Here is a 66,851-nt window from a genome sequence, read left to right as displayed (position 1 = left end):
ACTGTGGCTGGCTCAGGAATTCTGGGAGTTGAAGTCCACAAGTTATAAAGAGGCCACAATTCCCCATCTCTGATCTATCACCTGAGGAACAATCAAATGAAGGAGGTCATGGCAGTGGCCTGAAAACAAATGAGGACTTTCTGGAAAGGAAGTTGACAGTTTAAAGGTTGGGGAATATAGGATGAAGGAATTTTGGGAGAAACAAGTGAGAATGAAGAAGAGAGATTGAAAATAATTGCTTTTATTTATTTATTCAATTGATGAACTGCTTTTCTCCAGAAGCTCAAGAGAACAAAGTATTCCCTCCTCCAATTTTCCCTACATAAGCCTCCTAGATAAATGGTTTCCCATAATTAAAGATGGCGTTTCCAAGTTTATCATCTTAACTCTTGTTAATGATGTCCCAATATCTTTTGAAAAGTCAACATATATAGTGTGCATAATATTTTTGTTTCATACATTATGTACTATCTTTGCAAATCAAGATTGTTTGAAGAGCTGTGGTGGCACAGTGGTTAGAATGCAGTACTGTACTTCAGGCCAACTCACTGCTCATTCCAGGAATTTGATCCTCAGCCTTCCATCCTTCCGAGGTCAGTAAAATGAGGACCCAGATTGTTGAGGGCAACATGCTGACTCTGTAAACTGTTTAGAGAGGCCTATAAAGCACTATGAAGTGGTTTTGTTGTTGTTGGTTGTGAAGTTGTGTCTAACCCATCACAATCCCATGGACAACATTCCTCCAGGCCTTCTTGTCCTCTACCATCCTCTGGAGTCCATTTAAGCTCACACCTACTGCTTCAGTGACTCCATCCAGCCACCTCGTTCTCTGTCATCCCCTTCTTCTTTTGCCCTTAATCTTTCCTAGCATTAGGCTCTTCTCCAGTGAGTCCTTCCTTCTCGTTAGGTGGCCAAAGTTTTTGAGTTTCATCTTCAGGACCTGGCCTTCTAAAGAGCAATCAGGGTTGATCTCCTCTAGGACTGACCGGTTTGATCTCCTTCAAGTCCAAGGGACTCACAGGAGTCTCCAGGACCATAGTTCAAAGGCCTCAATTCTTTGGCGCTCAGCCTTCCTTATGGTCCAACTTTCACAGCCATATATTGCAACTGGGAAAACCATAGCCTTGACTATGCGCACTTTTGTTGGCAGGGTGATGTTTTTGCTTTTTAGAATGCTGTCTAGATTTGCCATAGCTTTCCTCCCCAGAAGCAAGCGTCTTTTAATTTCTTGGCTGTAGTCCCCATCTTCAGTGATCTTGGAGCCCAGGAAAATAAAATCTGTCACTACCTCCAGTTCTTCCCCATCTATTTGCCAGGAATGAAGTGGTATATAAGTCTATTAATAAAGTGCTATTGCTATCATCATTTTAACTAAAAATATATTCTAAGAAGAAGAAAATGTACAGAATCACAACTCATATATCAAATGTCAGTTGAATCAATGCCAGTTCCATGAAATGAGAAATGAGTTCAGTAAATAAATGCTAATTATAATCTATTTCCACTGGATTTGTGTTTAGCTATATCTGTATGCAGGTGTGTCTGTAGATCTGCTATTTTAACTCTTGATAATTACAACCAATGTCATCAGTGGTTATAAAGTGGTATTAACACTTCACATAATTGTCTGCTTATTACAGCCAGATGGCTATAAAACAGGTTCAACACTCATTAGCTTCTTGAGATCATCCAAGGATGGCTAGAAGTAGCAAACCACTTCTGAAAAATCTTGCCAAGAAAATTGCAGGGCTAGGGTTAGAGTTAAGGTTAGGGCCCAAGCAGTCCAAGCAGTCTGGTACCTGCAGATACATGTCCTTCAGTGGTGGATTTCAAAAAAATTTACTACCGGTTCTGTGGGTGTGGGTTGGTGGGGGAAGAATACTGTAAAATCTCCATTCCCATCCCAATCCAGGAGAAGGATACTGCAAAATCCCCATTTCCTCCCGATCAGTTGGGACTTGGGAGGTAGAGAATAGATGGGGGTGGGGCCAGTCAGAATTTTTACTACCAATTCTCCGAACTACTCAAAATTTCTGCTACCGGTTCTCCAGAACTAGTCAGAACCTGCTGAAACCCACCTCTGATGTCCTTGTAATTTTCTCAAAAGTGCTTTGTCATTTCCATTTTCCTAGGGATGACCCAAAGTCACTCAATGGGCTTTGTGTCTAAGGCAGGCCTAGAATTCATTGTCTCTTGGGTTCTACTCTAGTGTTTTTAACCTCTATACCAGGGGTGTCAAACTCACGGCCAGTGGGCCAGATGCGTCACGTGCAGGTCCTGCCCCCGCCTGGTTTAGTGAAGGGGGGAAAAGTCCCGATATGTCACGTGATGCCACCGGGATGCCACGAGTTTGACACCCCTGCTCTACACTAAGCTGGTTAAAAGTATCAATACTTGTTCCAACATCTTACATTTTAGTCTCAACTCCCCAAAGACAGGGCCAAACAAAAATGGGCACAATGATTTTGGAAATGGGATGATCTCCAAGTTAGTCTGGAACAACTGGAAAACTGAGAGCAAGAAATGGACAGATTTGCACATCACTCCCATTGATGTCAAAAGTACTACTTTCAAGTAAGAAGTTTAAAGATTATAGCCCAGGAAGCTATCTAGTTGTCTTTTTGACTCATCTCAAGGATCAATTATTTATTTTGGCAACTGTTTCTAATTGGGGGCATGACTTGTCACTTAATCCCTTATATCCCTTAATCCCTTAATCCCTTGTTTAAGATATAATCAAGAGCTGGTATCCCAAAGGCTTTGATAAAGGGTAAATTACTTTTTTTGTTAATGTGAGAACTATGATCAATATTGCAAGCTCAGAAGAAGGGTGACCAATTAATTTGTTCCTTTTCTCTGAAGAAGAACTTGCACTTTTTTACTCTAAAATACTGCTTTTGAGATCTGTTTGGACAGAAGGAATGATCCTTATCAACAGTGAAGTTCAGGAATAATGATCTCCATTCCAGGCATGGGCTTTCAAAAATAAAAGGGGAGAAAAAGGAGATTGATAGTCAAATCTTGATTTTAATTGATTTTAAGTAGCCATGAAGGGGTCTGTCTCTGAACTGTGTGTACTTAAACACACACTATATAACTAGGTTTAGTTACCTATGACCTTTTATATCACAGGCTGCTCAGGATGAGATAACATGTCTCAAAGTTGCTTTTTTCCCAAAAGGCATGGACTTTTCTTGAAGATGTTTTTCTTTTCATCCAAGAAGCTTCTTCAGTTCTGATAAAGTCCAGTTGCCTTTTGGGACAACCGTGACCTGGATCATTGAGAATCTCCATAGATGATGAAATATAATGGTTCTTTATCCTTTTTAGATTCGTAATAGAGCTTGTGGGAATGTTGTAGCTATCCAGATTTTGATCTGTGTTCCTTTCTGACTTTTGTACATTGTATTTCATATTTTCTCTCTCCTTTACTTTTGTCCCTTTACCGTCCTCTAAATAGGAGTGAACAGATTTCAGGTCTTGGATTTACTTTGGAGTATATCTACCAAGCTTTCATGTAAGTAAATGCTTGGTAGATATAAGAGCTGCAGTGGCGCAGTGATTAGTATTGCAGGCTACTTCTACTGATCATCAGCTGCCAGCAGTTTGGCAAATTGAATCTCACCAGGCTCAAGGTTGACTCAGCCTTCCATCCTTCCAAGGTGGGTAAAATGAGGACCCAGATTGTTGTGGGCAATAGGCTGACTCTGTAAATTGCTTAGAGAGGGCTGTAAAGCACTGTGAAGTGGTATATAAGTCTAAGTGCTATTGCTATTGCTAAGTAGTGGCTACATTGTTTGTGATCAGATCAAGAATTTGCTTTCAGTTCAAGAACTGAGTAGAGACATCCATTCCTGACTCTTTCTCCCTTTGCCCATCCCCATTCTTCTCTGTATCAATAGATTCAGTTGTGATATTTTATTGTAAGGTCAAACAATGAGGCATGAGAAATATCTGCTGATCTACAAATATTGAAATAGATAGTATGTTCAATTAGGATAACACTGCTAAATATCACCTTTGCTATCAGAAGATCTAGATCTGTTCATTCCACCTCTACTTTAAAGTGACACAAGGAGTTGGGTTTCATATTAGATACTATTCTTCACTTGCCTTTCTTCCCATAGTTTGCATGTCACCATAGATCTATGTGTATTTAAGTTCTGCTTAATTAAAATACTTCTCTTAGAATAACAGAGTTGGAAGGGACCTTGGAGGTCTTCTAATCCAACCCCCTGCTCAGGCAGGAAACCCTACACAACTTCAGACAAATGGTTGTCCAATCTCTTCTTAAAAACTTCCAGTGCTGGAGCATTCACAACTTCTGGAGGCAAGTTGTTCCACTGATTTATTGTTCTAACTGTCAGGAAATTTCTCCTTAGTTCTAAATTGCTTCTCTCCTTGATTAGTTTCCACCCATTGCATCTTGTCCTGCCCTCAGGGACTAGATTGACTCCCTCTTCATTGTGGCAGCCCCTGAGATATTGGTATACTGCTATCATGTCTCCCCTAATCCTTCTTTTCATCAGATTAGACATACCCAGTTCCTGCAACCATTCTTCATATGTTTTAGCCTCCAGTCCCCTAAACATCTTTGTTGCTCTTCTCTGCACTCTTTCTAGAGTCTCAACTTCTTTTTTACATCGTGATGACACCTTTCCTAATGTTTTACAATATCATTTTAATAGATCAACAGTTCAAGAAATCAGAATAAACTTCTGGAGAAAGACTGATGTTGGCCAATAACCAAGGTATCGTACACTTTACCAAAGCAAATCTGGTGGATTTGAACTAGATTTGATTTGAACTAGATTTGAACTAGCAAGAACTAGAATACATTCTTGATATTTTAAAATAACAAATAAATCTGTAATCTGGAGATATTGGCTGTAAAAATGGGCTGTGGGAAGGAGTTAGGCCTATTTAGAATCTGATCTTGGGATAATGTTTATCCTACTGTTTGTTGGCATTCCAAAAACTTCCTCTTAAATCACCTTCAAGGATAAGCTGAATAAATTTGTAGGCTGCTAAAACTCTGTATAAAACATAATACTCTTTGCTTCTTGTAATGAAACCAAAGGAAGATGTCATTGGGTTTAGGGAGAAAAAAATCCTATTCCAATTCAGTGTCAGGGCACTGATTAATCCCATTCTGCTTTTGGGTAATCGCACCTTGATTTAGAGATGTGGATCGTGGCATTTTCCTTGTGTATACCTTTGTAAGAAAATAAACCCTGAAGATATTTTTTCTAAGAATAAAACTCATTTATTTGTTATAAAGAAAATAAAATATATAACTATCTAAATAATTAAATTGTTACATTTTGGCAAAGTTCTTGCCGGCTACCTCTCAGCAGCCGGACTTCTTGGCAGGAGAACAAAGAAAAGTGTGAAGTAGAAAGAAAGGAATGCGGATATACGTAGTTAGCTTACTGATAACAAACTTGGCAAGCTACGGAAAGTCTGACAGTCCAGAAATATGAGCTCAGCTGGTAAATACAAAAATGCAGTGACAGTTTCATTTATCTTCTAAAGGTTAAAATTGTTGACCTGCTTTTCAAGCCACTCATGGACATACAGTAGTGGCCAAAATTGTGGAAACCTTTTGGGAAAAGTGTATTTTCTAAAACTAACTAATAACTCCACTTTTTTTTTTTGAGTAATACCATAAAATTATGTATCAATGGAAAGATAATTTAATCAAGAATGTAATGCAATAACTTTTATGAAGGATTTGCTATTAGAATAGCATTTACAGTATAAAGAAGAAAAGTGAAACATGTAGAAAAAACAAGATATACAAAATTATCACCATAGAAAAAAACAAGATATACAAAAATTATCATGTCAGTTAATACTTAGTTGGGTAACCTTTAGCATGAATTACAGCCTTACAACGTCTTCCCATGGAGTGAACCAAGTCTTTTAGTTCTGCAACTGTTATAATGTGAAACCGAGATTGAATGATGGCTTCTATTAACTGGATTTTATTGCTAGGTCGCTTCTGACTATCAAGTTTCTTTAGTCGGCTCCATAGATTTTGAAATGGGTTAAGGTCTGGGCTATTCCCAGGCCATTCCAGCAGTGAAATATGATTATCTTGAAACTCCCCCCCCCAAAAAAAAGTGATATTACAGGGGTGAAATCCAGCAGGTTGTGACAGGTCCTAGAGAAGTGGTAGCGGAAATTTTGAGTAGTTCGGAGAACCGGCAAATACCACCTCTGGCTGGCTCCAGAGTGGGGTGGAAATGGGGATTTTGTAGTATCCTTTCCCTGCCACGTCCACCAAGCCACATTCACCAAGCCACGCCCACAGAACCAGTAGTAAAAAAAAAATGGATTTCATCACTGTGTTATTACCATCAAACCTCAAAAATACACTTTTCCCAAAAGGTTTCCACAATTTTGGCTGCTACTTTAGGTTACAGCACTTCAGCAGAAGAACCAGGGTGCATGTTTTCAGAGGTTTCCGTGATCAGGCAGAATGTTCACTCCTTGTTAAGCATACACAGAGCTGAGACTTCACAGTTTTGTTCAGGCAATAATGTAAATATATCTACAGGAAGGACAGACCTTCAATGTAATTGAGAGAACAAACGTGTGCATGCTATTCAGAAGTTAACTCTCATAAACCAGTGGGGATTACTCCTGGTTAATTGAATAGAAGAACAGCGCACAGCAACCCCAAAGTTTGTATTGCTGAATAAGGGATAGTGTTAAGGGCAGAGACTTGGCAGTAACATCATTTATGCATTCTATAACTTTCTAGCTCTATCATTACCTGTCTGTCAGTGTATCTATCTTATCTATCATCTGCCTGCCTGCCTGCCTGCCTGCCTGCCTGCCTGCCTGCCTGCCTGCCTGCCTATCTATCTATCTATCTATCCATCCATCCATCTATCTAATTTCTATCATCTATCTATTATCTTTATCTTCTCTCCCCCCCACTCTCTCATTTGTAATCTCCTTTATAAATTACCTTTTTTCTTAGATTTCAAAATATTTTTAACACTTATTTATACATTCATTATATGCTTATATTATCTTTATTTTTTGTAAACTCAAGAGGGTTCATTACTTAATGCTCCCGCTTTCTATTTATTTCACCACAATCACCCTCAGAAACAACATCACACTGTGCATTAAAAACTCTGCTCCTTTTCTCTATGAGTTGTGATGACATACACATATCTCAACTTTTGTCTTTTGATGGCAGCATCGGATCTTCTGGTTGCATTTACAGAATTTGGCCATCATCCCAGTGCTCCATACTGGGATAGAAGATAGGACGAATATAGATACATAGATGATAAATAGATAGGAGATAGATAGATAGATAGATAGATAGATAGATAGATAGATAGATAGATAGGTGTTAGGTGTTAGGTTTTAGGTGATAGGTGATGGCTGGCTGGCTGGCTGGCTGGCTGGCTGGATGAATGGATAGATAGATAGATAGATGATGGATGAATAGATAGATAGATAAAGGATGGATGGACAAACAGACAGACAATAGATAGATTAGATGGTAGGTAGGTAGGTAGGTAGATAGATGACAGACAGGCAGACAGAGAGACAGACAGATAGACAGAAGGATGATAGAATCATGGCAAGAATTGTCCTAAGGATGTAGCCTAAATCAACCCTCAAAGAAAAGTCTTGATTTGTGCATGCAGATTGTGAGGTCACAGATTTGCAGATGGGATGGTGCACAAATTGTATAGTTCCACTGAGTTTCTGATCTGACAGTCACCATGGGTATGGAGCTTATTTAATATCTACAAGAGCTAAAATGAAATATTTTGTTTGTAAGTACCATATTTCAAGAGTGGAACTTGGTAAAGAAGCATTTCATTTCTAGTTTCTGTTGATAAGTCCTCAAATTCACAACAACGTCAATTTCTCTTCTTCCAGGTCAACTTGCAGCCATCAATGATTCCACTGTTACAGAGTTTATCTTCTTGGGTCATTCCAATTCTCGGCCGATCCAGCTTCTTCTCTTTGTATTAGTCTTGGCTGCTTATGCAATATGCCTGATGGGCAACCTCCTCATTGTAGTGACAGTGCATGGAGAACCCCACCTCTCTCAGTCACCCATGTACTTCTTCTTGGCCAACCTGTCTGTCTTTGATATCACCTTGGGCTCCCTGGCTACACCCAGGCTTTTAATAGATTTAGTGAGCTGTAACAGGAGCATCAGCTTCACAGGTTGTATGATCCAGATCTTCTTTATCCACTTAATTGGGGGCTCTGAGATGCTTCTTGTAACCCTCATGGCTTACGATCGTTACATGGCCATCTGCCACCCTTTGACATACATGGTCAGTATGAACCGTCCACGTTGCATCAGACTTCTTGCCTCCTGTTGGGCTGGAGGCCTCATTCACACTACCACCCAGATGTTTTTGCTTCTCCAGCTCCCATTCTGTGGGCCAAACACTCTGGACAATTTTCACTGTGACCTCCCACAAGTGATCAAGCTGGCTTGTGTAGATACTTACATCACTGAGCTGCTGGTTGTGGCCAATAGTGGCCTACTTTCCCTTGTGTGCTTCCTTGCCTTGCTGGCTTCCTACAGTGTCATTGTCAGCAGCCTTCGAGGCCACTTCAGAGAGAGTGGAGGTAAAGCTCTGGCCACCTGCAGCTCCCACCTCATTGTGGTCTTCATCAGCTTTGTGCCCTGCATCTTTGTTTATTTAGTGCCTTTCTCCAGGTCTCATACAGACAAGGTGGCTTCTGTGTTCTACACCCTAATTGTACCTTCCGTAAACCCACTCATATACACCCTGAGGAACAGAGACATGAGCAACGCAATGAAGAAATTAAAGAAGAGGTGCCCTTTCTTTCATTCTTCTGGGAAAATAGAACAAGTATGAGTTGTTTTGGTCCACACAGCTGTGAAACAAATTCTGTTTGGTGATTTTTTCCCCCGCTCTGGTTTCTATTCATGTAGATGACAGTTCTATCTGATCTTCAAGTCAGTACTGAATTCATTCATGGCTTGGCAGACAACATATCGCTATATTTTTTGGACAAAGAGGCTTAATGAGTAGAGCACATCCACCACCACTACAATGGCCATTGTAGCATGAAAACTGCAGATGTAGAAAATGCACCGTTAACAAGGGAAAATGTTACACATACAACTATTTTCATCATTCCGAGTGCACTTCAAGGTTCTGGTTATCACCTTTAAAGCGCTCCATGGCTTAGGACCTGGTTATGTACGGGACCGCCTGCTACCACCAATAGCCTCCCACCGGCCAGTACGCTCCCATAGAGAGGGGCTCCTCCGGATGCCATCGGCCAAACAATGTCGACTGGCGGCCCCTAGGGGGAGAGCCTTCTCTGTGGGGGCACCTACGATCTGGAATGAGCTCTCCCTGGAGATACGGAGGATCCCGGATCTGCGCACCTTTCGTCGCGTGCTTAAGACTCTTTTATTTCATCAAGCTGGCCTGGCCTAAATCCTCTTCCCTTTTTAAATGTAAATTTTAATTTGTTTTTAAATTATGGGTTATTTTAAATTCAGCCAAATTATTTAATTCATTTTTATTCTATTTTAAATTTTTGTATTTATGTGTCTTATCTTCTCCGCCCTGAGTCCTTTGGGAGTAGGGCAGTATAGAAATTTAAATAAATAAATAAATAAATAAATAAATAAATAAATAAATAAATAAATAAATAAATAAATTCCCTTCTAGACAGGTTGAAATTTTCCCTCTATTATTGAGTGTTCTCCTCTATTGAATCTGGTTATTTCTTAACTGGAAAAAAGAATACGTTGGCAAGATTTGGTAAATGGAATGAATAATCCCTATGATTTGTGTTGATGAAAAGATCCACATAAGCCAAATTCAATATTAATTCAGCTACATACAGGAATTTATTTAAAACATAACTGACAAACGGAAATCCTGTCCCTACTTGGATTGTGGCCTGCCCAGAGTTAACTATTCAGATGGGTAGCTTTAGAAATAAAACAAATAAACAAACAAACAAATATTTGTAGACATACAGTGAAGGAGAGTTCAACATCTTTTTTTGGGGGGGGAATGCCTTTTTTACCTACTGTTTTGACTGTAAAATATCTTATATTTCTGTATTGATTCTTTAAAAATAAAGCTTATTTGGTTTAGATCTCAGCTTTGCCTGTGTTTCTGCTGAGTCAGTTCCCAAATTGCATTTGTAATTTTCCTAAGAAACTTGTTAAGGTAAGTACTGTATATACTCCTGGGACATTTGTATTGCGACAGTGCAAATAGATACTTCAATATCTATTTGAACGACTGATTCTTTGATACGATGCATCTTTGCACTACTACAAAGGAGGCATGTTGAAATGTCTTTGGAAAACATAATTTTTATGTTATTTCCTGATTCCAATGCTAAATTTTCTCCCAAATCATGTCCCTTTAACTTGCATTGGGCTATGTAAATACTAAGAGATATTCACATTTTTCCGATGCATGATGTAAGAAGTATCATCTGCAAAATTCTGCCCATGAAGTTAAAAAATTTAAAAGAGGTCCATGAACATCTAGAAAAGGGAGGTAAAATACCTTTGATATAAGGACTTAAGGAGCAGAGTCTTCCTTGTAATGTAATGGCACATAGAATAATATAGACTAACAGAGTTGGAAAGGACCTTGGAGGTCTTCTAGTCCAACCCCCTGTTTAGGCAGGAAACCCTAAACAACTTCAGACAAATGGTTATCCAACATCTTCTTAAAAATTCCACTGCTGGAGCATTTACAACTTCTGGAGGCAAGTTGTTCCACTGATTCTAACTGTCAGGAAATTTCTCCTTAGTTATAGGTTGCTTCTCTCCTTGATTAGTTTCCACCCATTGCTTCTTGTCCTGCCCTCAGGTGAAATGTACTTACCTTTACTACCGGTTCGGGAGTGTAAGCACACGCCTCTTCTGCGCATGTGCAGAGAGTCAAAAATGGAATATAATGACATCCCGGCAGGTGGGTAGAGCCTCCCGCCACTCCAGTGGTGGATTGCTCCCGGTTCGTACTGGTTCTCAAGAACCGGTAGTAAAAAAATTTAATAGTTTGGAGAACCGGTAATAAGATTGGCTGGCCACATCCCCGAACAGATTCCCGGCCCAGTCGCCGTTAGCTTACCCTGCCCATTCCCAATCTATGATGCCTCCTGAGTCCCAGCTGATGGCTAAAGGGAAAAAAAAAACTGTTTAAACTCTTGCTGCGGGGCTTCAAAGGACCGCCCTACAGCTGATCAGTGTTAAAAGAAAACAAATGAGTAGACCGGTGCCTGCAAAAATAGAAAAAACAGCCCCTTTCAGCTTCACCATAGGTTAATTAGCACAAGTTGATTAGATTGCTCTCAGCTCTTTTGCGCAGGGCTCTGTTCTGTTGCTAGCTGCAAAGAGTGTTGGAGCAGATTTTTTTCCCCCCTAGCTATGCTGAAAAAACAAAACTGAAAGTAAAGCAGGGTCTTTGCTGCAACGTGACAAAATGAGGCAGAAAGAGATTTCTTTTTCCTCACCAAAAAAGGTAGGTGCAAAACTGCAAACAATGGGAAATTTAGGGCAAAAGAGGAGAGTTCAAGATTTTAAAACATAAAAGAAAAAAGGCTCTATTTAACTAGCGAATTGTGATAATTGAGATACTATTAATTGTATATTGTGTTGAAAGCAGAAATGGTTAAATTGTAGTTTGGAGGAATATATGGGGGAAATTATTTGGTTTATTATTATTGGTAAATATAATTAATTGATTTGTAAGAAATTGATTGCATGGAAATAATTGGAGTATTCATTTTCATATTGATTAATATACAAAAAAGGTAGTTATATAACTAATTGATTTATATTAAAATGTTGAATTTGTGTTAAACAACTGTAATATTACATAATTAAGCAATGTGAGGATGGCTATAAAAATAGATGACAACGGGAAGGGGTATAATATAGAATAGAAGGGAAAAATGAATTGGATTAACATTAGAGATGAGGATGAAGGGTAATATTGTTTTTTTAAAAAAAATAGATGAGGAATAAATATGGCAAAAAGGAAATATAGAAATTGTAAATTTAATTGAAATGACTAAACACTGTTTAAATTTGTGAACTGGCCAAGTACTCTGTTCAAAGAAAATACATTGTATGTTTGTATGTGTGTTTCTAATTATTGCTATTTATTCATATTTGTTCTCTTTTATTCTTTACAGTTTAACAATTCATTCTTTATCTTAATATCTTTATATTTGTTTGGGGTTGGCTTTCTTCCCTTTCATCTTTTTTATGGGACAGCAATCTTTCTCCTCAAACCTACCACCTCTCTCTTTTCTTTCCTTCTTACTTTCTCTTCCCCCCACACTTCCTCTCCTCCCTACTTCCTCTTCCTTTCTCCTTCTCCTCCTCTCTTCCTCCCTCTCTTACCCTCATTCCTACTCCAATTTCCCTTCCCTTTCTTCATCCCTCTCTATTGCTGTATCCTTTTATGCATATGGACTACTCAGAGGGCTGAAAAAGTTGTTTTTGACTGGTCCTTGCACTTTTGACCAGTCCTCAAACTTACGACTGTCCTCACATTTTACGATTTTGCTCTATCTTGTCACCATGGTGAAGAGAAGCAGTTGTGACACGGTTGTTAAGAATGCTACAATGGGCATAAATGATAACCAGTCATAAGTGCGAAGACTGGTCAAAAGTGCGAGGACCTGTCAGAAACCACTTTTTTCAGCCCTCTGGGTAGTCCCTATACACATAGCCATGGCCACCCAGTCACATGACCAGCTAGCCACGCCCAACCAGTCACATGACCTCCAAGCTACACCCATAAAATAAGCCACGCCCACAGAACTGGTAGTAAAAAAATTTAGAACCCACCCCTGCGCCATTGGCACTACTGGTTCGTGAAAGCTGGATAGATCCGGCTGGATTTCACCACTGCTTGACTCCCTCTTCTTTGTGGCAGCCCCTGAGATATTGAAATACTGCTATCATGTCTCCCCTAGTCCTTCTTTTCATTAAACTAGACATATCCATTTTCTGCAACTGTTCTTCATGTTTTAACCTCCAGTCTCCTAATGTTTCATTATTTCGAGCCATTGTGGCACAGTGGTTAGAATGCAATCCTGCAGGCTACTTCTGCTGACTGCTGACTACAGTTTGGCAGTTCGAGTCTCACTGGCTGAAGGTTGACTCAGCCTTCCATCCTTCTGAGGTCGGTAAAATGGGGATGCAGATTGTTGGAGGCAACATGCTGACTCTGTAAACTGCTTAGAGTGGGCTGTAAAGCACTATAAACTGGTATATAAGTCTAAGTGCTATTGCTAGTTTAGTGCCATAGCCCTTTGTATTGGCAACAGTGGAGATACATAGCAGGACCAGAAGGTTGAGTCTTCTCTATTGATAGTGGATCAGAACAGTGGAGGGATTCAAATAATTTAACAACCAGTTCTCTGCCCTAATGACTGGCTAGGTGGGCGTGGCCATGGTGGGCATGGCCAGGGGGTGATAGGCAACACTCGGCCTCCCTGCAGCCTCCTGGGAGCAAAAGCGGGCCGCAGTGTGGTTCTGCCCCCCAAACTCAATTTTGGGCCTAGGAGGTCTCCCTGAAGCCTCCTGAAAGTGAAAACAGCTGTGGGGGCATGCTGCATCCCCAGTGTTTGAGTTGTAATTATCACCATCATTTATTCATTCATCCATTCAATCAAATTCTATAGCTACCCAACTCAACCAAGTAACTCTGATGATGACAATTCTATCATCATCATCAACAACAACATCATCATCATCAATCATCCATTTTTTCCCCCAGACCAGAGACCATAAACATTAGCTTCTATAAAAGAGATCTAACTCTCCTAGTCAACTTCAACCATATGCCCTTTGATTTCTGCAGTTATCTCCCCTGACTGGAGACCTAAGAAAAGGCTCATAAGCCCATTGTCCCAAAGGCCTAATAAGGGGTCACTGAAATGCTTTATTTGTATTGACTGATGCCCTGGAGGAAGGAAAAGCAAGAGCCATTCCCTTGTCAGATGGTGTTCTTGATTTTCCACTTCTGGAAGAAGAAAAAGACAATCACGGTTTAGAGTTACCTTCATTCCAGCTCGAAGAAGCCACTAAGTGACTGGAATGAGCAGGTACTATGGATCTCTGTCTCTTGGTTCTAGAAGAAGAATAAGTTGGGGGGAGATCAGGATCAATGTTCAAAGGAAGGATGCAATGTCCAGGTTGAGAGTTTTTGAAGCTATTTTTATTCTTCTTTAATGAAGTTCCAACTGATAGAAATATGTCTCTGGCCTCTTTTGGTAAGGTGGATTTATGCACGAAATGAGAATAAAGGGAAGCAGGAAAACATGGGACTAAAATTCCATAGTTCTAAAAGGAACTATATCTGAATGCTTCATTTGAAATTGTCATAGCAAATCAGTTGTTTGCCTTTGCACCAGAACACTAAGTGTAAGATATTCTTAGGAGATAAATATTTGAAGTTCCTAATACCCCTTTATTCTTTCTTTTTATGCTTTCCTTCACCGCTCAGGAACCTCAGCTCTGAAGATATCCTAATGCAGTTCAGTGCTAGCTCACAAAACCAAATCTGGGAAGAAGAAGGGGAAGAATGTCTTGGCCCAAAGAAATGGACAGTAAGTAACCATGAAAGAGAGATGGCTTTAAAAGTCTACTTAGGGAGGAACCAGGTTATGATAGTTGTGCTGATCTGGAGGGAAAAGACCTAAAATAAATTTCTCATATATTATTGTTGTGGTTGTGATTGTTGTTGTAAATGAAATTTATTGGCTGCAGATGTCTACAGAGAGTCTCAGTTATCCAGATCATGGTTGCCCCAAAGATGCTTTTTCAAAAGACAATTGGACTTTGGGTTTTTTTTTGCTTGAAGAATTTTGTTTCTCATCCAAGAAGTTCTTCAGTTCTGACTGAATGGTGGAGAATGGAAGGATCCTTTCAAGGGATATAAATCCTTCCATTCTTCACTATTCAGTCAGAACTGAAGAAGCTTCTTGGTTGAGAAGTGAAACATCTTCAAGCAAAAAAACAAAGTCCAATTGCCTTTTGAAAAGCACCTTTGGAACATCTTACTACAGAGTAACTCTGGGTGGCTTTCAACATTACAATACGATACATGATTAACAACTACAAGAAGAATTTGGAGGGAGTGTATATTATAAATTCCTGGTGTTACTTATGTCTTAGTGTCTTGGAAAGAATCTTTCCATATGGTAACTAGGAGTCAAAAATGATTTGATGACACCTAATCAATCAATCAATCAATCAATCAGTCAATCATCATTCAACTTGGTAGAGCCTTGGTAGTACAGCCTTGGTAGTACAGTGGTTTAAAGCACCCTGTTATTAAGACCAGCTGCCTGCAATTACTGCAGGTTCGAATCTCGCCAGGCTCAAGGTTGACTCAGCCTTCCATCCTTTCTAAGGTAGGTAAATTGAGGACCCAGTTTGTGGGGGCAATAAGCTGACTGTATAAATATACAAAAGTATGAAGGCTATTGCTTAACGCATTGTAAGCTGCCCTGAGTCTCCAGAGAAGGGCGGCATATAAATCAAATTAAAAAATAATAATAATTAAAAAAAAAAACCTTAGTGGAAAGGATCTCTCATTCTAATACCACTGAAATGGATCTAAAATTAAATGCAAACCAACAATCTCTTAAAAATGAAAGAGGATCACAAATCCGGATGAAAATAAATTAGCAACATTTTCAATGGTAAAAAGCAGTGACTTCAGTATCTAGCAGGTCAGTGAATTATATCTCTGGCTGTGTTTTACAAACACAATATATATTTCATTCTTGGGTTTCAGAGCAGCTGTCAAGCTCCAAACATATTCACACTAGGCATATTTTTTCTTGAATTCAGTAGACTTATTCTTGTGTAGAATTGCACTGCAGTAAATGACTGATACAACTCTGATAATTATTTGCTGGAACTAGCGGGTATACAAATACTTAGCTGGTTTTTCCATAATTGGTTTTCTCTCCTGGCCAATATTTGTGCATAGCCCAGATTTCTCAGGAATTATATCCAAAGTATGATTGATGTTTGTAATGACCTACAGTGATTAAAAAGTTGTATTAACTTTGGGAAGTCTTTGAGGTTACTTCCAGTGAAGGAAACACATGATGGATCGTTTTAAAGAGGGGAAATTCTTCCCTAGGAGAGAACACTATGAAAGACAGAAGAGAGGAGAACAGAGACATCAATATCCTACTGACAAGTTTTTGTAAAACTATGAAGCTGGGGCATTTATGGCTTAGATGGACCTTGGCTGTATAGAGAAATCATACTTTATTGAACTAAATTAAAGCACAATTAACAGGGATTCCTTCTTTTAATTGTCCTGAAAGAAGGATGCCTTAAGTGAACCCTCAGCTAGAAACCCAAATCAGGTGTACCAAAACATTTAGATATGTGTCCTTCGGGGAACAGATGCAAAATCGATTGGCAAACATAATACATTTCTTTTGGAGAGAAGTATAGGTTATAGGTATCCTACTTTTTGGTCAAATTGGCAAGACTTGTGGGTGTTCTATTGCCTATGTGTTATTGGGAACCTAGAAACTTGTTGCTAAATTAACATCCAGGGTAGTTTTGGAAGCAAGCAGGCATCTCCAAAGAACAACAGAATGGCAAATATGTCCCAAAGGTGCTTTTTTCAAAAGGCAATTGAACTGATTTAGAACTGAAGAAGCTTCTTGGATGAAAAGTAAAATGTCTTCAAGGAAAAAAACAAAAAACAAAGTCCAATTGCCTTTTGAAAAAGCACCTTTGGGACAACCATGACCTGGATGACCTAGAATCTCCATAGATGATAGCAAATATGGATGCTGAAGATGAAGCAGTCTCTTTAGTGCCCTGTGGATCACAGAAGTCTCATAGGTAGGGGTGTATATGTGTCTGTGAGTGTTGCCCAGAATATTTTAACACTGCAATTGCACTGCAGTATAAAAGAGTAGATATATACCATGTGTATATCTGCATGTATAACTATATGCACTGTATATCTTTACAAACTTTAATTACATTATCTATATGCTTTTATACTGCAAGTATATACTTATATTGTGGAGAATAGTTCCACAGAAACATTGTACTAGCTTCTGATCAGTCATGTGCATGATTTCATGAACTAAACATTTCACATGAGCCTGAAAATTATTTGCTTTATTTGCTGGGTCATGTTTAATCTTATGATGGAGAGGTTTTTTTCCCCCCTTCCTGGTTAAGTGTTAGTAGTTTGTGTACAGGATCAGGTTTTCAAGATTATGTCTTGAATTTTTGTGATTATTTGGAAATATTTCCAAAATGTAAATATTTTCTGCAGTGGAATTGTTTCTGGGCAAATGGGTATGAATTTTTGAAAGGGTGCTAATTTTCGCCTTGAAAAAAATGGGAAAGTAGTTTGGAAAAGAGGAAAAAGGATGTCAGTATCTAATTTATTAGATACATTATCTGTTTTTTTCATAGAAGCAAGAAACAGAGAGTCTTGCAAAGAATCACAGCTTAGATGGATCTTAGTTGGATGCAGGAATCAGTTCTCATTATCCTCAACCCAATTCCTTTTGACTTATTAGCTATATCTTTGTTGTTAAGTATGACTTTAGATTTCATTGTTTTTCAAATGTAAAACAAATCCATTCCCTTAGAACTCACTGCTACTGCTACTAATATTAATATGTAATAATCTATTATAGATATATATGATATTCTACAAGAAAATGCTTCTTTTATACACCTTCCAGGCCTGGGAAAGACAGTCACCCAATAATAAATTAACCCTTTTAATAAGGTGAATAAAGTTCAAGTTTAACAGAAGAAGCTTTAATGAGACTCGGTGATCTACGAAATGAAATATTGAGACCATAAAGCTCAATATTTGGTGATGGTGGTATTAGGCAGTGGTGAAATCCAAATTTTTTTACTACCGGTTCTGTGGGCATGGCTTGGTGGGCGTGGTAGGGGAAGGATACTGCAAAATCTCCATTCCCACCCCACTCTGGGGCCAGCCAGAGGTGGTATTTGCCGGTTCTCCGAACTACTCAAAATTTCCGCTGCCAGTTCTCCGAATTGCTCAAAATTTCCAGAATTTGCTGGATTTCACTCCTGGTATTAGGGTTCCAGAATCTCAGCTCACTTTAGTTAAAATGATGGATTTTTCCCCAGCTGGACTGTGGAACTGTAAATAGCCAAACATTCCAGAACTACAAAACCCAGCATCCCTAGTCCACAATAAGGCTTCAGGCGTAATGTAAGCCAGAGCAGAATGTGAAAGGAAATAATTCACTGCAAACTATTGTAAAAAAAAAATGTTCATTTCAATATTTTCTCTTTGCATTACATGACAGAAGGAGTACATTTTACTTTTTATTCAAATAGAAAAACAATATTGTTCACTGTTCCATGTTGTCACTGATTAGTATGAGAAAGTTGTAATGACAAAGATTTCTTGTTTCTTCTTGCAAGGTCCTGCCACCTTCATGAATGCCTCCAGAGTCACCGAATTCATCTTACTGGGTCTCTCCAGGTCTCGGTCCATTCAGCTCCTTCTGTTTGCCCTGGTCATGTTGTGCTATGCTGCCATTCTGTTTGGCAATCTTCTCATTGTACTGACTGTGCGTGTAGATCCACATCTTAAAAAACTGCCCATGTATTTTTTCTTATCCAATTTATCCATCATTGATACATCTGTGGGTTCAGTGGTAGTCCCCAAAGTAGCAACAGATCTGGTCACCTGTGGCAGAACCATTTCATTTGGATGCTGCATGTCCCAACTCTTTTTCCTACACTTCTTTGGAGGTACAGAGATGCTCCTCCTAACCCTCATGGCCTACGATCGCTATGTAGCGATTTGTCATCCACTGACGTACACAACCACAATGAACAGACCACGCTGCATTAGACTCCTGTGTTGGTGTTGGGTTGGAGGCCTCCTCCATTCTTCCAGCCAGGTGTTCCTGGTCCTACGGCTGCCATTCTGTGGGCCAAATAAAGTGGACAATTTCTTTTGTGATGTTCCACAGGTAGTCAAATTGGCTTGTGTTGATACCCATGTCACTGAGATACTCATGGTGGCCAACAGTGGCTTGCTCTCCCTGGTTTGTTTCGTCATCTTGCTGATCTCCTACGGCATCATCCTGAGCACGCTTCAAGGCCGCTTCAAGGAGAGTGGAGGGAAGGCTCTGTACACCTGTAGCTCTCACTTGACAGTGGTCAGCCTTTTCTTCCTGCCTTGCCTCTTTGTGTACCTTGTTCCCATCTTCAGTACCACTCTGGACAAGGTGTCTTCTGTATTTTATACCACAATCACGCCTTTCCTTAATCCTATGATATATTCTCTAAGAAATCGGGAAATGAAAGAGGCGATGGGACGGGTGAGGAAGAAATTAATGTTTTCCCACTGGTCTCAGAAAGAAGTAGAAGGATGAGTAGATTTTTTTTAAAAAAAACATTGCTTGTTTCAGATAATTTTATTTGGTATTGTAGTTCCTACTATTGTATGTATAATGGCAGTGGTAGTGAACTTCAGCACCTCACCTCCCATCCATGGCTGCTGATATAAGCACAATCAAACATATAAGTCAATATTTCCTTTTGGGACATTGGAGCTCTAGTTTTAGTGGAAACATGAGTGCTTTACACTTTATAGAGGCTTTAGCCTTTCATTGTTCCCTGAAGGTCTTGAGGAGTTAGTCATAGCATGTCATTTATGGATTAAAATGAAATACTCAAGAACAAAAGAGATGAATAATTCTAATGAACAAATAAAGGAATATGTTTGACTGCAAAGAACTGGCTATGTTTTCCTATTTGGAAAGTAAGTTTTATAGAGCAATGTGACTATCAAGGCTTAAGTCTCCCATTTTCCAATGAAACTGTACCCATACCTCTTCCAAATGAAAAAAAAATATGGTGTCAACATTTTGACCTCATCAATTCTAGGAATATCATACTGTTGTTGACTGTAGATCAGTGGTGGGTTGCTCCCAGTTCTGTCCGGTTCTTGCGAGCCGGTAGTAAAAGTGGCAGGAGGCTCCGCCCACCCACCCAGATGTCATAATGGATGATCTGCACATGTCCAGAAGTGAGCCTACCCGCCCATTGCAAATTGGTAGTAAAGGTAAGTAGAACCCACCCCTACTGTAGATCCAATCAAAACAAAAGAACTAAAAAAGGTTTTCCCTTCTAAGGGATGGATTCACAAGAATTTGGCCTCTGAGAAACACAAAAATATGGGTTTTATTTGTACAACAAACTTATCTTGAAAGGTGAACTATTTGAGGATCATACCATATAGTGATTCATAAATTCGTCAATGAAGCAAATGGTAAAACTAAACATGCTTTGCACTGTATGTTAATAAGAACATAAGTACACAAGCATATATGGTGGTTGAATTTACGTATGGAAAGTCAAAAGCAAACCTATTACATAAAGTGGAGATGTGAGGAACCTTTTCGATGTACATTGTTGCCATAAATTCAAATATTTCATTGTATTGTTTTCATCGTCCATTTATGTCCATTTTGGTGTTTGGATTTTTAGGGGAGGTTGACCTTTTTAAAGAAAGTAGCCCAAAGTTAACCAATGACCTTCTGTAGTTGAGGCTAATCTAAAGCTTGGGTCCCTCTGCCCCCTTTCAACTTTGTTAACCACTATTCCACACTACTTCTCAACATCATCATTATAATCTTTCACTATCTTATACATGACATAGATCATAACAGTACATATTAGATGGAAAGATATAAAGCACTGATTTCTTTACTTCAACCATATCTTCTGTAGCTTTTTCAGTTACCTTTCTTGACTGGAAACGGCCTCATAAGAATGTCTCCCAAAGGTATAAAACATGACACTGAAATATTTCTTAAGTGTTTCTTGGTACACTGTTGGAAGGAGAAGTAGATGTTATTTCTTGTTAGTCTGATTGCTTGCTTTTCTGAAGAGAAAAAGGTAATGGTGAATTTCTCCAGATGAGAAATTTCTCCTATAGGTGTTATCTTTATTCCAGAATTTCTCCTGTAAGTGTTATCTTTGTTCCAGAATTTCTCCTATAGGTGTTATCTTTATTCCATCTTGGAGGTCCTGTTAGCAACTGGAATGAAGAAGTAATTTGGGTGTCTGCTACCTGATTTCAGAAAAGAATAATTGTTTAGAAGACAGGTAAGCAATGGACAATGGATATTAGAGGTCAGTTTCAGAATTTTTGAGGTCATTTTGATAGGTTCCTGAGAAAAAAATTAGAACATGTCAAATGCAAAGAAAGATCTCATCTATTTTGGATAGATGTTTGGAAAGGCTGAGAATAAAAACCAGTAGATTCTATTTTTATATTTCCTACTTGTACTGTCCTGGGTAATTAATACTCATAGACATCTGATTTTTTTTTTGTCAAATAATCTCTTCTTCTTTTTTTTTTTCCCCCCTTTTGGACTTTTTATTTTTTTCATTACTCGTGGAAGCACAGCCCAAAAACCATTGTAATGCAAGCTGACACTAGCTAACAATACAGACTAAGGATATGAAGGATATGAAGTGGGATGATGTCTAGGCAAGTAAACCATTGTTATGGTCTTTGACCAACATGTGAATACATACATACATATACATACATGTATGTGTGTATATATATATATGTGCGTGTGTGTGTGTGTGTATATGTATGTATATATATGTATATATATTTGTTTATGTAAGTTTTCACGGGTATGTATGTGTGTATAGTTAATATTTCGGGTTTCTTCCCGTGTAATTGTGGATATATCCCTAAAAGGGTAGAAGCGACGTTTCGGCAGAATCCCATCTGCCATCATCAGGCTTATGCCAGTAGTCATTTTGCACTAACATATACATGTATATATATACACACACACACACACACATAAAAGAAGTAAAATAAAGTGGAAGAAAAGAATGGAAGGGGAAAGGAAAATGTTTTACTGATATCAAACAAATGCATCTGTGAGGCAAAACTTGACATGATGGGTGATAGTGGCTTTATGAACTGCTAAAAGTTATAAGATACTTCTCTCTGGTGAAGAGATCTAAAACAGGGTGGATGAATACGCTATATTTTTATATGGGTTGTACAGTAGATGTCCTATATTGCTGTATCGAATTGGCAACATTGTGGGAGTTGTGTAGCTTATGTGCAAATGGGGAGGGAACAGAATGCTTTCATTCTACGAGCAGTGACATGGATTACCAATATCTAAAGTAGCTTTAGAAGCAAGTGAGAAGTCTAGTGAACCGTGGGTCAAAAAACTCTTTGAGTGCTTGATAGGTTGAGATGATAGAATAGAGGGAAGGATGGATGAACAGACAGACGGACAGACATGAGAGAGAGAGAGAGAGAGAGAGAGAGAGACAGACAGACAGACAGACAGACAGACAGACAGACAGACAGACAGACATAGAAATATGCAGGTCAGCTAGAGAATGTATGAACATGGATTAGCATTGCCTACCTTACTGCCAGAGAACAATATCCCAAACATAAGGTGCAAGTCATGTGTACAATAAAAACCTCCTGCCAGCAATCAACACCCAGATACAGAAATTAACACCAATATTGGTACTAGGCCAACAATCAAGCAGTAAACAATGCCCCAAATCAAAGAACCACCAACACAGACAAACAATCAAACAAGGGTCTAATCAAGGAACCACCAGGAACATACCAATACTGACAGGGCAAACAATTTGTATATAAACAGAGACCCAACTCCCTTCTAGCACTGATGAAGTTATCTAGTTGGGTAACGAAATGTATGCTAGAAAACAGCCAAGCTCAGAGAGCACCAAGGACCCCAGAATCATGCTGCATTGCACATTTTACTAGAATCTGAAAATTATTGTCACAGTTAGTGAGTAATTAAAACTTGATTCTTTTTTTTTTTTATAAATTTTTATTAATAATAAAAAGAAAAAACAAAACCAACATAAATACATAAAATGACATACAAAACTAACAAACATCGATTCAGTCCAATGACTGACTCTTAGAAGTTACTATAACGGTGGGGTATTTTCCATTTTTCTATTTATGTCAATGTCTATAATCATCTGTTTACATGGTTATATATATATATATATATATAATTGATTCCTTATTTACTACTATACATTTCTATTGATTAGTCATAAATTATCTTTGTATTCCTATTTTTGCCTCCAGCCAGCCGTACCATCTTTGCCATACTAAATAGTAATCAGTATCATCTTTCTCTTGTATTTCTTTTGTAAGCTTATCCAATTCTGCGCATTCTGTAATTTTAGCTATTATTTTGTCTTCTGTAGGTAACTGTTCAGATTTCCAAAACTTGATTCTTATACCCCTATTTGTCTCCTGGTCAGTAATGAATTTTTTTGAAATCAGATGCTTTCTGTTTCTGTCACTATGAAAGTGGTAAAGATTAATAAAACAAATAATTGGATGGAGAAAGAATTGAGAATTTGCTCTCTAGTTCAATGCATGTTCTGGCTCCATTCCAGTAGGGAAGTGGTAGCCCACTAAATATTGAAGAATTACAGTATGAAGAATCCACTGGATCATGGTAACTCAAACCTCTATAATCTAAGGGTTTGGGTTTTTTTTTTTCTTTAGTAAGGGCAACAAAAATGGTGCAAGGTTTGAGGGACAAAATGTATCAGGAGAAATTGGAGGTACTGAATATGTACAGCCTCAAGGACAGAAGGGAAATAGGGAACATGATTGAAATCTTTAAATATATTAAGGGCGTGAAAATTTTTTCAAAGGCAGCATTTTCAATATTAAGCAAAAATCATAACCTCAAACTGAAATTATTACTTTACAGAAAGAGTTGATGGACCACTAGGTCTTTAGAATAAAATAGAATACTAGAGTTGGAAGGGACCTTGGAGGTCTTCTAGTCCAACCCCCTGTTCAGGCAGGAAACCCTGTACCATTTCAGACAAATGGTTGTCCAATCTCTTCTTTAAAATCTCCAGGGTTGGAGCACCCACAACTTCTGGAGGCAAGTTGTTCCACTGATTAATAATTCTAACTATCAGGAAATTTCTCGTTAGTTCTAAGTTGCTTCTCTCCTTGATTAGTTTCCACCCATTGCTTCTTGTCCTGCCTTCAGGTGCTCTGGAGAATAGCTTGACTCCCTCTTTTTTGTGGCAGCCCCTGAGATATTGGAACACTACTATCATGTCTCCCCTTGTCCTTCTTTTCCTTCTCTACCTGCCATCAGTTTTCTATATTTCTAATTTATAGCAGTACCAGGAAGTTTATAATAGATACTGAAATTGACATTATTTCTCTTTCTACTATATGGTTCATTGAGTGCTCTTCATTTTTATTGATACCTGAACAGAAAGCCATGTGGTCAATGATTAGGAAGAGAAGATCCTGAAAGTGGCAACACTAAATAACTGTCTTTTCTCTTTGTAAGGTCCTGTTGCCTTCATGAATGCCTCGAAAATCACAGAATTTGTCTTCCTAGGTATTTCCAGTTCTCGGCCCATCCAGCTCCTTCTATCTGTCCTGGTAATGATATGTTACACTGCCATTCTGTTGGGCAACCTCCTTATTGTAGTAACTGTGCATATAGATCCACGCCTTCTAAGGTCACCCATGTATTTTTTCCTAGCCAATTTATCCATCATTGATACTGCCTTAAGTTCAGTGGTTGTTCCTAAGATGGCAACAGATCTTATCACCCGTGGTAGCACCATCTCATATGCAGACTGTATGTCCCAGCTATTTTTTCTACATGTCTTTGGAGGTTCCGAGGTGTTTCTTCTTACTCTCATGGCCTACGATCGCTATGTGGCCATTTGCCATCCACTGACATACACAATGAAGATGAACCGTCCACGCTGCTTTAGACTCCTGTGTTGGTGTTGGGCTGGAGGCCTCCTTCACTCTGGCAGCCAGCTGTTCCTGATCCTGAGGCTGCCATTCTGTGGACCAAAGGAAGTGGACAATTTCTTTTGTGACGTTCCACAGGTAGTCAAACTGGCTTGTGTGGACACCCATGTGACTGAGATACTCATGGTGGCCAATAGTGGCCTGATCAACCTGGTTTGTTTCATCATCTTGCTGATCTCCTATGGCATCATCCTGTACACACTTCAAGGCCGCTTCAAGGAGAGTGGAGGGAAAGCTTTGTACACTTGTAGTTCTCACTTGATGGTGGTCAGCATTTTTTTCCTACCTTGTCTCTTTGTGTACCTCATTCCCATTTTCAACTCCAGTTTGGACAAGATATCTTCCGTATTTTATACCACAATTACCCCTTTCCTTAATCCTATGATTTATTCTCTAAGAAATCAGGAAATGAAGGAGGCAATGGGCCGGGTGACAAAGAAATTCATGTTTAAGGATTGGTATCAGAAGAAAGGAAAAGTATAAGTTGAATTTCCAAAATTCCATTTTGGTCCTTGCGATAATCTTTTCTGGAGTTATTCTTATCACTACATAAGTAATAAGGGACATGGTCCACCGATCTATGACTTATAGATCTCCCAGATAATGCAGGAATAACGTTTTTAAAACCAATGCTTGTCTATTAATTATTAGAAAATATATATGTTGTATTGAAATGGATGTTTATATGTTTTTATGTTTTATACGTTTCATTGTTCTGTTTAGTTTATACTTATAATATATATATATATATATATATATATATATATATATATATATATATATATATATATATATTTCCTTTTTCGTAGGCTTTTATGTGCATAGCCAGGTTTTACCTACGTAAACTTAGTTGTTCTACAGCCCTAGGTTCTGTGAAATCTCATTCACAAGTTTCTGGGCCTTTTTTCTGCTGACAAACTGCAACTCTCCCAGAGAGCAATTCTCCCAGAGAGCAACACAGAGTTGCAGTTTGTCAGCAGAAAAAAGGCCCAGAAAAGAAAATATATATGTCTGCCCATTTTATACATGAATTCTAGGTAGCTAACATCAAGACGCAAACAACAATATTATATATCAATCAAATAAATCAGAATAAGTAGACACACAAATCACCCCAAAAATACTTGATCCAGTTGTATATTTTTTGTGGTATATTTGAACTTTGTGGTTAATGACAATATGAGTGCCTTATATTTTGAAAAATTTGTAGCTATTGCTCTCTGAAGTCCTTGAAGCACTAAGTGCTCAAATAGGGAAAGGAGTCAGTAGATATGGAATAAGTCAATTAAAATATTAAAGAGATTATTATCTGCAAAGTACTTGCAAAATCTTCCTATTTTGGGGTATTGTTTATTGGTCATTGCAGGTACCAAGGCTAATGTCGTCTCTTTTCTCATTATATTCTCCACCTTCCATTCAATGGGGGATGTCCATTCAACATCTCTTGTGGAAGAGACTTTAGCTGACCAAGTAGCTGGATTGCCAGTAAGTTTTTCAGGGGTGGGCTTCAAAAATTTTAGCAAATTTTGCCCGGTTGCTGGATGAGCATGGCCATGGTGAGCATGGCCTAGTTGGCCTCCTGTATTATGGTGTGTGGGGGGTTTTTGCCCTCCCCAGGCTCTGGAGGCTTTCCTTGAGCCTCTGGGAGGGTGAAACGGCCTCCCCAGGCTCCTGAGGCTCTCTGGAGGCTGGAAACGGACCCATTTCTGGTCTTCCTGAACTTCTGGTAGGCCTGTTTTTTGCCCTCCCCGGGCCTCCACATGCACCTTGCACTTACCTGCATCCAAAACGGGCTGCATGGGGACTCCTGGAAGGGGCGGGGTGGGAAGGGCGGGGCCAGACAGGAGTGGGATTTGGGGATTCTCCAAACTGCACAGAACTTTAGCTAGAGGTTCTCCTGAACCCCTGTGAACCCCCAGCAGCCCACCCCTGAAGTTTTTCCAAATTTTTCGCTGGGAATATATTGAACATTTTCATTTTGTTAAAATATAATTCATTCACTTTACACTTCAGCTTGTTTGCCTTTCTACGGAGTCAAAATCTTTTATTTTCTTGAGTTCCCTTATTTCCATGTTCCTAATGGTAGAATCAAAGCCAGCTTCTCCTAATGATTTTGCTTATTGGAAGCCAGTTGGGAAGGTTGCAATTGCGGTCGCATGACCTGAGGACACTGCAATTGCCATAAAAACATGGCAGTTGCCAAGCACCTGCATTTTTGATATGTGATGAAGGGGATGCTGTGCTGTCATAAGTGTGAGGACCAGTCATAAGTTATTTTTTACAGTCTTGTTTTAATTTTGAATGATTGCTAAACAAATGGTTGTTAGTGAAGGACTACCTGTAACATAATGGCTCAACCTCTATGGAGATTCTCAGTCATCCAGGTCATAGCTGCCTCTTGTTTTTTTCAAGAGGCAACTGAGTTGCTTTCCAGGAGGGGGAGGAGGAGGAGGAGGAGGAGGAGGAGGAAGAAGAAAGAAGAAGAAGAAAAAGGGAGAAGAAGAAGAAAAGAAGAAAAAGAAGAAGAAGAAGAAGAAGAAGAAGTAGTAGTAGTAGTAGTAGTAGTAGTTTCACTTCTCATCCAAAAAGCTCCAACAGTTGCAATTGCTCAACAGTGTCTGTGAACATGTTCATGATTTCACACTGGGAAGCATGTTCCTCTTTCAACAAGGGCCATCAATCCCGCATTAGGCAGTAAATACAATGTGAGCAATTGGCCTCTCAGATTGGGCCATGAAATTATTATACTTTTGATAAAGGAAACTCCTCCCTTTAAATGGGAAAGGAAGTAAAAATAGATCCCCGTTGTTTTTGTAAGTGAGTTGCCTTCTCTCTGTCTTGCTTAGTCTGCAGGTAGGTAACATACTTGTTGAAGAAGAATGATGACCGATAAGGTTTCCAAGCTTTAAAACTTAATGTGTGCTAGTTTCAAATTTCAAATAATGTAGTATGTATGGGTGACATAGGGATGTACTGCTGAATTATTATGATGTCCTGCTTTCAATAGAATGGACTTTTAAAAGCCCCAACACATGTTATTCCTCCACTTTGTTGACCAAGCTGATGCATGGAGGAATTTGGACAAAGAACACAGACTCAATTGCTTAGGAAGTCATGTGGGTTCAGTATACTGCTTATAAATGTTTCCATCCCCTTTGATGAAGGAAGGGAGGGAGGGAGGGAGGGAGGAAGGAAGGTAAGAGGAGAGGAGAGGAGAGGAGAGGAAGGAAGGAAGGAAGGAAGGAAGGAAGGAAGGAAGGAAGGAAGGAAGGAAGGAGCAGGTCCATATTTTGGTTAGTAATGATTTGCACTCATAGTCTATTCTCTTGATTTCCTATCAATGTGAATGTTTGTGGATATCATTAAGCTCTTAGAATAGAGCTCAATCATTCCCATAAACATTCAGGAATAAAATGTAGGATATGTTACTGAATTTGAGATATGCTTCCAGAGCATGATGGAGGACAGAGTTTGGCATTATCTGAAGAGTTGCGAGTATCATTTTATTGCAATAGTTCCAACAGCAGCCCTCTCTGATCCTATTTAAATTCCATTTCATCCTGCAATATGAGGGGAAAAAAGAGACCATCATTATCATTATCATCATCAACATCCTTCTGATCATCACCATCTCCATCATTTATTTATGAGATTTGTATCCCATATTTTTCAATCAATCAACAACAGCCCTAAGAAATAGGTTGGGATTGGAACTACCACAAACATTGTGTCACACCTGCCCCAACTGAGGCTCCTAGGAAAGAAAGACCCTCAACTCCATTACTTCTACTACTCAAAGCTAACTGGTTACAGTATAACTAGGCAGAAGTAAAAGTTTGCACACAAAGTTTCCCTACTTTCCCTAGCTAACTTTTTTCTTCCCTGTTTCTCCCACCTGTTATCTCCCTTCTGTCAGTTATATTCAAAGGAATTATTTTGGTACACGATCCCAGTATCGTAAGGTCTAGAATCTAGATGGTGTCAGAGAAAATGGTCCAGAATTGTCAAATAAGCTTCCATAGTTGAAGATAAACTAGAATTGGGACCCCCACTGCCCATTTTCAATCCTTGTAACCACTGTCGCACATTAACTCTCATCATCGTTGCCACCTTTCACACTCTTCTACATGACATAGCCATAATGATGCATATTTTTTTAAAAAAAATGCAATAAAATATAATCGTTTTGGTTCAATATCTTCTTTTGCTTTTGCAATTATCTTTCCTGATTGGGAACCTGGGAATGGCCTCATAAGAATTTTTCCCAAGGGTATAATAATAAGATACTGAAATATTTCTTAAGAAATATTTCATGGTACACTGTTGGAAGGAGAAGTAGGTGTTGTTTCTTGTTAGACTGATTGCTTGCTTTTCTAAAGAGAAAAAGGTAATGGTGAACTTCTTCAGATGTTAACCTATAGGTGTTACCTTTATTCCAGCTTGGAGGTCCTCTTAGCAACTGGAATGAACAGGTAATATGGGTTTCTACTATGAGTTTTTGAGCTCATATTGGCAGGTTAGTGAGAAAAACTTAGAACACATTGTGTTTATGCTCGTTACAAGAATCTGAGCTACTAATGGTCAAAGCAAATTGGTGATAGATAAGAGTCAAAGGCATTCAAGGTGGGTTAGATTTAGATCTCTTGTGCACATGAAGGGATTCATGACTGATAATGCGTTTGACCCATCCACCCCTCGGGCTCAGCCTGGTCATCTCCTATAGGTCAAATCCAAAGGAAGATCTAGTCTAATTTGGATAAATGTTTGGGAAGGCTAACAATAACAATGGATATGTTCTATTTTTATATTTTCTATTTAATTCTGTCCTGAGTAATTGATTATTTGCCATTACACTGGGATAGTCTTCTCATACAACCATCATAGGTTTTTTTTTCTCAGATCAGATCCTCTTTTATTTTATTTCCTTTTGGATTTTATTTATTTCTTCTATTGCTCCTGGTAGCACACTTCAAAAACCCAACACTGGCTAACAATATGAAGTGGGATGATGTCTAGGAAGATAGGCAATTAAACTTTTGTTCCAGTCTCTAAGCAACATGTGAATATATACATAAAACACACATTAAAATGGCAAATAAAAAGATTAAATAAGTTGAAGAGGAGGAAAAGAAGGGAAAGGAAAAGGAAAATGTTCTAAAGATATCAAAGAAATCTTTAAAACAGTGAGACAAAATTTGACGTGATGGGTGAAAGTAGTCTTATGGTTTGTTAAAGGGTAGGAGATGCTTCTCTTTGATGAAGAAATCTAAAATGGTGTCTCCAGTCCCCAGAAAAATGTCTCTTCACGGAACCGGTCCCTGGTGCCTAAAAGGTTGGGGACCACTGACTTAGGTGGATTTAACACCTTGAATGAGTGTTACTGGACGATTAAGTTTTCTTTCTATGCTAGATTTCCCTGCTTCTTACATTTAGATCATATCTGTACATATACCTTAGAGCATTACTGAGGGCTCCCAAGAAGCCTTGGAGAGTAACAGATTAACAGAGTTGGAAGGAACCTTGTCGGTCATCTAGTCCAACACCCTGCCCAAGCAGGAGACTCTACACCATTTCTAACAAATGACAGTCCAGTGTCTTCTTGAAAGCCTCCTGTGATGAAGCTGCAACAACTTCAGAAGGCAAGCTGATGGTTGATTGTTCTCACTGTCAAAAAAAATTCTCCTTATTTCTAGGTTGAATCTCTCCTTGATCAGTTTCCATCCATTATTCCTTATCTGGCCATCAGGTGCCTTGGAAAATAGCTTGACCCCCTACTCTCTGTGGCAGCCCCTCAAATATTAGAACACTTCTATCATGTCTCCCCTGGTCCTTCTCTTCACTAGACTATCCATGACCAGTTCCTATAACCGTTCTTCATATGTTTTAGTCTCCAGTCCCTTAATCATCCTGGTTGCTCTTCTCTGCACTTTTTCTATAGTCTCAACATCTTTTTTTAATAGTGTGGTGACCAAAACTGGATGCAATATTCTAGGTGTGGTCTTACAGAATATTATTAATACCCCACTTGATCTTGATTGTATCCCTCTGTTAATGCAGCTAAGGATTGCATTGGCTTTTTTGGATGCCGCTGCACACTGCTGGATCATATTATACTGCATATCATATTGCTACTTATGCTACTACTCTTCATTTTTAAGTTTCCAGACATTTCTGAATTACTAGTGAAAGAGATTCAGGACATGGGTGGATAATTCTCATCTACTTCATTTAATGTTTGGCAAAGGCAAATTGTATGACATTATGATCTCTTCAGAAAAGTGTGCTTCACAAGCTAAATATGACATTCTTTGAAATGTCATATTTAGCCTTGGTAGTACAGTGGGAGCCTGGGTAGTACAGTGATTTAAAGCACCCTGTTATTAAGACCAGCTGCCTGCAATTACTGCAGGGTTCGAATCTCGCCAAGGCTCAAGGTTGACTCAGCCTTCCATCCTTTCAAAGGTAGGTGAAATGAGGACCCAGATTGTGGGGGCAATAAACTGACTTTGTATAAATATACAAAAGGATGAAGGCTATTGCTTAACACATTGTAAGCCACCCTGAGTCTCCGGAGAAGGGTGGCATATAAATTAAAGCAAAAAAAAAAATCAGATTCTTTGTGGTTTTGACCTACAAAAATGGTATGGCTTAATAAAACAAAATTTGGTGTAACAACAGTTGAGAATTTGCTCTCAAATGAAAGTTCTGGCTGCATTCTCAGTGAGGAAGTGGTAGCTACTAAAAATTGCAGAACTATAGTATAAAGAATCCACTGGATCACAGTAACTTGGTCCTCTATAATCTAAGAGAAGAACCAGGGGGAATCAGCTAGTAATAGATATTGAAGTTGATATTACTTCTCTTTGTACCCTATGACACTTTGTTGGTTACTGTGAAAACGTGCTGGAATTGGCAATAGTAAATAATTGTTGTTTGTCTTTGTAAGGTCCTATCACCTTCATGAATGCCTCCAGAGTCACAGAATTCACCTTCTTGGGTCTTTCCAAATCTGGACCAACTCAGCTTCTTCTATCTGTCCTGGTTATGATGTGTTATACTGCCATTCTGTTGGGAAACCTCCTCATTGTATTGACTGTGCATATAGATCCACGTCTTCTAAAGTCACCCATGTATTTTTTCCTAGCTAATTTATCCATCCTTGATACTGCTTTGGGTTCTGTAGTTGTTCCCAAGTTAGCAACAGACTTGATCACCCAAAGCAGGACTATCTCATTTGGGGACTGTATGTCCCAGCTCTTTTTCTTACACTTCTTTGGGGGTTCAGAGATGCTCCTCCTAACCCTCATGGCTTATGATCGCTATGTAGCCATTTGTCATCCACTGACATACACAACCACGATGAACCGTCCACGCTGTATTAGGCTGCTGTGTTTCTGTTGGGTTGGAGGTCTCCTTCACTCTTCCAGCCAGGTGTTCCTGGTCCTACGGCTGCCATTTTGTGGGCCAAATGAAGTGGACAATTTCTTTTGTGATGTTCCACAGGTAGTCAAACTGGCTTGTGTTGATACCCATGTCACTGAGATACTCATGGTGGCCAACAGTGGCTTGCTCTCCCTGGTTTGCTTTGTCATCTTGCTGATCTCCTACGGCATCATCCTGAGCACGCTTCAAGGCCGCTTCAAGAAGAGTGGAGGGAAGGCTCTATACACCTGTAGCTCTCATTTGACAGTGGTCAGCCTTTTCTTCCTGCCTTGCCTCTTTGTGTACCTTGTTCCCATCTTCAGTGCCACTCTGGACAAAGTGTCTTCTGTATTTTATACCACAATTACTCCTTTCCTTAATCCTATGATATATTCTCTAAGAAATCAAGAAATTAAAGAGGCAATGGGACGGGTGAAGAAGAAATGCATTTTTTTCCATTGGTCTTAGAAAAATGGGAAACCATGAGTAGATGCTTCAGAAATCTTTGTGATTTCACAGATTTGCTTTATAGGAATAATTCTTCTTACTACTAAAGGAGTAATTGCAGAACTGTTCAACATACAAGTCCAAATCTCCATATATGGTCACTCAAATCCCCCAAGGAGAAGAAAGTAATCTTTCTCAAAGCTTTTGTTTGTTTGTTTGTTTGTTTATTGGTTTGTTTGTTTAGAAAATTTACATAGTTACTCATGTTACATGTAAAAAACATGGAGTTAATGATGAGGACTATTTAATAAAATCGCTTGTAATCAATCAAAAACAGTATTAAAATTATCATAATATAATAATCAACAGATTGCATACCAAACTCAATAGCACACATCACACATAACTATATTCTGCAAGTAAATAACTATAGGTAGTGCTCGATGTACGACTACAATTGAGCCCAAAATTTATGTTGCTAATTTGTTAAGTGAGTCCTGCCACATTTTACGAATTTTCTTGCCACATTTGTTAAGTGAATCACTGCAGTTGTTAAATTGGTAACACAGTTGTTAAGTGAATTTGGTTTCCCCATTGACTTTGGTTGTCAGAAGGTCACAAAGGGGGAATTACGTGACCTTAGGACACTGCAATTGTCATAAACGTGAGTCACTTGTCAAGCATTCGAATGTAAATCATGTGACCATACGGATGTTGCAATGGTCATAAGTGTGAAAAAAATGTTCACAAGTCACTTTTTCCAGCATTGTTGTAACTCCGAACGGTCACAAAACGAAATGCTGTAAGTTGAGGATTATCTGTATTTGGAAAGTAAGGTTTGTAGGTCAACGTGCACCAAGGCTGAAGTCATCTGTTTTCTCATCAGTCTCTCTTCCCCTACAAACTAACCCAAATGGAAGGCTTTGACATCAGTGTTTTGGGTCCACCAATCCTGGGATCATCCCAATATCATTGGTTTTAAGTTTTGGCCAGTAGAGAATGACTAAATGCCAAAGGCACATGGGACGCTGTTACCTTCCCACCAAACGTGGTCCCTATTTTTCTACTTGCATTTTTTACGTGCTTTCGAACTGCCAGGTTGCAGAAGCTGGGATAAGTAATGGGAGCTTACCCCGTTAACGTGACACTAGGGATTCGAACCACTGAACTGCCCACCTTTCAATCGAGAAGCTCAGTGTCTTAGCCACTGAGTCACCACATTCCTTATTTATACAATAGGCTGACCTAATTTGGATGCCGAAGTATTTTTGATCCATTTTAGGCTGAATCAAAAAACCCACCAGTGAACCTGTGGTTCCTAATAAACCTAAGCAAGGTAATACACCCACCAGGTCTTCTAGTACCCTTTTTAATTACATTTTTGGGTAGATCCAGAAGCTCACAATTATATATTGAGGCCTTCATTGAATCCATGGGGGAAAAAAAAACAATGTAAGAAGGCTATGGGAAATCTTCCTGATGTTCTTGAACTCAAAATCTCATTAACATCATTTGTATAGAAGGAGGCCAAAATAAATGAGAACTTCGGGGTTATTGTCATCCCTCTGGTGGTTAGAGCATTGGGGTAGAGCTAGTGATTGTGAGACTCGATGCTTTGTCTCTTTAAAATCTGTCTTTATCAGAGTTTGTTGCAGCAATCAAATCCAGAAAGCGCACACAGGTAACTGATTCAGCAGGATTCATTAACTTCTCTTTATATATAATAGAACACATGAAAATGAATAAATAATACCAATAGCTGATTCTTCCAATGTGGTAGTAGTTACAAGCAAAACACAGGCAGAGGAGAAAACAGTTTCAGTTTCAATTCTCAGCACAGCACTCAGAGCTAAACACAGCTAAGCCATGCCCAGGCTCCTTACTGTCTCAGCTCCCATTGGCTAACCTTATAACTAAGCCCTATTCATTGGCTGATCTTGTTATCATGTCTCTGCCAGTCATGAATACATTGACAGTCTTCATGCCAGGAACCACATAACCTGGCTTGGCTTAAATCTCAGGGAAATCAGGAGGATGAAATGAAACAGAAAAACTGCTTATATTATTATGTTCTTTTCTGACAGAATTGCCATATAATGTTTAGGATACTTCTTCCTCCATTTTACAAGACCTATTTTATATTATGGGGCATGTGGCTGAATTTGATTTATATTCAAAAAGGTAGTTTATATTGATCTTAAACAACATGTTTGGGCATTGTGAGTCTTCTCAAAGCTGGTGCTCTTCATGCAGAAAGGCTGAGTTCCCTCATTTTACTAAGCCATGGTTTCTTTTAGATGTTGGTTTCCACATTGGCCTAAGTCATTTTTTTTTTAGTGAAAAACTTTTATTAACACTTAAAATCCAAAAATACAAGTTAAAATACCTCTATGACAAAAATGCATCCGTAATAATTATACAATGGCCTAAGTCATTTTAAAACATGTCTGGATTCCTACATGAAAGCCAAAAAAAAACCCCAGCATCACAATACTTTGATCATATATGTGAATTAATGCATGAATGCAGACTGGGGGGAAGTTCCATTTTCAACAAGGACAACCAATGACACATTATTTATTTGTTTATTTGTTTATTTTGTTTGTCAAACATGTACAAGATAACAAGTATAGGTATGAACATAAACATGAACAAAGGAAGTAAATCTGTTGGGTTGCCATTGTTTTGTACTTGCAGCAACAATACATTAACAAGGCTTTCTGAATTATGACTACTTCACCCCCTTTTAAATGTACAGCAAAGAAGGCAAAAGGGATCTATCGTTTTCATTTACTTATCAGATTTATATTCCACCCCCCCCCGCTGTTTATATAGGAGCATAAAGCAACATAGCATTCTTCCCTTCCTGTTTTCCTCCAAACAAGTCAATGAAGAACCATAGGCAAGGAAAAATGGTTGACCCAATATGACCAAGTCAATCTCCATGAAGGTAGACTGGAACCCAGTCAAACATCATCACCATTGTGCCATGTTAGGTCTCATCCTCATCATTGCCATTATCATTCAGTTACAGACCATAAGGGAAAAAAAGAGATGAAAAATTAATAAAGAAAATATATAGCTATTTGTTAACAGGCGTGGGCTGCTGGAGGTTCGCAGGGGTTCGGGAGAACCTCTAGCTATGATTCTGTGCAGTTCGGAGAACCTCCAAATCCCACTCCTATCTGGCCCCTCCCAACCCACCACGCCCCTCCCAAGAGTCCCCACACAGCCCGTTTTGGATGCAAGTAAGTGTAGGGCGCATACGGAGGCTCGGAGAGGGCAAAAAACGGGCCTACTGGAAGTTCAGGAAGGCCGGAAATGGGCCTCCGGAGCCTGGGGAGGCTGTTTTCGCCCTCTTGGAGGCCCGAGGAAAGCCTCTGGTGCCTGGGGAGGGCAAAAACGCACACACACACCCCTCAGTGGTGCAGGAGGCCGACTAGGCCATGCCCACCCAGCAATTGGGCAGAGAACCTCTTGCTAAAATTTTTGAAGCCCACCCCTGCTTCAAAAGATGGAAAAGGAACAAGTAAAGAGAAAATGATATATGGGCTAAAAATGTTGCCTATTCAATAGAGTTAGATAAATGGCAGAAATTATGGAATAGAATTATAAATTAACAATGTCTACTGCACACACAAAAAAATCTTTATAAAATGTTTTATAGATGGCTTTTTCCGCCCTCAAGGTTAGCAAAGATGTTTAAAGATAAATCTGCAAAATGTTGGAAAATCATCGAACACCTGGTTCATACTATCATGTGGTGGACTTGTCAAAAAGTGAAAAAATATTGGACAAAAATATATACATGCCTGGAAAAAATGATAAAAGAACCTATAGATTTGAAACCAGAGACATTTTTGTTGGATATTTTACCAGACAAGTATAACAAATGGAATGCATATTTGATTTTATATGTATTGACTATAGTGAGAATAGTATTTGCACAACAATGAAAAAACTAAGAGATCCCAACAGATGATGATGTGATTAGTAAAATATTAGAATGTACAGAAATGGATAAGCTAACACGTACAATTGAGGAAAAGAAAGAAACTGAATACTTTTTAACTTGGGACTTATTTTATCAATGGCTAGCTTACAAAAATAGGAGGTAGAAACATATGGAAGGATCAATGATATAAGGAAGATACGTTAACTTGGTTAAACTTTTTATTATTATTATTATTATTATTATTGGTTAATCTTTAGTGAGATTCACAGCCTTTGAGGCTGGTTAATAGCTCAGCAGCTCGAGTCCTAACCAAGGACCTAGGAACTGTTAAGGTATCGTTGGAGGATGTAAGCTGTCCCGAGTAAGATGGTTTTTTGTAGAGTCAAAATGTTCAAGTCCGGCAAATTTAGAATTTCTAAATAGCGGGGTAGCCCTTTGGGTATTGCTCCAAGGGCTCCAATTACAATCGGGACAATTGTAATTAATAATAATAATAATAATAATAATAATAATAATAATAATATAATTGATATTACTGCAAGGAATATTATTGTGAACACTTTGATTATTATTTCCTAAAATGATTTTTACCCAGACAACACATTTTTCAATTGAAATTGGAACTTTTGTATGTTATAAAAGAAAATAAAAACTTAATAAAAAAAGGGGGGGAAAAGAAATATATTAAATTCTTGAGTGTTTTCTTTTTTAGCTCAAGAATATCTCCATTAACTTCTGCAATTATGTCTTTTGATTTGGGATTTAGGCACGACCTCATAGGACCCGTTTCCCAAAGGCATGATAGTTGGCCGCTGAATATTTCAACTGTGCTTCTTAGCAGAAGGAAAAGTAGGACTCATTCCATTTTCAGACTGAGTGGTTGATTTTCTAAAGAGAAAAAAAAAGGTAATTATAAATTTCTTCAGACATTTATCTATAGGTATTATCTTTATTAGGTTTCAGAGGTCCCTCTAAGTATTTAGAAAGAACAGGTAATATGGATCTGTTCTGAATTCAGAAAGAGCATAAGTTTTTGGAAGCTAGGTGAACAATGAACAAAGAAATGTTACGTACTACATTTTGAAAGCTTTGAAGGCTAGTTATTTTTTTATTTTTATACTTATTAATTTGGTTTTATTCTCCCTTTATTACTTTATAAGTAACTCAAGGCAGAAAAAAATTCTTAATACTTCTTTTCCCTCCTCCCCTCACAACAAATAACCGTGTCAGGTGAGTAGGGCTGAGAGTGAATGACTGCCCCAAAGTAACCCAGCTATTTTGATGAAAACAGACTGCATGTCCAAATCAGAGTTTAATTTATTTTGGGAAGCATGAAAAAGCTGAAAAATAAGGATATTATTTCTGTATTTCCTATGTGATGATATATTGGGTGATTAGCTTCTTGGCTAATCTTGTTACACAGATCTTTGATATTTTTATTATCTATCCATTCACCCATCCCTCCATCCCTGTCTATCTATCTATCTATCTATCTATCTATCTATCTATCTATCTATCTATCTATCTATCATCTATCATCTATTACAGCTTTGTCTAAGTTGCTCTTTTTACATTTGCAAATATATGACTACTTTACTAAAGAGCAATTTCTCAAACACATAATACTGATTTCTCCCATTTGCACTGTACTACCATATAATTAATAACTATACTGATCTTGACTGTTGTACTGATCTTGGCCAAGGTTATGTCATCTCCATAAAAAAAATGCAGGGATTTATAAGATATATTTGAAAAGATTCTTTTTGATTCTGTCATTATGAAAGTGGAATTGATTAAAAAATAAATGTATTGAATGGAGGGGGAGTTGGGAATTTTCTCTGCATTACAGTAAAAGTTCTGGATTGTTTTGTATTTGGTTGTAAAGAAAGTATAGGCTTCCAAACACTGAAGAACTATAAGGACCTATAAGTTCACCGGAGAACAATAACTATAAGTGAAAAAAGTAATATTCTACATTTAGGGAAGAAAAACAAAATGTACAGGTACCGTATATGTGATACCTTGCTCAATAGTAGTAACTGTGAGAGGGATCTTGGAGTCCTAGTGGACAAACATTTAAATATGAGCCAGCAGTGTGCAGCAGTTGCCAAAAAAGCCAACACAGTTCTGGGCTGCATAAACAGAGGGATAGAATCAAGATCGCGTGAAGTGTTAATACTACTTTATAATGCCTTGGTAAGGCCACACTTAGAATATTGCATTCAGTTTTGGTCACCACGATGTAAAAACGATGTGGAGACTCTAGAAAGAGTGCAGAGAAGAGCAACAAAGATGATTTGGGAACTGGAGGCTAAAACATATGAAGAACGGTTGCAGGAACTGGGTATGTCTAGTTTAATGAAAAGAAGGACTAGGGGAGACATGAAAGAAGCGTTCCAATATCTCAGGGGTTACCACAAAGAAGAGGGAGTCAAACTATTCTCCAAAGCACCTGAGGGAAGAACAAGAAGCAATGGGTGGAAACTAATCAAGGAGAGAAGCATCTTAGAACTAAGGAGAAATTTCCTGACATTTGGAACAATTAATAAGTGGAACAACTTGCCTGCAGAAGTTGTGAATGCTCCAACACTAGAAATTTTTAAGAAGATGTTGGATAACCATTTGTCTGAAGTGGTGTAGTATTTCCTACCTCGGCAGGGGGTTAGACTAGAAGACCTCCAAGGTCCCTTCCAACTCTGTTATTCTAACCTAAGAACTGCAGACCCAGATCGTTGGGGGCAATATGCTGACTCTGTAAACTGCTTAGAGAGGGCTGTAAAGCACTGTGAAGTGGTATATAAGTCTAAGTGGTATTGCTACTTAATATCCCTTGCCACTTGGGCATTTCAACTTAGTCCTCTATGATCTAACTTGAAACAGAACTTGCAGGTCCACCTCTGAAAATTACTGTATTATATAAAGTAACTATAATGTAATGTATATTCAAGTAAATATGTTTTTCTTTGCAATATATGGCACTGTACATTCACATTACTTTTATTCAATTTTAAAGAGTACCATTGGTTCATGTTATCGCTGATTAATAGAAGAAGGTGTTAAATCTGGAGAACTAAATAACTCTTTTTTTTTCCTTGTAAGGTTCTGTCATTTTCATGAATATCTCCAGAGTCACAGAATTTGTTTTCCTGGGACTTTCCAGATCTCGTCCCATCCAGCTCCTTCTGTCTGTCCTAGTCATCATGTGCTATGCTGCTATTCTGTGTGGCAACCTTCTCATTGTATTGACGGTGCATATAGATCCACGCCTTCTGAAGTCACCCATGTATTTTTTCTTAGCTAATTTATCCATCATCGATACTGCTTTGGGTTCAGTGGTCGTTCCCAAGGTCGCAACAGACCTGATCTCCTGTGGCAGGAAAATCTCATTTGGGGGATGTATGTCCCAGCTCTTTTTCCTACACTTCCTTGGATGTTCAGAGATGTTTCTTCTTACCCTAATGGCCTACGATCGCTATGTGGCCATTTGCCATCCATTGACATACACAGTCAAGATGAACCGTCCACGCTGCGTTAGACTCCTGTGTTGGTGTTGGGCTGGAGGCCTCCTTCACTCTGGCAGCCAGCTGTTCCTGGTCCTGCGGCTGCCATTTTGTGGGCCAAATGAACTGGACAATTTCTTTTGTGATGTTCCACAAATAGTCAAACTGGCTTGTGTTGATACCCAAGTGACTGAAATACTCATGGTGGCCAACAGTGGCCTGATCTCCCTGATTTGTTTTGTCATCTTGCTGATCTCCTATGCGATCATCCTGAGCACGCTTCATGGCCGCTTCAGAGAAAGTGGAGGGAAGGCCCTGTATACTTGTAGCTCTCATTTGACAGTGGTCAGCCTTTTCTTCTTACCTTGCCTCTTTGTGTACCTTGTCCCCATCTTTAGCACCAGTCTGGACAAAATAGCATCCATATTTTATACCACAATCACTCCTTTCCTTAATGCTATGATATACACTCTAAGAAATCAGGAAATGAAAGAGGCAATGGGCCGTATGACTAAGAAATATATGTTTGCCCACTGTTTTCAGAAGGAATATAAGTAAGCATTGTTTCCCAGATACAGTAGGGCTCACCATTTCTGACCCAGCTGATTTTGCTGGTAATGTGAATCCCTTATAGTTTAGCCTTCCATTGATGTCTTATGTTCTTAAAATACAAAACAGATTAAGTAGCTGAGGAAAAAAGTCAAACATACCATTAAATAAAGCATTTGATTGGACTGTTTCTCTGTAGTCCACCACAAGGAGAAAATAGGAAAGCAAACCACAAAGCTTTATTAAAATCCAATTTTATTTTATCTTTTAACCAAAAGTGGTAAAAAAAAATATTTTATTTTTTGCTGGTAAGAAAACGCAGAGTGAAATCTTGAATATTCCAAATGGGGTAGCATTTAAACATAGGAACAAACAAACACATTCACAGAGGGCTGCTATAGCAAAGAAGTTCATGAGCTTGCAAATTCAAGATTTACCCCTCTTTCATGTAAACTTTTTTTGGGTAGTCTGCTTCCATTTATAATCAACATATTATAAACTCTGCTAGTGGGAGATCTCCCTACAGAATGCAGTATACAGTCTATTGGTGTCAGTAGTTTTCCGTTACTATGACCACCCTAGCCAATGATATTTGATATTCTTTCACCATGCCAAGGTAACATCACTCATTTTCTTCATTAAATTGCATTTCTAAATTGCCCCAATATAAGGAATAAGTCCCAATATTTTGGCTCCACCATTTCTTGGGTTATGACACATTATAGGCCAAAGCTCCATGCAGAATTGAAGAATGTAGAGAGAAACAGTTTGCTGCTCCCATTAATAATGCCATGAATTTTCAAGAGCCTGGGAACTGATACAAATACTTACTGTGTTTTCCCGAAAATAAGACCTCCCCAGATAATAAGCCCAATCAGGCTTTTGAGCACATGCGCTAAAATAAGCCCCCCCAAAATAACCCCCCCCCAAAAAAATATTTGAACACATGTGCAGCCGGTCCCCATCATTTCGTCTGGTTAGGGTTAAGGAGACAGCTGGAAATCAGGTAAGATGACAAGAAGAGCCCCGTCTTGTTCCATGTGCTCCAAAATAATAAGACTTCCCTGAAAATAAGGCCAAGCACTTATTTCAGGGTTTAAAAAAATATAAGACGGGGTCTTATTTTTAAATTATATAACATATAATTTATGTAATGCCGATATGGTCCATCTCTGAAACTGTACCCCCCAAAAATACAGAGCTTGGGGTTAGATTTGTAGATCAGGCTTACTTTGGGTGCAGATCTAATACTTATATGGTGTTCACACTAGACACTGAATTATAAACTCATCAGTGACAGTGACAGCAAGGATAACATTAATCATGCTTTGCACTGTACGTTAATAGAAAAACATAAGAATATATGCAGTGCCCTGCTGGGTTAGACCCCTTGCCCATCTAGTCCAGTTTATGGTGACCAATCAGCTGCATAAAGAAGCCCATTAGTCTCACAGCAGATGGCCTTTGGAGCTGCCAACAAGGCTAATACCATTGATCCCCATGACTTTCATGAATTGGTCCAAACTTTTCTTGAAATCCCAGCTGATAGCCAGCAACAAATCTCATTGTAGCAACTTCCAAAATTGAATTAAGTGTTATATACATATTAAAAATCCATTTACTCATTTTGATTCCGACAAGATTTAATTTCACTGGGTGACCGTCTTATTCTCACCTCCTTTCTAGATAAAAAAAAAAATCCTCAAATGTTACACCTTTTTTTCATAAGACAGCTGTTCCACTCCCTTGATCATCTTAGTTAGGGGGCACCGACGATCTGGAACGAGCTCCCCCCAGAGATTCCGGATCTGCGCACCTTCCGCCGCGAGCTGAAGACTCTGTTATTTCATCAAGCTGGCCTCGCCTAAATCTTCTCCCTTTTAAGTGCAAATTTTAAATTTTAATGTATTTTAAAATATGGGTATTTTAAATTATGGGTATTAATTCAGCCAAATTTACTTAATTCATTTTATTCGATTTTAAATTTTGTATATGTATGTGTTTTATTTTATGGCTGTTCACCGCCCTGAGTCCTTCGGGAGTAGGGCGGTATAGAAATTCAATAAAATAAAATAAATAAATAAAATAAAATAGTTGTCCTCCTCTAAGCCTAACTTTGCTTGACTTGGGTGGCTCAAATATAATAAATAGATATACGTATATACAATCCATATAAAAACATACCAATAAATGTAATTTGCAGTAATGGACTTCCATTTTGATTTTCCTTTGAAATGAAGCCCAAGTATTAACACAAACACAAACCAGTCAAAATGGTGACACATTCCTATTAAGTATGCTTCTTGAGCAGGATGGAGGTCAATATTCAACATTACCTTCTCATTTCAGAACTCCGTGAGCAAGACTTTCTAAGGTCTAACTACAGGTAGGTCTCAACTTACAACTATAATGGAGCCTGGGATTTCTGTTATATGTCATGATGGTCAAAAGTTAAGACACCCACAAGTTGTCAATGGTAGGCATGCCTTTGCTTTGTGAACTGCACTGTCTTGCTAGTTTCTTATGGCTCTTCTTATGACCAGCGAAGCCCTACATGACTTAGAGTCTGGTTATTTGGGAGTCTGACCCAATTTTACAACATTTTTGTGGCAGTTGTTAAGTGATGCCAAAATTATAAAGTGAAGTCATTGTCTTCAATGGGCATTTTTGTGCCAGAAACCAGAATTAAGTACTTGTTTCTGGCAATAAACATACCGTATTTTTTGGACTGTAAGACGCACTGGAGTATAAGACGCACCTTAGTTTTTGGGGAGGAAAATAATAAAAAAGCTGATTTTTTTCTAATCAGCCTCCCAGAATACCCTCAATCAGCTGTTCCCAGAGGTGAATTTTAGCAACAAGTTCATTGGTTGTGAGCTCTATGCCTTTTTTTCAGCCTCTGAAGCCTCCGTTTCAGAGGCTTTTTTTCTGAAGCTTCGTTTCAGAGGCTTTTTTTCTGAAGCTTCATTTCAGAGGCTTTTTTTCTGAAGCTTCATTTCAGAGGCTTTTTTTCCTGAAGCTCTGTTTCATTGGCTTTTTTTCTGAAGCTCCGTTTAGCTCCGTTTCGCTCCGTTTCATTGGCTTTTTTTCTGAAGCTCCGTTTCAGAGGCTTTTTTCAACCTCTGAAACCTCCATTTTTTTTTTTAATTTGATTTATATGCCGCCCTTCTCCGGAGACTCAGGGCGGCTTACAGTGCGTTCAGCAATAGCCTTCATACTTTTGTATATTTATACAAAGTCAGCTTATTGCCCCCACAAACTGGGTCCTCATTTAACCTACCTTAGAAAGGATGGAAGGCTGAGTCAACCTTGAGATTCGAACCAGCAGTAAATTGCAGGCAGCTGTGTTAATAACAGGGTGCTTTAAACCACTGTAGTACCAAGGCTCTGTAGTACCACTGTAGTACCAAGCTCTTTCAGAGGCTGTGGGGGCTACATTCAGAGTATAAGACGCACCCAGATTTTCACCCACTTTTTTAGGGGGAAAAGGTGCGTCTCATACTCCAAAAAATACGGTAAATCACAATCATCTAACCACAGGATATTGCAAACTGTTGTAAATGTGGGTCAGTTGACAAACACACAAAAAGCAATCATATAACTTTGTGTGGGGGGAGGGTGGAAGAAACCAACAAAGGTCATTTGAACTTTAAATATGTGTTGTAGACGCCTCTTGGGGGTCCATCATAAATGACCAGTCATAAGTTGAGAACTACATGTACTTAACCACTATATTTCTATGTTCAGTATAGGACACAACAGGAACTCATCCTTTATTTATTTGATTTGTATCCCATCTATATTTGTATCCCATTTATATTGCTTCCTCTTCCTATTTTTTCACCCAAGGTACAAGAACCTTGCTAAGTAGGATGGACTGAGAAAGAGTGACTTGTCCAGAGACTTAATGAGCTTCCACTGCTAAGTATAAACTAGAACCTGGGTCTCTCAACTGCCAGTCAAGCCCTTGAATCACTGTCCCACACTAACTCTCATTGTCCCAAACCACAATGTCATTCAGCTGGTTGTACCTAGGAGCACATCAAAACAAAAAATCCATATTTCTGTCTGCTCTCTTTCCTGCAGCAATATCTCCTTTTGCTTTTGCAATTATCTGATTTTGATCGGGGACCAGGGAAGGGCCTCAAAAGACTGACTTTCCCAAGGTTTAATAAGAGGCCACTGAAATATTTCTTATGTGTTGCTTGGGGTGGTAGAGGCAGGAGAAGCAGGAGCCATTCCCTTGTCACACTTGTCCTTGATTTTCCAAAGAGAGAAAAATAAGGTAATCATAGTAGGCTTCTCTAGAAACTCATCTGTGGGTGTGATCTTTATTGCAACTTGGAGGTCTCTCTAAGCAACTAGAATGAACAGATAATGTGAGATTCTCCCACTTGGTTTCAGAAAGAAAGTAACTTTGTAGAAGGTAGGTTAGTCCTGAACAAAGCAGGGCTACTAGTTCCAATTTAATTTGGAGTTGCTTTGATGTGCAGTGAAGACCTTGTCTGTTTTGGGAAGGGGGTTTCAGAAATTTTGTGAACAAGGATTTGTATAAGTTCCATTTCTGCACTTTTGTTATCTTGATTCATCAGTTTCTTGCCATTATGGTGAGATGGAGGGCTACGTGTTACACAAGCATCTGAAATCATTGTTCAGAAACACTCCTTTTATTCTTTATTTATGATTTCCCTCTTAAACTTTCCTTTATCCTTTATTATTTCCTTATTCCCTCAAGGGACCACAATTCTAAAGATGCTATAGGACAGGTTAACAATACATCTTGGGAATTAGAGCTGAGATGATGTCTGAGATAGAAGTCATGGACAGTTAGTGACCCTGAAAATTGGATGGTTTAAAGGTGGACTTTGCTAGAGACCTTAGAGTGGGATACCAATGCATTGTTTTATCCATTTTTGGGGGGGGGGGATATGTCAGGTGCTAGGGAAATCAGAAGATTCAGACAGTTCAAATGAGTTTAAAGGTTTATTGCAAGCTTAAGAACTCTACAAGAATCTAAACTACTAACGGTCAAGGGAAATTAGCAGGAGTTAAGAATAGAAATGAATTCAGGGTGGGCCGGACTTAGATCTCTTGTGGGTGTGCAGGGACTCATGACTGATGATGTGTTTCACCCTTCCCTCAGGCTCAGGCTGGCCATCTCCTATAGAATAGCTATAAAACAGTGTTAGTTTATTCTCTCTCTCTCTCTCTCTCTCTCTCTCTCTCTCTCTCTCTCTCTCTCTCTCTCTCTCTTTCTCTCCCTCCCTCCCTCCCTCCCCCTCCCTCCCTCTCTCTCTCTCTCTCTCCACACACACATGTCATATGTGCCCTATATTACTTGGTGGAATGCATAGGATGATAATGAGTATTCTGTTCCTTCTGTGCTAGTTGCTTTTATTCTAATATCATAGGAATTTATTGAGTTAAAATCCAGTGCAGTTTTAAAAGCAAGAAAGCAAGTAAGTAGCTACCCCAAGGAAGAAAAGAGAAGGCAAATCTAAACATAACAGAGATAGAGAGATAGAGAGATAGAGAGAGAGGGGGTGGGGAGAGAGATTTTCTAGCAGACTTCAGCTACACACCTACTTAGCTGGTGCATAATTCTCCCAACACAATTTGCTGACTTCTGATCATTCAGATCAGATCGCCATACACATTTTTCAAGATTCTGAAAATGATTTGCTACAATGAGTGAGTAAATAAACCTTGACTCTTGTACTTCTATTTGTCTCCTGATCAGAAGTATCAGATTTGATACAGGATCGAGTTTTCAGGATTAAGTCAAAAGTCAGATGAATATCTGATCATCTAGAACTATGTATGCTACACACATGGACTTATATCTAAGGCTTTATTTTTCCAGTGGGAGTTAATTCCAGATCAGCAGACATGATCTATTTAAAGTGTTATATTTTCCCCTTGAAAAATTCCAAGAAATGGGTTAGAAAAAAAGCAGAATGAGGATCTAACTTCCACTCAGTACTTTCCATAGAGCTTCAGAATCAAGTGATTCTTGCAAAGAATGATACCTTAGATGGACTTTGGTTAGATAGGAAAGTCATTTCTTGTCATCCTTAGCTGGGCAATTGTAGGATGCTTTTACTTGATGGTGAATGGTTCCTTTCTATGCTAGATTTCTCTGCTTCTTAGATCTACTGCTGTCATTAGTACTATTAATTTTTTAAACATCTGGAGATCTCTGAAGTACTGGTGGGAAAGATTCAGGAGATATCTATTTATTCTGTGTTTGAGAAGCTACTGAAGTGAGATTATCTGTGATCTCTCCAGAAAAACATTCTGCTTCATGAGCTGCATGTGAAATGATTCGTTTTAATTCTCCCATTATGAAAATGGAATACATTAGTGAATAAATTAATCTATACTGGATGGGAGCAAAATTTAGAATCTGCTTTCAGATTTAGTGGAAGTTCTGGCTTCTTTCTCAGTGGGGAATTGGTAGCCTTCCAAAGATTGCAAAGCATCTACTCGCCCATGAAAACTCAAGTTTCTATGAACTGGCTTGAGGTAGACATGTGAAAGGCATTCTGGAAGGTGACTTGTAATAGATATTAAAGTTAACATTGCTTCTCTTTGCACTATGTGTCATCATGGGTTCATTTTATTTCGAATTTTTCATTGATCCATGTTATCAACACTGTCAAACTATTTATTAAGTCTGCACTACTATTAATTTCATCGTTCCCATCACCCATGTCCTTCTGATTTATATTGACTGTTTCCTAATATGATTTGATCGCTTATTTGTACCCTATGACTATCATTAAGTGTTATATCTTATGATTCTTGATGAACGTATATTTTCTTTTATGTACACTGAGAGCATATGCACCAAGACAAAATCCTTGTGTGTCTAATCACACTTGGCTAATAAAAAAATCTATTCTATTCTATTCTATCAATAAACTAATAAGAGAAGGTGCTGAAAGTTGTAACTACTCTTGTTTCTCTTGCAAGGTCCTGTCACCTTCATGAATGCCTCCAGAGTTGCTGAATTCACCTTCTTGGGTCTTTCCAGATCTCGACCCATCCAACTCCTTCTATCTGTCTTGGTCATGCTATGTTATGCTGCCACGCTGTTGGGTAACATTCTCATAATATTGACAGTGTATATAGATCCACACCTTCTGAAGTCACCCATGTATTTTTTCTTAGCTAATTTATCCATCATCGATACTGCTTTGGGTTCAGTGGTTGTTCCCAAGGTCGCAACAGATCTGATCACCTATAGCAGGACCATCTCATTTGCGGGCTGTATGTCCCAGATCTTTTTCCTACACTTCCTTGGAGGTTCAGAGATGCTCCTCCTTACCCTCATGGCCTATGATCGCTATGTGGCCATTTGCCACCCACTGACATACACAACCACAATGAACCGTCCATGCTGCATTAGACTGTTGTGTTTCTGTTGGGCTGGAGGACTCCTTCACTCTGGCAGCCAGGTGTTCTTAGTTCTGCGATTGCCATTCTGTGGGCCAAATGAAGTGGACAATTTCTTTTGTGATGTTCCACAGATTGTTAAACTGGCTTGTGTAGATATTCGAGTGACTGAGATACTCATGGTGGCCAATAGTGGTCTGCTGTCTCTGGTGTGCTTCATTATCTTGCTGATCTCATATGCCATCATCTTGACCACACTTCAAGGACATTTCAGAGAGAGTGGAGGGAAGGCTCTGTACACCTGCAGCTCTCATTTAACAGTAGTTTGCCTCATTTTTGTACCATGTCTCTTTGTGTACCTTGTCCCCCTCTTTAGTACCAGTGTAGACAAGCTGGCTTCCATATTCTACACAATAATCACTCCTCTTCTCAACCCTATCATATATACCTTAAGAAATCGAGATATGAGGGAGGCTATGAGCCAAGTACAGAAAAAATACATTTTTCCTGTTGTTGCACCACAGAAGAAAATATGAGGAATTGGACAACAAATTCTTGGGCAGGGCAGGGCAGGGCTGATGGCTCTTTTTTGTTATCTTTTCTGAATACTGCAGGTGAGTATTTCTTGATGCAAATAAATATGCAGATATGGCAACCCATACAGTTTTTAAAATCTTAATCTGTACAATTTTAATGCTTTAATATTTTTATTATTTTTCTATTTGTTTTAGAACCTGTCCTGAGTCACCTTACAGGGTAGATGGGTGGCATAAAAATTTAATAAACAAACAAACAAATAAACAACAAACCCAGACTCTCAGATGGAGCAGATTCAGGGTTTTTAGAAGTATTTTTCCTCCTTGGGGCATTAGAAATTAATCATGAGCAAACTGTTTGCTAGAAGTCACCACAATTTCTAAAATATATTTTATTTAATCACAATATTGATATGTATGTAGAATTATCTAGGTGTTACAAATGATATCTTAATAACAATTATTCAATAAAACAGTATCATTTATCTTTACTTAAATGTGTAATATTATCTATTTGTACCATACAAAGAAAATGCTTATAAATTGTTCTATAGGTGGCATCTACCACCGGCGCGAATTTCTAAAATGTTTCCTGGCACATCTCCACTCTGTTGGAAATGTAAAGCGCATAAAGGGACATATTATCATATATGGTGGTCATGTTCCAAAGCTAAAAAATTCTGGAACAATATAAAAATGCAACTAGAACAAATAATAACTCAAAAGGTGCCATTAAAGCCAGAAACTTATTTATTAGGAATACCTACAAGCAAATATGAAAAAGAAATAATATATTTAATAACACACATTTTGACTGCAGCAAGAATTATATACGCACAAAATTGGAAACAAGAAGAGGTCCCGACTCAAGAGAAATTAATATCCAAAATTATGGAATGCGCTGAGATGGATAAACTTACCAAGGAGATCCAAGGAAAAGAAGAATCTGAATATTATTTAGTCTGGCAAAAATGGTATAAATGGTTAGAGGGAAGTGAAAAAAGAAGAGAAGAAGAAAGAAAGAGAAATTGAATAAAAGAAAAGATATCAATAGAGTAAAATAAAGTTTTAAATCAAATGAAATTTAAGAAAGAGACACGAGATATCAATAAAATAATATCATTATATAAGGTGAGAGAAATATTGTATATTGAAGAATATAGGATATTGATATTGTAACAATTCAGATATTATAGGTAGATGTTATAAAGATGATGTTTGTTGTAAATTGTTTTACTTGCATTTATAAATGTATTATGTGGTTTCTTAAATTAATAAAAAAATTTAAAAAAAAATGTGTAATATTCATTTCTTCACGTACATTTCCTGGCAATCCGAGGCTGCATTAATAGAGGAATAGAATCAAAATCATGTGAAGTTCTAATACTATTTTGTAAAGCCTTAATAAGACCATACTTGGAATACTGCATCCTGTTATGGTCACCACAATATAAAAAAGTTGTTGAAATTGTGGAAAGAGTGCAGAGAAGGGCAACAAAGATGATTACAGGGGTGGAGGCTAAAACATACAAAGAACAGTTGCAGGAATTTTATACGTCTAGTCTAGTGAAAAGAAGGGCTAGGGGAGATGTGATAGCAATGTTCCAATATTTGGAATGAGCTCCCCCCAGAGATACGGAGGATCCCGGATCTGCGCACGTTTCGTCATGCTCTCAAAACTTTCTTATTTCAGCAGGCTGGCATGGCCTAACTCTCCCTTTTAAATTTTTTAAATCATTTGATTTGTTTTATAAATTGGGTGTTTTAATTTGTTTTTTGGCCAAAATATTTAATAATTTTAATGGACTTTTAATGTTTGTAATATCTGTATTTTATCTTGGCTGTTCACTGCCCTGAGTCCTCCGGGAGTAGGGCAGTATAGAAATTTGATAAATAAATAAAATAAATAAATAAATAAAGTGGAAGTGCTCCTGCAAAGACAAGCAGGTCAAACTATTTTCCAAACCACCAGAAGGCAAGGCAAAAAACAATAGATGGAAACTAACCAAAGAAAGTAGCAACCTAGAACTAAGGAAAAATTTCCTAATAGTAAGAGAAATCAACTAATGGAATGGCCTTCAGAAATTGTGGGTGCTCCAATACTGCAGGCTTTCAAAAAGAGACTAGACAACCGTTTGTTTGAATTGGTATAGGTCAGGCCTGTCAGACTGGTGGCCCGGGGGCAGATGCATCATGCACAGGCCACACCCACCCCAGCTCCACAAAAGCAAACAAATGTTGTGATACGTCACAATATGTCACGTGACATGATTGAGTTTGATACCCATGGTATAGGTGGTCCTGCTTGAGCAGGGGCTTGGATTTTAGATGACCTCCAATGTTCCTTCCAATTCTATTATTCTTTTTTAATTCTATGTTGACATTTTGCTTTGGAACACCAAGAAAAGACTTATTGTCTATGGAGACTCTCAGTCATCCAGGTCATGGTTGTCCCAAAGATGCTTTTTCAAGACGCAACTGGACTTTCAGGTTTTTCTTTGAAGACGTTTTGCTTCTCATCCAAGAAGTTTCTTCAGTCCTACAGCACAGTTCCAAGAAGGCTCCATACCAGGGGTGAAATTCAAAATTTTTCCCTACCGGTTCTGTGGGCATGGCTTGGTGGGCATGGCAGGGGAAGGATACTGCAAAATTTCCATTCCCTCCCCACTCCTGGGGGAAGGATATTGCAAAATCTCCTTTCCCACCCTACTCTGCCAGAGGTGGCATTTGCTGGTTCTCCGAACTACTCAAAATTTCCACTACTGGTTCTCCAGAACCTATTAGAACCTGCTGGATTTCATCCCTGTTACACACCCATTTGCTCAGGTGACCCTGATAACACTGGTAAACCTCCAGGTGACCTTAAGGACTCACTAAAAGAATGCAAATGACCAGCTGTCATTTGCAAGGAGTATAAATCCTTCCATTCCCCACCATCCAGTCAGAGCTGAAGAAGCTTCTTGGATGAGAAGCGAAACATCTTCAAAGAAAAATCAGAAAGTCCAGTTGCCTCTAGAAAAAGCACCTTTGGGACAAGAAGAGACTTCAAATCCATGAAGTGGGTTATCATGCAATATCTGAATCTTTGACTCTAACAGACCTTTCAGAAGATGCTTCACCCTAGATGCCAAGGATAATTTCTTTGGAAGGTCATTCCATAACTATGGGGCCATTCCCCAAAGGTCCTGTTCCTCATGACACTCTGAAGTTGTTTGTGTGTTTGTATGTGTCTGTGTACATCAGGGGTGAAATTCAGCAGGTTTTGACAGGTTCTGGAGAACCGGTAGCGGAAATTTTGAGTAGTTCAGAGAACCGGCAAATACCACCTCTGGCTGGCCCTTGAGTGGGGTGGGAATGGGGATTTTGCAGTATCCTCCCCCTGGAGTGGGGTGAAAATAGAGATATATTTTTTTTAATTTGATTTATATGCCACTCTTCTCCGGAGACTCAGGGCGGCTTACAATGTGTTAAGCAATTTTGCAGTATCCTTCCCCTGCTATGCCCACCAAGCCACACCATGCCCACCAAGCCATGCCCACAGAACTGGTAGTTAAAAAAATTGAATGTCACCACTGGCGTCCATGTGTGAATATATGCCTCAAATCAGTTTTGACTCCTGGGAACTACATGGGCAAGTCCGTAGTGTTTTTTTTGACAATGTTCTCAGAAGTCATTTGCTATTTCCTTCCTAATTGGGTCAAAGTCACGCTATTGGCTGCCATGTCTAAGGTAACACTAGCTTGGGCATCCCTTTCTCTCAGGGATACTCAGCTCAAGACAGAATTTTCTCCAGGCCAGATCAAGGCTAACACGACTTATACATCTCATATCATGATAGTAACCTTGAGTTTTGGTCCTTGCATCTATATTTATCCCCATCCCTTCTACAGCTTTCCGTTGGATAAAGCAGCTTCTGTTCTCTACACAGTCACCACACCTGTCCTGAATCCCTTCATTTATACCCTGAGGAACCAAGTTTTCAAAGTGGCTTTGGAAAAGCTCAAGGGAAGACAAGGAAAATTTACTCTCTGTCTCTAGACATGTCCTTTTCATTCAAGAAAGTCCAATCACTTTGATTAAAATGAAATGAATGATAACCTGTTTCCCCCAAAATAAGACCCAACCAGAAAATAAGCCCTAGCATGATTTTTCAGGATGCTCATAATATAAGCCCTGCCCCCCCAAAAATAAGCCCCAGATAAGATTGTCAGTGAGATGGATGGATTTAGTACCATATTTCCCCCAAAATAAGACCTAACCAGAAAATAAGCCCTAATGTGTCTTTTGGAGCAAAAATTAATATAAGAGCCAGTCTTATTTTTGAGGAAACATGGTACATATAGATCATGGGAGTGTTAACAGCCAATACTTGTACTTCCACTGCATGAAAAGTCATTGGGATCCATTTAAATTATTTTCTATTTGCCAGTAAAGTGAGCAAGAAGTATTATAAGCTGTGGAAGTTCCATTCCATTTTCCAGCATGGCTGGTTGGAGAATTCTGGGAATTGACATTCACATGTCTTAAAGTTGCCAAGTTAAGAATCTGTGATGTAGACATCCTATGCACCAAATCAAGGGAGCTGCTGCTTATCAAAGTGTTTGCTTTTCTAGTCAGAAAACCTGTTACCAGACCCTGATTTTTTTTGACACCTCAAGCTAACATGATTCTCTACCTATAAGGAAAGCTTATGATTGAGTATAGATGCAGCATTATTAGAAAAGAAGGGTGTATATTGTCCCTGCTCTCTTCTTAATTGTCACTGAAATGAGTTACTTTCTCACAAATCCAGAGGCAGGGAAGAAATACATTTGGCTTACAGAGTTATATACATGTATTTATTTAGTCTTTTTCAAACCAATACACTTGAGGCCCCACATTTGCCCTTTTCTATAATTGGAAGGAAAGAGGGTGTAATGGTTAGGGCATCAGGCTAGACACCAGGAGACCACAAGTCCTAGACCCACTTGAGGCCATCTGGGTGACCTTGGGCCAGACACTTTCTCTCAGCACTAAAAAGAAGACAATGATAAACCACCCCTGAAAAACCCTTATATATTGTATAAGGCCCTTAGTACTGTTCTTGCTTCCAAATATGGTGCTAGAATCCAGGGCTTTGTTTTACAGATTACCTAATTCCTTCCTAAAACAACAGTTAAATATAAGAGATGTAGATGTAGATGTAGACTTGCAACTATTCCCTTCATAGTTTTGAAGGGAATAGTTGCAAGTCTTTATCTAATATTGCCAACTCAAATCAGGAGCTGTTTTCTAGCTTCTCGTGCAAATAGTCTTTCTTCCTTCCTTTTCTAGTCCCTTTTTATCTGGATCCCTAAAACTGGAAAGTGAAGCTGAGAGTGGAACACTTCCTTCAAGGCCATAAAAATATAAACATGAAAAAATTGTTTGTGGTCCTATAACTTTCCCACTAAGGACTTCAGTCTGAGAAAGGTCATTTTGGTTTTTCCAAGGTTAGGACTGGTCAAGGATATTTTCGGCTTTGCTCCTGAACTTTCCCTTGCGGCATAGTATTTGTATGGTTACCATGACAAAATAACAGATTAACAGAGTTGGAAAGGACCATGAAGGATTCCTAGTCCAACCTCCTGTTCAATTGGAAGTCCCTATAGAATTCTGGACAAATTTCTGTCAACAGACAACAAGGAACAACACATCAATGTCTTTTAATCTCAGCATATTGTTCACAGACCCTTCATATTGTTCAGCTATGAGTATAACCTTTAGACTTATCTGGGGACATCCTTAAAATTTTGTCTTCTTCATCCCTCAAGGGAAAGAGGCAAGTTGCACTTTTAATGATTCCCCACAGAATTCACCTATCTTTTAGTTGTGTACTGTGATTCCTTAAGTGTTGCCTGATCCCAGATCCTTCAGCTATTATGTTGTTGAATTTTATAGCTCAATCTATATGTTGTTGAGAAGATGATCCTCCAAGAGCAGCAGATCCTTTGTTGGTAGAAAGGAGTTGCTCTTCAACTTTGTTGCTGGTATGTATTATTAAAGCTTTGTTAATCACAATAAATGGATTTGTGACATCAAATTATCCATTGATATCAGATACTCCTTTATTTTCTGATAGCAGTTTACCTCACAGAGAATGTTCCTTGCATGCAGTAGGAAATAACTGGCTTTAAAAGTTGCATTTCCACAGCTACCTAATAGAACCATCATGCTATTATTTAATTTTGAATTTTTCTTCTAGCATCTTTAAATCAGTAATGGGAATTTTGCCTTGAAGAAGAAAGTATGTGTGGGGGTAAGTTGAACATAGTATGAGAAATATATAAGTTATCAATAAAGGTAATAATAAAAAGATCATTAGGAATCAAGATTAAGGACATTTCCAGATATAACATTTCAGACAAAATAAATAAATTTAGAAAAAATGGCTCCTGGTTTTGGACTAGATGTCTGATTTAAGAACAAATCAAGAGTTATTGGGATATCAGTAACATAGCAAAAAAAGATACTGAGAGAGATAGGAGGATTTTTTAAAAAACTACAGCAACTACAGCAATACATGTTGTGGCATAATGAGTATTATAGTTTCAAAAGGAAGAAATACCAGGTTGCAGTGAAAATGTTTGAATTTTTCTCAGTATGAACTGAGATAATTTTTCTGTCTTCTCCTGGTGGATGAGGTTATCCAGCATCTCTTTGCAAGATTTTGTTATGTTATTAATTAAAGGAATCAAAGACTCAGAAAACTTTTGCATGTAAAATTTTAGTCCTGCTAGCATCCTTTTGCAAAGGGGAAAGAAAAGACTAAGAAAGAGGCAGATCACCTTACCTCCATTATAATTTTGGAAAATCATTTCATTTACCACAGTATTTCATCTACGAAGGAGGCTCTGAGTAGGAGAAATAATGGCCTAAATATTCAGGATTTTTTATTTTAAAAAGTGGCTTAATGGTTACAGTTAAAAGTAGCCATTAATGGTAAGAATTTTAGAATAAAAAGTTGGAATACCTCAGCATGAAATGGTTTTTCATGATGAAAACCAAAGATATAAGATTTTGCCATTATTTACTTCACTCTATAGATTAATATCTATATTAAATTAAATTAGATTAATATCTGGATTAAAAATAAGTGCTGTATTTGTTTATTTCCCAACTCTAATCCCTCCCCATGAAATAATTGCCTTATTCTATGACGGTATTATTTAACTTTAAATCAGAAGGCTATAGAATTGCAAATATAATGAGAACTTTAAATATAATTGGGGGGGGGGTTGTCACAATTCTAGCCTGTCATCAATGTTTATTGCAATGTTTAAAAACTGAACTGCTTACTATGTCCTATAATATTGTCCTTTTCTCTTTTTTTCTTCCCCTCCTTTTCCAATGTTTCTGTTTGTTGTGGGGTTTTTCTCTCTCCCTTTATTTCAGTAAATGTTTCCCATCTTCTAGTGAGTGTACCTTACCTAAAGTAGTGGAAGGTAAAATTATTGGAGAAATATGTGAATAATTCTGTCCTTACTTTATGTCAGTCCTTTGACTTATTAATTCAGTTGATCTGTTTCTTATTTCCCACTCTTTTCCCCACCATTTCTTCACTTTTCCCTGCTCCATTTTTCTTTTGTATCCAGAAAATGAACACTGGAACAAGAGTGGTTGAATCTGTAATGCTAGAGGCACCTTCTGCCCCATCTCACCCACCATCTATGGGAGTGAAGAACAGTTCTTACGTGACTGAGTTCATACTGACAGGTTTATCTCATGAACGTGACATCCAACTCTTTCTCTTTGCTCTCTTCCTCATCTTTTACCTCATTGTCTTACCAAGCAATGTGCTGATCATTATTACCATTCGAGGAGATGCACATCTCAACTCCCCCATGTATTTTCTGTTAGCCAACCTGGCTTTTTTGGACATCTGGTATTCCTCCATCACTGCACCCAAGATGTTGGTTGACTTCTTCGCTGAGCGCAAAGTCATTTCTTTCGGGGGCTGCATTGCTCAACTTTTCTTCCTCCATTTTGTGGGGGCTGCAGAGATGTTTCTGCTCACCGTCATGGCCTACGATCGCTATGTCGCCATCTGCAAGCCTTTGTATTACTCAGTCCAGATGACCCGAAGACTTTGCAACATATTAGTGGTGGCTTCCTGGATTGGAGGTTTTATCCATTCCTTCATCCAGGTTATGCTAATTATCCGCCTTCCATTCTGTGGGCCCAATGAACTGGACAATTATTTCTGTGATATCACTCAAGTGCTGAGGATCACCTGTACTGATTCCTTCATGGAGGAGATGGTCATGATCTTCAGCAGTGGCCTGATTTCTGTGGTCTGCTTTGTGGCACTCTTGGTTTCCTACGCCTTCTTGCTCACGGTGCTAAAGAAGAATGTGGGTGAATCAGCTAGCAAGGCTCTCTCCACCTGCTATTCTCACATCACCATTGTCATTTTCATGTTTGGTCCTGCCATCTATATCTACGCCCGTCCTTTTGATGAATATGCACCTGATAAAGTGGTCTCTGTCTTCCATACCATCATATTTCCCCTTCTCAACCCCATTATTTATACCCTCCGGAACAAGGAAATAACTACCGCCATGAAAAAGATGGTTCTTCAGTACCTCCTCTGCAGAAAATATGAAGGATGATGTCAATGAAAATTCTCAGTCATCCAGGTCATGGTTGTCCTGAAGGTGCTTTTTCAAGAGTCAACTGGACTTTCTGGAGCTGAAGAAGCTTCTTGGATGAGAAGCGAAACATCTTCAAAGAAAAACCAGAAAGTCCAATTGCCTCTTAAAAAAGCACCTTTGGGACATATAAGATTTACCCATTTTGTGAATTTATAAATTGCATTCCTGTTTACCAGGCTGATAGTAAATAGTACTTAAAACTCTGTGAAAAACCATGCAACAATCTGCTAAGCAAGACAAATATCTTGTCCACGTTGTGCCCTATTTTATGACCTATCTTGCCACAGTTGCTAAGTGAACCATTGCAATTGTTAAGTTCGTAACATGGTTGTTAAGCGAATCTGGCTTTCTCGTTGACTTTGCTTGTTACAAAGTTCCAAAAGTGATCACAGGACCCCGGAACACTGCAACCGTCATAAATATGAGTCCTTTGCCAAACATCCAAATGTAAATCACATGACCATGGAGATGTCACAATGGTCATAAGTGTGGAAAATGGTCATAAGTCACTTTTTTTCAGTGCCTTTGTAACTTTTAACAGTCATTAAACAAATGGTTATAAGTGGGGGACTATATATAGATCTCTTGAAACTTGATTTCCTCTCTGTCATGAAATAAAATGCTGGATGAGTTCTATGCCACTCAAGGAGCCTGAGTGGCATAAGAGGCTAATGCCTCCTACTAAGGCAGCATTTAACATCCAGCTGCGTGCAATTATTGCGAGTTCAATTCTCACCAGGCTCAAGGTCAACTCACCCTTCCATCCTTTCTAAGGTGGGTAAAATGAGGACCTGGTTTGTGGGGGCAATAAGCTGACTTTGTATAAAATATACAAAAGTATGAAGGCTATTGCTTAATGCATTGTAAGCCGCCCTGAGTCTCTGGAGAAGAGCGTACTCAGGGTATTTGGTATAGAATTGCTGTATTTTCTTGGGTGCTCGGATATCCCGTTTATTCACCCATTCAGCCTGAGACAAAGGGAAATGTTTCCAGGCTATCAGATATTGGACTTTACCATGGTGTTTCCTAGAATCCAAAATTTCCTTAACTTCAAAATGTTGCTCCCCCTCTATGAGAATGGGAATTGGAGGGGTGCTTTGGTCAGCCCTTAGGGGAGACGAGTGTTCAGGTTTTAATAAACTAACATGAAATACAGGATGTATACGTCTCAACGTTTTTGGCAATTCCAATTCAACTGTTACTGGATTAATCAGTCTAATCACACGAAATGGTCCCACATACTTAGGGCCCAGCTTTTTGGACTTCTGGGTAGTCTGTAAGTATTTAGTAGATAAATAGACTTTATCACCCACTTTATAAATGTGAGCTGGGGACCTTTTCTTATTGGCTTGCGCCTTATGGGCTCGGTGTGCCTCATCTAATGCCTTCCGAGTCACTGCCCATGTGCTCTTTAATTGTTCAATCCAATCCATCAAGGAGGGATTCTGGGGATCATCTTGTGGTAGCTCGGGAATGGGTACGAAATCCTGGCCCGACACGACCTTAAAAGGAGTGAATCCGGTGCTACTGTGTACGGAATTATTATATGCCACTTCTGCAAATGGCAACAAGTGTACCCAATTGTCTTGCTGGTAATTTACGTAACATCTCAGGTATTGTTCTAGCACCCCATTGGTTCTTTCACAGGCCCCATTTGTCTGAGGGTGGTGACTGGAACTTAGCCCCTGGGTGGAGCCTATCAACTTCAAAAACTCTTTCCAGAAACTGGAGGTAAATTGCACACCCCTGTCAGAAATTATTCTTTTTGGAGATCCATGTAGTCGGTAAATCTGCCGAATAAACAGTTTTGCAAGGGTTTTTGCTGAAGGGATCTTTGAGCAAGGGATGAAAAGTACTTGTTTGGAAAACAAATCAGTTACTACCCAAATGACAGTGCAGCCCTCACTCTCTGGTAAATCCACAATAAAATCCATAGATATTTCCTTCCATGGGGCATTCGGTCTAGCCACACTTTGCAGCAATCCAGGGGGTTTTCCTGGAGATCTTTTAGCCGAGGCACATACTGAACAGCTAGCCACATATGCTTCTATGTCTTTTTTAAGTGCAGGCCACCAAAATTGTCTCTTAACAAGATGACTGGATGTGACTTCCAGCTTAATGTCAGTATGCTTCCTTCAATATCCAGGAAAGGAAAACCCAAACTCAATCATTTTGAAGAGATTAGTACTTTTACTGAATATGAAATGATCGCAACCCAGGTAAAGCTGGAAGTGAGCAAAACGCGCGAAATAGCATCTACTAAGCTTCTCCCCCCCCCCCCGTGTCCATTGACCATCATCCAATCCAAAGGTCTCCCAAAGGTCAGGTGGCATCACGTCTGGCACTGTCATTCATCAGGAATGTAGGGCAGTTGGTCAGCCGGCCCCTTTGGAGATTCACTTTCATTTCTTGGGAAGACACGTCCTACAATGGAAAAAAAACCACCTCTTGCACCTTCCCCCCCTTCGCCCCTTAACTAGTCCCTCCCCCCCCCGTTTCTTATGGCAGCTGAAGCAGGCAAAGCTGAGGCTGACAGGCATATAAAAATAAAAAAAATTAAAAATTAAAATTAAAATTTGTTTCTGCTGTCTTCTCATGATGCATCTGTGTGTATTTTGTGTGGGAACCACACAGTTAACTACATACATTCGTCTTTGAGTTACATAATGGGAAGGAAGAAGGAGAAATACTTAGAATGGAGCATTCAGCAGAACTCCAAGAGATGACCTCTCATTGGAAGAATTTTCTGGGAATTTTTTTCCAACAATGGTAATTTATTCTTTCTTTCTTTGGCAAAGATAATGCACACACAGCTTCCCTTTTTATAATGCAGAATGTGCCAAACTGTTTTTAATATGACCATGGCTTGGAAGCACTGTATCAGAGAAGGTCTTGGGTGTGGAGATTGACAATTACTCTGTTTCCCCGAAGATAAGACCCAACCGGAAAATAAGTCCTAGCATGATTTTTCAGGGTGCTCATAATATAAGTCCTACCCCCAAAATAAGCCCCAGTTAAGATTGTCAGCCAGATGGGTGCATTTAGTACTGTATTTTCCCCAAAATAAGACCTAACCAGAAAATAAGCCCTAGTGCATCTTCTGGAGCAAAAATTAATATAAGACCCGGTCTTATTTTCAGGGCAACACAGTAGTTGAACAGCTTCCAGAATGACTAATGCAGTTCTGTGATACATTGGAGGAAGTGTTACACTAAAGACTCATTGTTGCTATTTGGTTTTATCTTCTTGTACCCCATCCATAGTACAGGGGAACTCTTTCCCCTGTACTATAACATCATGGTGTTCTCCCGACCATGGACTTTTCTCACCCCTAACGATCTGATGTATTCAGTGTCTGAACTCCTTGCCCTGCGAGATTCCCCCCTCTCGCAGGTTTGGCCTTCCACTTTATCAAGGGCCTATCTCGATGACGGATTTTGGAATCCTGAGAGATGGCATGGCGCGAGGAAAGGCTTGTGGGGTTTTTTGGGGAAGTTTTTAAATAAGATTTTAAAGGGTTCAGGGAGGGGAGGTTTTAACAATCCTTTAAGGGGAACTGAGAGAATGACCAAAGGGGATGGGGGGGGAATCCACTAAGGTCGGAGCCGAGCCTGGCACGGGGCAACGGTTTGGAGGGTGCTGGACGAGGGATTGGGGAGGGGATGGAGGGCTATTCCAATGAGGGATGGACCATTAGCATGGTGGATGGGAGGGGCAGATATGGCAGGAGCAGGAGACCATATCACATGTCGTGGGAGCGCACTCACTGTTTGAGAGCTATTGTGCATCCCAATCTTCAAGGCTCCTCCTGGTTGAGATGTGCCCACCAGGCTTCAGAGCATTCCATCAGCCGAGGGCCCGGGGAGGGGCGGGGGAGTGGTGGTTATTATTAAAGAAGATCTTGGTCCGAGGGAGACCACTGTGCCACAGATTGCCGGATGTGAATCCCTCTTTGTGAGATGGGGTCATGGGGTTCAGATGGTCTTGTTGCTTGCGTACCTGGCTCCCTGCTGCGTGGCAATGGCCCTGCCTGAGCTCCTCGACATGATAGCCATGGTGGCAGTTGATACACCCAGGCTTATGGTCATGGGGGATTTCAACTTGCCGTCCATTGGTGAAACGTCTGAGATGGCTCGGGAGTTCATGGCTTCCATGACGGCCATGGACCTCACCCAGCTAGTTCATGGCCCCACCCACAGGGGGGGATCACACTCTGGACTTGATTTTTGTCTCTGGCCACTGGTTGAGTGGTCTTGTTATAGGGGATATAGACATGGAACCCTTGTCATGGTCAGATCACTCGCTCCTTCGCCTGGACCTTCAAACCTCTACACCCCGCCACAGGGAGGCGGAGCCAATAAGATGGGTCCGCCCCAGGCACCTGATGGATCCTGAGAGGTTCCAGATGGAGCTTGGGCCACCTCCTGAAGATCTGGCACATGACTCGGCCGAGGACCTGGTGGCTGCCTGGGATCGGGTGGCTGGTGGGGCCTTGGATTGAGTCATGCCTCTGTGGCCTCTGACCCGGTGCTGATCCCTCATGGCTCCTTGGTTTACCGAGGAGCTGAGGGAGATGAAGCGCTGGAAAAGATGCCTGGAGAGCGGTTGGAGGGCCAGTCTCACTGAATCTGACCGAACCCTGGTAAGGTCGCATTTTAAGACCTACTTAGTGGCGATAAAAGCGGCAAAGTTTAATTACTTTTCCGCTCTTATTGCATCATCAGATAATCGTCCGGCCACCCTGTTCAGGGTGACTTGCTCCCTGCTTCAACCGGGAGCACGGGAGGACCCCCTGGAAGGCAGGGCTGAGGATTTCGGACAATATCTGTATGACAAAATTGCTCAGATCCGGGGGAATTTGGACTCTGACTGGGTAGATTCGGGCAGGGTGGTGAGGAATAGTTTTGAGAACGTTATCTGGGAAGAGTTTGACTCTTCCTGTCTGTGGTTTGACTACCATCTTGTCTCCAACCTTCACTTCATGGCGAAGGTTGTTGAGAGTGTGGTCGCGTGACAGTTTCCACAATTCCTGAAGGAAACATCTTATCTAGATCCGTTCCAGTCGTGTTTCAGGTCTGGGCACAGCATGGAAACAGCATTGGTCGCGTTGGTAGATGATCTCTGAGGGCTCGGGACAGGGGTTGCTCCTCTGTTCTAGCTCTGTTAGACCTCTCAGTGGCTTTTGATACCATCGACCATGGTATCATGCTGCACCGGTTGAAAGAGTTGGGGATGGGGGGCACCGTGTTACGGTAGTTCTCCTCCTTTCTCTCTGACCAGTCACAGTTTGTGTTGGCAGGGGGGCAGAGGTCGACCTCGAGGCTTCTCATTTGTGGAGTGCCTCAGGGGTCGGTCCTCTTGCCCCTTTTGTTCAACATTTATGTGAAGCCGCTGGGTGAGATCATCCGTGGCTTTGGAGTGAGATACCACCAATACGCTGATGACACCCAGCTGTACATCTCCACCCCAGGCCACTCCAACGATGCCCTTGAAGTGATGTCTCAGTGCCTGGAGGCTGTGCGGATCTGGATGGGGAGGAATAGGCTCAAGCTCAACCCTTCCAAGACTGAGTGGCTGTGGTTCCCGGCATCCCGATATAGTCAGCTGACTCCATTGCTGACTATTGGGGGCGAGTCTTTGGCCCCCTCGGAGAGGGTGCGCAATCTGGGAGTCCTCCTGGATACACAGCTGTCCTTGGAGCAATGTCTGATGGCTGTAGCCAGGGGGACCTTTTGTCAGGTTCGCCTGATTCGCCAGTTGCGACCCTTTCTTGTTCGGGATTCCATGTGCACAGTCACTCATGCCCTCGTCACCTCTCGCCTGGACTACTGCAACACTCTCTACATGGGGCTCCCCTTGAAGAGCACCAGGAGGCTCCAACTGGTCCAGAATGTGGCCACGCAGGTAATTACGGGAGCTGCATGGCGCTCCCACATAACACCGCTCCTGCGCGAGCTGCACTGGCTCCCAGTGATCTTCCGGGTGCGCTTCAAGGTGTTGGTTACCACCTTTAAAGTGCTCCATGGCATAGGACCTAGTTATCTTCGAGACCGCCTGCTGCTACCGACAACCTCCCATCGACCCGTGCGCTCCCACAGAGAGGGCCTCCTCGGGGTGCCATCAGCCAAACAATGTAGGCTGGTGACCCCCAGGGGGAGGGCCTTCTCTGTGGGGGCACCTAGCCTATGGAACCAGCTGCCCCCTGAGATAAGGAGAATCCAAGACCTCGGTGCCTTCCGCAGTGCCCTTAAAACTTTCTTTTTTCATCAAGCCGGGCTGGCTTAACATATTTTTAAATTTTTAATTTTTAATTGGTTTGTCATTTTAAACTGGGGCCAAATTAATATATATTCTTTTAATTGTTCTTACTGTTTGTATTGTATGTTTTTATCTGGCTGTACACCGCCCTGAGTCCCTTGGGAGAAGGTGCGGTATATAAATTTGAAATAAAATAAAATAAATAAATAAATCCAGAGATATTGCTATGTGATTGACAGCCATGTAAATTGTTTAACTAGATACGCACATACATATAATCACCCTTGGCACTGGTTAGACCACATTCTCAGAAGAGCATTAGATAGATTAGAACATATGCAGAGGATAGCTGTGAAAATGATAGTGGAACTTAAGGATCAATCCAATGAAGGTAGGTTGAAGGAACATGAGATGTTCAATCTCAAAAGAAGAAAGGGAGAGTTGCATCATAGTATGTAGGAATGATCAGGAGGGAGAGTATCAGACTGGACAACCAACATTTAAAGATGTCTCAACCCACAGAAGGGAAGATGGCATGGGAAACATTTCAAAAGAGACCCTCCCTAGTTTCCTAAAGACACTAAAAGGAAAGGAGGGAGACTTTGAGACTTGCAAGATTCTGTTAATATAACCTTACAATAAAGGTTCAAGTTCATACTCTTGTCTATGCTTCCTGTCTGGGCTACCTCAAAGGGCTAACAATATAAAAGCTATGTTCAGATTTATCAAGAGAAGCTACAAAACCATCTTCTATGGAGCCAAAAAGTTAGGATAGCACTAATGGCTAAAAGTTGTGACTATTTAGATTTTGTTTTAATATAAAGAAAAACATCGTGGTGATAAGATCTGAATAATAGAGAACTAGTCATTCTATGAAGGTTGTGGATTCTTCATTGTGCAAGATAATCCTCGCTGCTGTTAGGACATGTAATATTAAATAAATACTTTTCTTATTATTTTTTTACTCATATTATCCCTAATAAAAACAGTTCAGGTTTAAAATCTAAATGTTTCCCTATTATGTTTTCTAGCCATCTATGTATTTTTGCCCAATCTTTTTTTTTTGCTTTAACACAAGTCCACTACATATGATAAAATGTAGCTGTGATTATAATCATTATTATGATTATGATCAAAGGTGTATATTCCTAGATCTACAGTACTTATAACCATATGGTGGTCTATGACTGTAACAAAATTTGATTTGATGCATTTGATGTATAACAGAAGAACAGGCGACATATAAACAAGCAAGCAAGCAAAAGAACAAATAAGAATTTGTTTTCAATGGGCCAAAATACTCTACTAGCTTTAACTTAATTGTGTTAAAATATAAGTTGACTAGAACGTTGTCATCATCTCCTCTGGGACTGATTGATCAAGCAATCAATCTACTCAGGTCTTTAATGAGAACTCCCAACTGTCTTGCTGACATCCAAAGAGATCCATTAGTTATTTTTTTTCCCATACTCTCATTTGCCAGTTTTATGATTAGAGTCAGGGCGAATTCAAAAGCATTCACTGATGCCCCAAAGACCTCATTTTAAGATGTGATTTGACAGTGGCAAGTATGTAGAATAATCTTAATCTCCTTAATTTTTTCTTCAAAGAAAACATGCATAAAAGTTGGAATCTGAATATTAACTCTGCAACATTTATGATAAGTCTAGCTTTAGAGATTTTTGCAAACCACATAGAAGTGATACTGTAATTGTTTTTTTCAACTATTGAATCCATGTTATAGGAATAAAAGATTTTATTGCAGTATTCTCTATCTATTAAGTAGGACTTGATGGAATCAGTTCTTGCCTATTTTCACTCTCCAAAACAGAATTCACAGGTAAATTGGGGTTAAATGTGAATACACTTTTGGGCTATTATATCAATTCTGAGGGTTTTTTTTGTCTTACCACAGGTGTATTCTCTCCCTCTCTCTCTCTCTCTCTCTCTCTCTCTCTCTCTCTCTCTCTCTCTCTCCCCCTTCCCTCCCTCCACTCTCTCCTCTTTTTTTCCATCATCTCTCTTTTCTCTTCTTCCCTTTTTCTCCCTGCCTTCTCTATCTGTCTCCTTCCTGTTTAACCCCTAAATCTGAAAAACCTTCCCCTACCACCAATGAACATAACAGAGGAAATTGGAAAAATGGAAATATACCGGCTGAAGAAATTGTGATAAAGAAAATATTAGATTGCCCAGAGATGGATAGGCTGACAATGGAAATAAAAGATAAAGGAGCAATGGAATATTATTTGATTTGGAATGTATGGTATAACTGGTTTGATAGTAGATGCAAAGATTAGGAAAGTAACAAGAAAAAACGATTAACGAACTAGAAAATAGTAATAAGTATAAGATAAGGATTGATGAAGAATATATAGTATCATAATAGGATGTTACAAAACATAAAATGTAAAAAAAATATATTCAGAATAACAGCTACATATTGTATACATAATAGCATATATAATATGAATGTATACCGGTAAAGTAGTGTTGTAAAGATAGAAACTGTGATATAAAGTGAAGAAAATGGTTTAATAAAAATCAATGGGGAAAAAAAACATAACAGAGGGAGGGATATTTACCACAAAATGAGAAAGAGTTGGATATCTTTGAAGTTCACATATTTTTATTTGCTTATTTATTTTTATTTACAGCGCCCAACCATTATTTAAAAGAAAACGAGCATTAAGGGAAGTGAGTATCTTACCTTCTACTGCACTGCATATGTTTTGGTATGTGTGTGTGTGAGAGAGAGATCCAAATTGGGCCACACAATTGTTCTTTTTATAAGTGCTTACTTTCCATTTCCTAATAATATTTACTATTATATTTTTTTATCCTGCCTTTGTTATTATTATCTAAATAACTCAAGGTGGCAGACATACCAAATACTCCTTCCTCCTCCAATTTTCCTCACAACAATAACATCATGAGGTGAGTTGTGCTGAGAGAGACTGGCCCAAAGTCATCCAGTTGGCTTTCATACCTAAAGCAAGACTAGAATTTATACTCTACTGCTTTCTATCTTGATGCCTTAACCATTAGACCAGATTGTTAATTTCCCAAATTCATGAACCAGTTTGTCTTCATGAAAATCTAAACAGGCCAGATTGTGTGTGTGTGTGTGTGTGTGTGTGTGTGTGTGTGTGTGTGTGTAGGTTGAGTCCATTGACATTAAACTTGACCTGAAGATCCTT

At 39.3% G+C, this 66,851-nt stretch overlaps 7 protein-coding genes across 8 annotated transcripts; all 7 read left to right on the top strand.

Moving 5' to 3' along the window:
• Positions 1-7,754: 7,754 nt before the first annotated feature.
• LOC117662221 (olfactory receptor 4Q3-like) lies at positions 7,755-8,876 on the top strand. The gene is made up of 2 exons (XM_034411536.2): positions 7,755-7,758; positions 7,915-8,876. The coding sequence occupies exons 1-2, from the start codon at positions 7,755-7,757 to the stop codon at positions 8,874-8,876; spliced, it is 966 nt and encodes a 321-aa protein (XP_034267427.2).
• Positions 8,877-14,516: 5,640 nt separating this feature from the next.
• Positions 14,517-19,801, top strand: LOC117662258 (olfactory receptor 4Q3-like). The gene is made up of 2 exons (XM_034411580.3): positions 14,517-14,625; positions 18,479-19,801. The coding sequence occupies exons 1-2, from the start codon at positions 14,601-14,603 to the stop codon at positions 19,438-19,440; spliced, it is 987 nt and encodes a 328-aa protein (XP_034267471.1). The 5' UTR covers positions 14,517-14,600; the 3' UTR covers positions 19,441-19,801.
• A 4,624-nt stretch (positions 19,802-24,425) lies between these two features.
• Positions 24,426-25,517, top strand: LOC117662220 (olfactory receptor 4Q3-like). Its single transcript, XM_060690927.2, has one exon. It carries the CDS (start codon positions 24,450-24,452, stop codon positions 25,395-25,397), a length of 948 nt encoding a protein of 315 aa, XP_060546910.2. The 5' UTR covers positions 24,426-24,449; the 3' UTR covers positions 25,398-25,517.
• Positions 25,518-31,865: 6,348 nt separating this feature from the next.
• On the top strand, positions 31,866-33,107 carry LOC117662218 (olfactory receptor 4Q3-like). The gene has a single exon (XM_034411534.3). It carries the CDS (start codon positions 31,875-31,877, stop codon positions 32,802-32,804), a length of 930 nt encoding a protein of 309 aa, XP_034267425.2. The 5' UTR covers positions 31,866-31,874; the 3' UTR covers positions 32,805-33,107.
• Positions 33,108-39,851: 6,744 nt separating this feature from the next.
• Positions 39,852-42,413, top strand: LOC117662257 (olfactory receptor 4Q3-like). The gene has a single exon (XM_034411578.3). The coding sequence runs from the start codon at positions 39,855-39,857 to the stop codon at positions 40,797-40,799; it is 945 nt and encodes a 314-aa protein (XP_034267469.2). The 5' UTR covers positions 39,852-39,854; the 3' UTR covers positions 40,800-42,413.
• Positions 42,414-47,749: 5,336 nt separating this feature from the next.
• LOC132711562 (olfactory receptor 4Q3-like) lies at positions 47,750-49,844 on the top strand. 2 transcript variants are annotated; one of them, XM_087894480.1, is made up of 2 exons: positions 47,777-48,668; positions 49,748-49,844. In XM_087894480.1, exons 1-2 carry the CDS (start codon positions 47,780-47,782, stop codon positions 49,786-49,788), a joined length of 930 nt encoding a protein of 309 aa, XP_087750606.1. In that variant the 5' UTR covers positions 47,777-47,779; the 3' UTR covers positions 49,789-49,844. The 2 variants fall into 2 exon arrangements, with proteins under 2 accessions (XP_060546911.2, XP_087750606.1); XM_060690928.2 differs by lacking the exon at positions 49,748-49,844 and having other exon boundaries at positions 47,750-48,724.
• A 6,568-nt stretch (positions 49,845-56,412) lies between these two features.
• LOC117662216 (olfactory receptor 4M1-like) lies at positions 56,413-57,354 on the top strand. Its single transcript, XM_034411532.3, has one exon. The coding sequence runs from the start codon at positions 56,413-56,415 to the stop codon at positions 57,352-57,354; it is 942 nt and encodes a 313-aa protein (XP_034267423.2).
• The last annotated feature ends 9,497 nt before the right edge of the window (positions 57,355-66,851 follow it).

The sequence above is a fragment of the Pantherophis guttatus genome, chromosome 4 (genome assembly GCF_059756535.1).
Source record: "Pantherophis guttatus breed Tessera chromosome 4, ASM5975653v1, whole genome shotgun sequence".
NCBI classification, from domain to species: Eukaryota; Metazoa; Chordata; class Lepidosauria; order Squamata; family Colubridae; genus Pantherophis; species Pantherophis guttatus.
Note: the sequence above shows the minus strand (reverse complement) of the source record. Positions and strands in the feature narration are given on the sequence as shown.

What these genes read in the sequence shown, in the direction of transcription:
- LOC117662258 (XM_034411580.3), top strand. Translation starts at nt 14,601, where the DNA reads ATGTCTTGGCCCAAAGAAATGGACA. An exon ending in TTGGCCCAAAGAAATGGACA is followed by an intron (nt 14,626 to 18,478) that starts GTAAGTAACCAT and finishes TCTTCTTGCAAG; the next exon opens with GTCCTGCCACCTTCATGAAT.
- LOC117662220 (XM_060690927.2), top strand. Translation starts at nt 24,450, where the DNA reads ATGAATGCCTCGAAAATCACAGAATTTGTCTTCCTAGGTATTTCCAGT.
- LOC117662218 (XM_034411534.3), top strand. Translation starts at nt 31,875, where the DNA reads ATGAATGCCTCCAGAGTCACAGAATTCACCTTCTTGGGTCTTTCCAAA.
- LOC117662257 (XM_034411578.3), top strand. Translation starts at nt 39,855, where the DNA reads ATGAATATCTCCAGAGTCACAGAATTTGTTTTCCTGGGACTTTCCAGA.
- LOC132711562 (XM_060690928.2), top strand. Translation starts at nt 47,780, where the DNA reads ATGAATGCCTCCAGAGTTGCTGAATTCACCTTCTTGGGTCTTTCCAGA.
- LOC117662216 (XM_034411532.3), top strand. Translation starts at nt 56,413, where the DNA reads ATGGGAGTGAAGAACAGTTCTTACGTGACTGAGTTCATACTGACAGGT.